Raw genomic sequence first — 61,537 nt, forward strand, 5'->3', positions numbered from 1 at the left:
TTTTCACCTGGAAGAGGGGGGAGAGGGGAAGGGAAACGTTAGTGAGCTGTCAAATGGTGATCTGTCAATTTGTCAAACTGTCAATCTATCAATCTGTCAATCTGTCAAAATAGAGTTAGGTTAAAGGCTGATGATCAATTTTATTCGAGTCGATCAAGCTAACTACTCTGAGGTGGTCCACGGTCAGCAGGTCAAGCCTAACTCGATTTTAATGGCCCGATGGACCGTGTCGAAGCGTTCCGCAGGACATCAATCAAAGGACTTGTCACAGCGGGAGCAGCGCGAGCCGCGTAATGGTCGCACATTTACGCGGAGTTAATGGACCGTTTACTGGACAATTTACCCGCTGCGGACAATCACGGCCCCCAAAGGGTCCCGTGGCAAGACAAATGACCACAACATGGATTAAACGCGGTGGCAATAAATTCTGCGCACGATCCTGGCATTCAGGCAGGCAAATTAAAATCATATTAAAATCCTCGAGATACATCCGGGCTTACGTGACCGGAGGCGTGAACATGCAATCTCGCGGAACATTTGGAGTTCACATTCCGTAGTAATCGGCCGAGAGGAGTCGCATTTGCGTCATTCACGGCGGAGGCTTGGGCTGTACTGTTGTCACAAGTGTACGCGGTGCTTCACAAGAATCGATCGCTTTGTGTCGGATCCGAGACAGGTCGATCAAATCCAGGCAAATATTTTGTCCCAATAGAAGAAACTTGTTCAAATCTCCCCGAAAAACAGATCGGAAAACATCGGGTGCTTTGAACAATGCCGGCGATTGTCTTTCCCCTCGTAGCAGCAACCTTGTCGACTTCGGAAACCTCCGAGTCGACAAACAACTTACAAAATCGATTCCCTCGCGACATGCCATCATCATAAATATTTTACCTCTTAATTGATTCTGATTGCTTATCAAAGGACGCTCAGTCTAATGAAATCCCACCCCGCTCAACTACGACGTCCTGATGGCACAAATTACGTGATTGTTATTGCCACTTGTCGTGTCTCCTCAAATCTTGAACCCCTTTTTGTTGTTGCCACTTCAAAAAGCTAATTTCGAGCAGTGCTGCCGAACACGCGAATCTAAAATAAACATCAAATCAAGCGAGAACCCTTTCTTCCCCCTCGTGCAACATAACCTCACTCAATTAGGAAATGAGGTAATAAATTTGTTCAAATTTGTACTTTGGTAACCGCTTCCCGAACTAGAAACTACTAAAACTTCTTTGTCCCCAAACTGTTGCCAGAGCGCTTTTCACTTTCTACCAAAGCATAACCTCAAACACAAACACGCTTATCGCGGATTAATAAATATCTCAGGTGTCCGCGTGCGGTGATCAACCCCGCCAGGGCCCATATCTCCTGTTGTGGAACCGACTGCCGAAGTTTATGTGTCAGCAGGGCCACAAAGAGCCCGCGATTGCGCCGTATAAGGATATCGGTTGTAAAACGGGACCGCAAGACCGGTTGAGGTTGGGTTCGGAGCTGGGAGGGGTAGGACATTGTTTTCCGCGGATAACCGAGGATTGTGGCGCTTTGGCCAGAATGAGCTTTGGGCTGAGGTTTACCACACACGATCATAGCTTAGGGGAGACTTGTGAGGACTTTGAAGCGACATTTTGTAAACAAATACGATTTTTTTTTCAAAGATTCTGGTCGTTGAAATATCATTAAGCTAAACTGAATCAAATAATAAATTTTGTTGGTACTCATAACCTCAAAAAATCCAACGCTCCCCTAATCGCGATTCGCTCATAACCTCACTCCAAAACAATTGAACTTATTTAGCGTGCAAATGGCAGTTAGCGACTCCTGGCAAAGCGCATACATACACGTAGATAATGCATAAACGTGTATGCAAACACATCAATTAAATTAATTAAATCAAGATACGAACCACAAAGTGGTTGTGTCCACCCCCTAGTCGTTTTGGGCCGTATTATGTTGGCCAACTAATATCAACAGTGTAAAAGCGGTACACGTTAAAGTGGAAAGAGTCAGATTGTAAACGTAATTTGACAGCAGCTGTCAAAAACGGTACACGTTTATTTGGAAAGAGCCACATTTTGAACATGTTTTGACAGAAGCTGTCAAAAAAGCTGAATATTTTCAAAATATTATTCGAATTTTAGATTGCTTCAAGCAAAACAAAGTTCAAGTGACTCAGCACAAATGTCCACATAATCATAGAATGCACTCTAAACCGAAATCCACCCAGCTGATGGGTAATTTATAACCCAAACAACCCGCTGAGCCTGCCGAGACCACCACCGCCGTAATTCGACTTTAATTGTTTGAGGTGAAATTACAAATTTATGACACGAACCCAGCTGCCCAGAGTTGGGCGGGAGGGAAAACAGTGGCGGTCATGTAATGGAATTGGATTTTGCAGACTACCGGGAAGGTAGTTGTAGTCACGGTTGTTGAACTGAGTTTAAGGTGGGGAGAGGTGGTGACTTCCATAAAAGGAAGCGACAGTTTTGTTCGATTTAAGCGAAAACAATTGCGATTTTCTTTGCGTTGTTGAGGTTATGTTGGAGTGGTCATGTCCATAATTATGAGAGTTGGGGGTTTCCTGAAACTTAAGATTTTGAAGCAAAACGAGTAGTGTCGCGCCCCTCGGCTGTCAAAGTGACTAAAACTGAGCAGTGCTGCCAAAATCAAGATGTCATCAAAACTGTCAAATTCAAAAACTTAAATCTTCTCTTTCTGACTCATTGACCACCGCAAAATTTGCGCAAAAAACGGGGTGCTCCCTTAACGCAGCAGGGGTGCCATCTGCTCGCCGATCCCACTCCGGCGGTTCAGTGTTCCGTGAACAAATTACGGCCGGTCGGCTCTTACAGATTTCGCTGAGGCTCAATTTTTCAAAGGCAGCAGCTGAAAAATCCCGGAATCTCGCTCGGGTAAAGGGGGAGCGCGCAAAAAATGATGTTGGCTCGTGCTTTTCATTATTCATTTATAACCGCAAAAAAAGGGCGCTCTCAGAACTCTATCTCTCGGCAGAAGCTTGTTTTGGTTCTTCTTTTGGGACGTGTCTGCCGCTGGAAGCGCGGCAGATGCTGGCCGATGACCACAGGGAGGTGCGAAACTGTTGGGATAGGGTTAATCTTGTTTGAAATACGTCATTTGAATGGATTTCAGTTTGATTTCTTCAAAACACTGATTTGTACTGGATATAACGACGATTTACCACTGTCGCCATCTATTGGCGAGCACTCGAATCTGTCAAAATTGAGTCATTCGTCTTTTGGTCTGTGGTCTCCGATTTCAGGGGTTTTCAAACTCACCGGTATGGATGTACGTGTGCTTCTTCATGTCGGACTTTTGGTGGAACCGCTTGCCGCAGTACTGGCACGGGTACGGCCGGGTGTCACTGTGGATCAGCAGATGGGTCGATAGCGTGCTGGAGCGTTTGAACGTTTTGCCGCACTGTTTGCACTGAAAAGATGAGAGAGAGAAATGTTCGAAAGAATGGATTAATAAGGCGCAAAATTAAAATGATTAAATTTACATTTTCGGCTGCCGCCGCCGCAAGCCACAACAACAGATTCCTTCCCCCTGTGTTCCGAATGGGCTAATTTGAAATTCGCACCAAAGAATTTGCTGATAAACGCTGCCCGATACGGGGCCCTGGGTCGTGACGAAGAAGCTGCCCCTTTGCGGTCCGTAACAAGCTGAAAACGAGCCCTAAATTGCACGTTTGCGCCCGGGAGACTTGGCCGTTCCGCAGGCGACGAACCTCAAAATTTCAGCCCAAATCGCCCGTTTCCACTCGTACCGAGGTTTGGTGGCGTGTTTGGTTTTAATTTCATCAGAAATAAATTTTATCGCACGTTTAGTTAGGGAGTGGCGAATATATCACTATTTATCTAGCGGGCGTGGACCGCGGACGAGCTAAAATAAATTAAGTCCGGGCGCGACACGAAATGGTGATTGTAATTTCCAGATAAAATGACACTCTCTGGAGCGAGCATGGGGGGAAAATGCCGAGGAAAAACTTCCCGCTGATCGCCTTTTTTTTCGTGTAAATAATTAATAATTGTTATTTAGTGGCCGCTGTGGTGCGGGGGTGATTGGGGTGTCACCCGGGCACGATTTATTGACCATTCTTGAAATAGTGAAGGACCGTTCGCTTAGGCGAAAGGGGACGAGGACTTTGAAAGGATTGATTGCACTGACCTCGTTTCCAGGTGTCATGCGATGGGTGCTATTGAAATCAATTTTCAATCAATTTTGTTTGTACATAATTTACTAGATAGAAATCAGGAAGGAAAAGCGACGTTTACTGTCCACGATTGATGGCCAATTATGGAAATGGGTTTATTGCACAAGCGGGTTGAACTTGTTGTTTTGTCACATTAATATTCATTAAAAGATATTTAATTTTAATTTGAAATAAAAAAAAACAGATAAACTGGCAGAACTGCCAACTTTGACAATTCTAAAAACACAGATTAACAGATGAACTTTCTGGACTAATGTTTCCAAACCAATTTTGAAGTTTGGGGTTAAAAACAAAATGATGGCCACACAGATCTTAGTTGAGTCCATTTTAAGTGGAATCTGTTAAAATTTAGTATAACATAATATTTGCTCCATTAAGGTACGGCAGCAGCTTTGTACCACACACTCAAGTCTGTGTTTGAACTGGAAGTTTCTTGAGGGTGGGTTTTAAACAGAGTCTCGGCCCGAAACTTCAAACACGAACAAAAGCAGCGAACCGAAGATTGGCAATGACGTTTTGGAATTTTGACAGTTTGGAACGCATGAATTACCCCATTATCGGGTTTCCGCATGGGTGTTGTGGAAATTGTTGCACATGGCTGAAGTTGGAAATTTCGCAACTTATTTTAATTTATGTTAAATTTCAAAATTTAAACACGAATCTACAGCAAATCGATGTGAAAACTAAAGATACACTAAAGGCACGATGATTTGATGTGCAATCTTGTTCAGAATCGCGATAAAAGCGGTTTAAATTGAAAAATAATAATAAAACAAATTCTGGTCTAGAATTTCACGAAATTTTGTCTGTTTTGTAAGACTTAGTGTTATTGCACAATGGTTATAGAATTTTTACAAAAATGTAAATTTTTCGGTTCGTTCCCAAACCATCTCATGTTTGTAAACAAACGACGCCATATTGCCAATGATGTTCGGTAGCTCATATCAGGCCATCGCCGGGGCCCTGGTTTTAAAGCAGTAAAACAAGATCTCCGTATCTTCCTCAATCCGATCCAGTGAGTAACTTCAGCCCAAAAATCATGTCTACGAGCACGTCCCAAAACAAGCAATCAATTAATAAATCAATCCCCCCAAAAGCGCTTTTCCTTTCGGTGATTCCGTATCAAAACACCGTCAATTCATCATCCACGCAGCGGATTCAATTAGTCTGCGTGTCCTAACCTCCAAAAAACATGATCCTAAAGGCCATAAAACAAATTATAACAATCACTTAACTGCCCATTAGGCTACTTCTTTGTCCGGAGCCGGAGCCTAGATTCGCGCATAATTAATTCATGTGCGAGCTTCGCTGCCACGTGAAGTAGAGCGAGAACGAAATTATAAATCAATACCGCGCGCCCTGGAGGTGACTCCACGGACCGATCCTCATCCAATATTCATGAGAGAGGTGGGTTTCCCCCCCGAAAAATACTCCACACCAAGTACTGTTTGTTGGCTGATTGTCCGCAGCGTAAACTTCCTGTTCCAGTTAGGTGGGTTTTCGCTCGGACCGAAAAAAAAATAACCCTAACAAGAACGTGATTCTTTCCCATGCGGTCTTCACGGTAGCATTAGCATAATTTCTCACTTTACCGGAGGTTCAACAGAAACGCTGCGGGTTCGTCGCCGGGTGACGCGCACACTTGCGCAAACAGAGGTCTCTTCCCTTTAGTACCGTACCTTTGTCACTCTGTGGTAGCAACAGCAGTAGGCCGCGCCGCCTCGCGGCAAACACCTCATTAACTGATTCGTGTCGGATTGTTTTCAGTTCATTTGTCAAAGTTGGCGTTGCGTGGCGTGGTGGGGCGAGACGCGCAAACAGCGAAGCGAAACGTCAAAAGAATCGATTGCATTCAGGGAACGCGTCTTCCAGGTCGGATTTGTTGGAAGCAGCCACTTGCACAAATATTGGATCATATCCGAATGGGACCAACTTCGGGGGCAGGAAAATGAATCTGTTTGTGGCGAGTTGGTGCGACGTGACGTGCGCGTTTGTGGGAAGCAGTTCGATCTAGTTTAGAGGCGGATTCTGACAACTTTCTGTCAGAATATGTCAAACCTCTTAACGTCAGAATGGCTTGTTAAACGTGTGTGTGAAAGAAATAAATTAATTGGCCGATGCACGAAGTGATTTGTTTACATATTTTTTTTGTACATTTCGCAAACGTCAAACCATACAAAATTGCTGCCGGATTTTTTTCCGGGAGTGATCCGGAAAAAACATCCAGCAGCAATTTGTATTGATTTGATGTTTGCTGAGGGTGCCAAAAAGTTTGGTTATGTTCTGCTTGCTAAAGACAATTCAACTCACCTGGTACAGTCGTGCAGGTTTCTTCTCCTCTGAACCGACGATGCCCGCCTCCCGTTTGAACACATAACCCCCCTCACTGTGCCCGGTCGAGTCCGGCCGCGTAATCTCGCTCTTGATCCGGAACTCACCCCCACTGCCACTGTTATCACTGTACGCACTCACATTGTTGTTCTTCACACCGTCCCGGTTGTTGTTGTTGTTGTTGTTACCGTTTCCCCCCTGGTTCTTCACCACAAACACATCCGTACGGTTCTGGCGCAAGATCTCCAGGTTCTTCTGCTGCTGCTGCAGGTGCGTAAAGTAGCCCTTGCTGATCTTGCTGTAGTTGAAGTAGTTCCGGTCACCCTTCCCGCTGGCGGCGCCGCCGCCGCCGCCACCGTTGAGCAGCAGGTTGTTGTACTCGGTCAGAATGCGCGCCTTTTGGTTCTCCATCATCTGCTGGTGTTGTTGTTGCTGGTAATCCCGCGACTCGTCGATCTGCAGCTCTCCGCTGGACGAGTCCCCGTCGTGCTCGTCCGAGTCGTCGTTCTCGATGTCGATGTTGCTTTGGCTGTCGTCGATGGTTTCCTTCTCGCACATGCTGGCCGGGGACCAGATGTGGATCGAGTGCGCCAGGGAGGCGGCGGCGGCAGCTGCGGCCGTTGCCGCTGCTCGGGAGTTGGGTGTTGATGAGGAGGACGGCTTCATGGACAGGTTCAGCGGCATGTCCTCATCTAGGAGAGAAATGCGATCAGTACAAGCTGTAGAACTTTTTCGAATCAAAACCTACCAACAATTTCCTCCTTTTCCGGCGTCAGCGTGTAGTCTCTGGAGTTGGCTAGATTTGGTGAGATCGGTGTGATGGGCTGCTGAGGCAGCAGGAACTGTGGCCACAGAAACGCCGCTCCCGAGTAGAACAGCGGATTGTACAGCAGGGGGAGATCTGCGGAAGAGAACAATCGCGTTAGCGAAAATTGCCACCAGAGGCGCTCGCGTCACCCAAGGGGGAAACTTACCTCTGGCGTTCCACTTCTGTCCGAGCACCGAGCTGAAAGCCGATGCGCGCTGGATCACGCTGGAGGCGTTCATGTCCAGCGGGCTGGCCTGGGTTTGGCCGGCCGCCAGAACCGGCGGCGAGGGTGGTGGCGAAAGGTGCGCCATCTCACTGAAACAAAACAAACGAAAACTAATCAGAATATTTCGCCACATTCGCGCAACGTGACGCGTGAGGAAATCAACATTCAAATCGTACTGCCTAATCAATTATTTATGGGTCGAATGTGGACGACCGTCGTCGAATGGCAACTTCGAAGGAATGAATACATCACCCGTCGCAGATCGCACCGTCAACGTCGAAACCGTCTGTGCAAATTATGCATAATTAATCAGCGAAAAAACTCACGGCTAGAAAATCCACACACACCATAAGTGCACAAGTGGACTACATTTGCACTTAATTTGCTCCCCCCTTTGGAACCGTTGGAAGCATTTGCAACTCTGTTTTTCTTTGCAAGAATCCTCTAATTACTGTTTTCAGCCGGAAAATCAAACAAACCCGAAGACATGCCAGGTTGGCAATTAGTGTCAAAGGACTCATTTTTGAGGCCGTTTGTGGCTTCACCAGAGATTTCAATCGAATCAAACCCTTGCAATTATAAAATATTCAAAGTCATTCCGTGCCGGGTTTGCTGCGAACACAGACAAACAGATGAAACATTTGGTCTCTTTGGTGAGAGCAGCACCATCTGGTGGTGGGAGATGGTAACTTGAGCTGTCAAATCAGATTGCGCACTGAGAAAAATCTACTTGGTGATTTGACAGGTTTGATCGAACAAATCTTACTTTTATGATTTCTGCTAGTCAAGTTTGTGTACAATTGGGTACTAAAGCCCTATGTCAATTTTTATGTACAACGGTAAAAAACACGATTAAAAACCATTTCTGATCACTTTTTTCATTTTAATGCAACTTTTTTTTTTGACAAGACAACATTTTTTCGATGGATCAACTATGGTCCCCTTGGAACGAGCTGTCAAGTAGGAGCTTTTCTGTCAACAAGGACCGCGGGGTTAATTTTTCAAAATTGATTTAAAAATCCATTTCAAACTCTTTGTGGTCGTACAAAGGGTCATTGTACTTAGAAAAATATGCTTTATCGCTGTAAACAATAATATCAGCAATCAAAATTTCATTTTAGGACCCAATTGTCCAGCAAAACCCCTTTTTAATTGCTGCAACCCTCAACAAAGTCTGTGATTATTTAATTGCTGCAACTCATCCCCCATCGAATCCATCGGAAAGAGGGGAGAAAGTGACACTTTTCAGTGCAAACAAACCGACCCCTTTCCCGGAGACACTTTTTGTTTCACAAATCAATGGAAAAGTATCGATTTTACCCGTTTGGTTTTGTCCGCAGTTAGTGTCACTGCTAATTATAGCCCACGTGTGACTCAATCCTTTTTTCCTGCTGCTGCTGCCCTCGGATTTTACAAATAGGATTTTCTTTTTTTTTCCAACGCGCGAAACGAGGACTTTGGTTTTGTAAGAGATTACGTGGGGTGTTGGCAGTGTTGCCAGTTTCAAGCTTTATTTTTCCCTCTAGACTGAGAATCTCAAATATGCAAACAAGATTGAGTAAATAAGATTACTGCTGGAGGTGATCACCGCAGCCATAATTGAGTCAACAATGTGAATCAATTTGCTCTGCACGGGTTCTTGTTATATTTGTGTTGTGCTTGATTTCCCAACCCAACCTGTTACGCTTCAGTGAAATCACGAGCTGAGTACAGGGAAAACTAGGTTTTTTGAACATTAAAAATTATTAATTCGAGCTTTTTCAAAATTTTCAAACATTTAAGCAAAATCAATTCATTAATTTTTTTTTATTATAAAATTTCAAAAATAACACATATTCTGTACTTATTTCCAACCCCAAATGATCCAAAACCATGCCGTGCCGGACAAGTTCTCACACGTTGTTCAACGAGCAAACAATACGTTGTACACACATGAACCACCAACTCACTCACATTCCCACCCTAATTGATAACCATTAACAGATTAGAGACGATAGTATCGGGCTCGAGCTTGAGCCGCGTTTTTCCTTTTGCTATGTGGAAAAGCGATCCGGAGGGTGGTTCTTCAAGCGTGGAAATTTGAGGGTTTTCTTTTCACTCTTTCGTCTTTGTGTGCTGGGCACGTGAGCGGAAGAGGTGGAAAAGTTTGTGGAACTTCCCCCCTTCGTTTGTTCCTCTTTTGTGAAGAGACTTTATTTAATCGCTTTGTTCGGAAGTGGCGATGGAGATGTTTTCCGATTTGGTGAGTTTTTCGCTTTTCTGGTTTGTTGGGGTAGGAAGGAACCGGAAATTGAAATTGATTGAATTTTGGGGGGTTGATTTTCCCACGGTATCTTTAATATTGAAAAACTTTACTTGATTTTAAATCAAAAACATATTTTTAGTTTAATCAATGTTTGAGAAATTATTTTTTTTATTTTTCTAAATTGATTGTATTTATTTATATTTTTAAATATCTGGTTCTTGCTCTATGTTAGGCCGGGCCAAACAATGACCGATGATTACCTGAGACTAAGGTAAGCTGTATCAGCATAAGCCAAGTCTGTTACAAAATTTTGTAATAATTTCGTTGCCGGCCAACAGGTATTGAATTGAAACAACTCAGAAACACACATAAATACAAATCATTTTCCTAAATCCATTGCAAATTTTATTTCAAGTTTTTCTCCAAAAATCCTACAAAAAACGGATGTCAAGCAAAACTATTGCAAAAAAATATAATTTTCATTTAAAAACTTGTACAATGGTTTGTAAAAATTAGTTCAAGTTCATTGAATAACTTTTATTTAATATAATAAATAATACAATAGGGTATTTTAGACCACTTGCAAATTTTGGAACAAGATCCACGAAAAGTAATAAAACTTTAGGAAAAATATATAATAAAACTTTTAAATTAGGTTTGTAGCAGCATTTTTGAGCTTAAAAAAATTAGTGCTTTTCGGTCGAACATATTCAAAATTTTAACCTCAATTCAAATAATTTTAAGGGCAAAAGTATCAAAAAAGATTACGACAAGACCACGGTTATGTAACAGTCGAAAGTTGGAAAATTATAGTTGAATCAAAGCCAAAATATTTTTCCAATAGTATCATTTTTGAGGGATTAAAAATGTCCCATTCGATGAAAAAAAGAAAAAAAGCTATTAACACTTTTAAAACATTTTACAATTAATTGTTTAGGAATTTTCAAATCTTTTAATATGATCCTCAATTTATGATGAAAATGTTAAGGAAAGGGGAAAAACTTAAAGTAGAATTTGTATTCGACTAATAAAAAGTTTATAAGTATGGTTGATTTGAATTTAATTTGTTCATTTTCTTAATTTCCAGAAATTATTTTGAAGATTTTTTTCAAAATTTAATTTGATGTTTAGCTTTAGATTGTTCAGTTAAATTAAAAAAAAATAGTTATTTTCATTCCACTTTTTGTATTGTTAGGAAACCATTAAATTATCATGATTAATCATTTTGGAAAAGTTTCAACATCTTTTCCAGTTATTTAAAAAATTAAGACAATAAGTTACACAAAATTTAATACAAAAATTACAGAAATTCTTCAGTTAAATATTTAAATATGTGCTAAATCAACAAAAAAAAAACCCCTTTTACTATCGATTTCTCCAAATTTTGCAAAAAAAAGTATTTTTTTACAAAAAATAATAGTATTAATTTAATATTTGGAATAGCCTATTGGAGATATATTAAAATTGTAGGTTTTCCGACCAATTCTTTTCACTTTTGCAGTTTTCAGCTATCAAAACACAATTTTCAGAGATTCATTAAAAGAGAGTAAAAGCATACTTATATTTGAACTATTTATTACTTTGAAATATTCAAAAACAATTTGTGTAGCTGTAATTTTTGTTCAAAGTGCTGGCAAGCCGATAATAGAAATGTAATGAGAAAAGATATGGTTTCCCAATTCTAAATCTCAAAAAATATTGAAAAAATTCAACCTAATTGAACTGAAATAAGGTAAGTCAGTCAAAGTTATAAAGAAAAAAAACCTAATATTTTGCTATAAATGATTTTAAACATTGTTATAAAAAACATGGTAGCAAAATATCAGGAAATGTTCAAAATTTTGTGTAAAAAATTAAATAAGCCAATTTTTCGTTGTAATTGCACTTTTTCCACTTTAACAAAAGAAGTTACACTTTTTTTCTGTGTCGGAGAAAAAAAAATATGAAAAAAATTAATTCTTCATCAAAAAAGAATAGATATAAGAGAAAAAATGCTAAAATTATTTGATTATTTTCAAAAAACAATATAATTCACCAAAAAAATAGGATTAAAAATTGCAGCAAAATCTGGAATGCTGGTTTTGTTAAACCATTAGATCTATAATCAAAGTTGAATTTTGATAAATCAATTGATCGAAAACTATGCCCAATTCACACATGGTTAAGGGATTAATTGTGTTTAGAATGTAAATTTTTGAAAATCATAATTACAAAAATATAATTCTCGGTTTCGAATGAATGCGTTTTTTTTAAATTACTGAAACATGGTCAAACGTTTCGGAATCGATAACAGTAATACATCTTTCTCAAATTAAAAGAATCAAGTTCAATTGCGAGTGACCTAAATTGAGAAAATTATGGACAATATTTTCTCATTTTAAATACATACTTAGTTGTGTGAAGAATTTGTCATTTTGAAAATCTAATTCAAGGAAAGAAATCCAAAACTAGCCTAAATCCACAAAAAAAAATCTGATCATGATGATATCTTTGAAAAATCATCGGCGCTTGATCGATCGAAAAAAATCCGTCCAGATTTCAACCTCCAAATAACTCAATCTCCATTAAATCACCACTCAACATCCCACGTTATTGATCCTCGGTCCTAACCTGGTCACAGCACCTAAAGGGACCTAATAAAAATAAGTTATGAACAAAAAAAAAATCCCACGTTATCTCCCAGGAAAAAATCTGTCCGTTCAGCTCTTCAAAAACATCCTCATTCAACTTTCTTCACCGCATGTTTCCCACGTTATCGCCACAAATCGATCATCGAACATCGTCCCCAATTGCAAAAGGTCCCCGCAGACAACCGGTCGCGCGTTCCAGCAATCCATGTCCTCCCTTCAGCAAAACTGATTAAAAACAAGGAAGAAAAATCTTTTCACTCAATTAATCGCTACTTCCACGCGACACATGCAATCCCTCTGCGAAATTCGAGCGAGAGAAAAAAAAACAAGTCTCTGCTCAAGCTGTTCAACAGATGAAAAAATCTTCCCGAAAAAAGAAAAAAAAACCTCAAGAAAAAATGTTGAAAGAAAGCAATCAAAAAAGGCACCAGACGCCGGGTCCACACGCCGCTCTCATTCCGAGAGCAGTTTTTTTTCGAGTCTCTTTTTTTAAGGCGATCGACGACCGTCCGCCAGGTATTTTTTATGCTAAACAGGACAGGGGCAGGTGTTTTTCGGTGACGATCGGTGAGGACCAGGTGACTCTGGCACCAGCAGCTTCGATTAAGGAAGCAATTTTATGTTATGAACCATCATCATCAGCCGAACTCACGATGATCTCTTTCGCCGGGTTTAATTGATCCTCACCTTGACTTTTCTGAGGGACTCCGGGTGGGGGTCACTGCTGGAACCCCGTACGATCTGCTGGTAGTTGACGAAAAAGCTGCGGGTCAACTTCCTTATCCGGACAGCGTTTTTTTCCTTGATCAGAACACGTAATCCTTGATTTTCACTGGCTTGATCACTCGCGATCGCGAGTTTCACTCACGAACGATTGAACGATCGTTTCTCGCGAGAGCGTTATCACTTGAATCCTTGCAATCTCTTTTTAACGATTGATTCTCACTGGTTGAACTTCACGATTGATTTTCGCAACTGATCTTCACTTGATCTTCACGAGATCTTCGAGATTTCTCACCAAAGATTCTCAATCACTTTGATCCCTCAAAAATCAACTTTTTCTCACAAAAATCCCAAATTACCGCAAAAACTCAATCACTCCTCAAAAAAATTCAACGTCACCTCGAGTAGTAGACCCAAGAAGGAAATACGTCCGCTCGATTGGGTGCCCGGCACCTGACTGATCCCAACGGTGGCCGCGATCGTCGCCAGCAAGGGTCTCGCTCGGCCCGGAGAGCGGCGAATCGGCGGCAGCATGTGGTCATGATATAAAGGTGATTCCCTGAGAGAGGGAGAGAGCGAACGGACGAGAGCATGTGCGCGCTAAAGTCAACCAGGTAACTAAATGAAGAGGGTAATCAAGAGCGTTGGAGGATACGTGAAGGGCGGGAAAAAGGTGGAAAGGAGGTACATAAGCGGGGGGGGGGAAATGAAGAGGTGAAGAGAAATAAGAAAGAGAGTGTGTGCTTTTTTCTTCGTTTTTCGGATTGATGGATAGGGTGAGGAAAGGAGTTGAGCAGAGTTCATCGAATAGAGCTGAGTCGGGCACATAATGTGCAGTATGAGGTGCAGTTGGGAAAATGGAGATTGGTTTGTGGACTAATGGTCGCATTAATGTTTAATTGCATTTGAAATATTGCTGTCATCATCGGGATGGATTTTCCAAGGTCAACAGAAGTGCGCATCAAGATTGTGATGGCAGATTTGTCAGCTGAAAGGTTTTATTTGAATTGTTGTATTTTTTTCAGTGTAACTGTTTCTATTTTCGTTTATCGTTAATTTCTTGAATGAATGAAAATTTATTATTTGAGTAACGCGATGCTATCATATTCGGTAAATACTAGGTAATTTGAATTAAACCAAACCAAGACTTGAATGTAATTTTATCTTTAAAACAATGCTATTTTTACAGTCGGCTCTCTGGTCGTTGTTCTACAATATCTTATTTTTCCTCCATGTGTCGATGATTTCTTCAGTCATAATTAGGGTTTGTGAAATTTCACGATTTCGCGGACAGCGTGAAATCCGCGAAATTTGGCTTTTTCCGCGAAATCCCGTGAAATTTTATGTTTGGGTGAAACTGTAACGATTTTTCTCATAATATTTTATCAAATTTAAAAAGGAATAAAAATAATCTTAACAACTACTGTAGAATTAAGCGAGTGAATACCATAGTTAAATATAGGGTTAGTGAATATTGACGATTTCGTCAAATTCTTAAAATTTATCAATTTTCTCTTATTTTTTTCAAGTAAGGTCTTAATGAATATTTCAACCATAAAGACTTTTTAAGTAAATTTTATTAGTTTTCAATTGAAAAGCTTGTTATCTGGAGTTTTTTTCTGAAAAGGTCCAATAAACCTAATTTTCAGTCTTGCTTCTTGGGTGTTTTTTAATACCCCTGACTCAAGGCGGTTTAAAAAACATCCGAAAAGCAAAAACTGGAAATTTGGTTTATTGGACCTTTTCAAAAAAAAAACTCAGACATGAACAATTTGAAGAAATGTTCAGATTTTTCAGTTTTTTAATGAAAATTACTAAATTTAGTCATATTTTCATATGCTGTGGTAAAACATTTATTACTTTTTTATTTGAAAGGTATAATTTAAAAAAAATAAAAAGAATCAAGCTTGGATTTATTCAAAATAAAATGAATCATATTTTTATCTTTCAAATCACCTTTTAAAAACATTTCAGATTTTTTTTTCTGAGTCCTGTTTAATTTAAACGACATTTGATTATTTGGGGTTGATGATTCCCGTGAATGTTAAAAAATACCAACTTTTTTGTTTTCTGTTCTTATTTTGAATAAAAATTTAGATTTCGTTACAAATTATATTATTTTTGTCTATAGATTTTAAATTTAGTTTTTAAAAAGAGAGATGAAAACTTTTAAATTTATTTTGAATGGGCTAAATGTCGCAGAAAATTTAAACTATTTTACTCTTTTTGGCTGGACAAGATTGTTAAATTTAGCTTTGATATGAAATTTAATAAAAAGTAAACTGATAAAACAGAAGCAAATAGGGAAAACTTTTTTGCTTTATTAGTCAAATAATATAATAAGCAGTTCAATATATGAGAATACCCATGCCCTACATTTTGTTTCATAATATGAATAGAGCCCATCCATATACAAGGTGGAAACCTTTTTGGAAATTGAGAGATTTCTTTTGTGTCACGTTCAAATTTAGTGAAGATTTTTTTTAGTTTATTGAAGAATAATATATAACGAAGCATAAAAAGTAGTTTCTGTCATTTTAGCATAAGGATTTCATAATTATTTTAACATTTCTCACGTTCCGCGAAATTTGCGTGAAATTTTGTGTTTTGAAATTGAGGTCCCTGTGAAATGTGCTATTTTCGAGCGTGAAAAATCACTAAGCCTAGTCATAATGTTATCTCTAGCTCGTAGAATCTCTTCCCTGATGGTCCCTTGGATTTCGTCTGCATGAGAAATATTTTCCATTAAGGGCGATGCAATTCTTTTTAATGCGGTTCCGTCATGAAACTACCGTTAACTGGGGCGAATCGGGACTGCAGTTTTAATAGGGAAATCCGTTTTTAGAACACTTAAATGCTTGAAATGCACTAATGCACTAATTTATGTTGTTCAGTGCCTGTTCTACCCGATACCAATCAAAAATATCCGAAAAATGTGCAATAAAAGGCTAAAATAGCTGTCCCAATGCGCCCAATGTGTACCAATTCACCAAAGATGACGGTACTCACGTTTCCTGTCATTCTAGAACGACGAAACGACCTACTATTCTATACCCAAAATAACAAAATCGAAAATTGGTGCTAAAAAGTTGAACTTTTTAGCACTTGTATTGAAAAGAAATACTATTTTTTTTTGACTAAATTGATCAAATACAAGGACTTTTGACCTAAAATTCCATTGAAAGGGTGTTTTCGGTATTACAAAAAAGTTGTTGTAACTTGTTGCAAAACTTGATTTTTTCAGCACTCATAGTATTTATCTAACTCAGTGAACCTCGTTGACTTGTGCTGAAAACATATGTTTTGCCACTTTGTTGCATACACGGAGGAAAATTGGTTTAGGGAACTCATTTTTCTCCGTGTAAACCAATATTAAAGCTTACGTTAAAAAAAAATTAATAACAGACCTTGAATTCATGTAACAGCATTTGAAAATAAAACAGTTATTCGGCTTCAAAAATTCAAAGTTTTGACAAAAAAATTACGCAAAATATTGTTGTGTTCGTTATCATTTTCATTTTTAAAATATTTTTATTTGGTTCAACTCTATGTTTGGGAAGATTTTCATTTCAGTACATTGCATAATTTGATTTAATTAATTATAATTGATAATTTGAAAGTATTTTGGAAAGTACCGATGCTTGTATTACTCGGTGGTCCAAGATTGACAACCAAAGGATCGACTTATAAACAACAAAAAGGGTTTAACAATACTGAATATGTATTTCTAAAATTGTAGAACTCATTAAAACTTTTTTTTGTATTGCATTTGTCATTGGGAATCAGAATAAAAATGTCCACAATTTATTTCGTTAAACTCATGCATGGTTTTTGAGTTTTATTTTTTATGTTACAACACAGTTAAACGATAGAAGATAAAATGCATGAAATAAAGCTCAAAACATCAATTTAAAGCAACATTGATTATCCTCAAAAGCATTTTTATGTAAATATTCCAGCGTTTTGTAATTTTTTTAAAATGCTGTTGTTGTTGATGTTTTGAATAAAGAACGTTTTTTCCTAATTAATGAAATTTTCGTTTCAAAGAGTTCAGAAAAAAATAAGGTAAAAATGTTTTGTCATTTATTTTGTTCACTCTGTTTTAGAGAAACGGAAAAATACATTAATTTATGGCACTGTTTTTTTCGTATTGAATAATTTATCAATATAAATACATGTTTCCCTACGAATTCGTATTGATCTGTTAAACAAAACAAATTTCTTCAAATTCAAAAACACTTTTGAAGTGCAGAAATTGAAAAAAGCTGGATTATTAACATTGTTAATAATTTTAGTAATTCAATTTGATTTGTTAAAATAAAAATTAAATTAAACTCTGTAAAGCACACCACAGCCATTTCATTCTTCAATTTTTTAACGATCTTTTAGAATTCCATCTTGCATCTGTTATATTATTATTTTTTCATGTTTTAAGATACTCGAAATAAACAGTGTATCTTCTAGATAAACAATTAAATTTTAAAAAGATAACTCAAACCAGTTCAAAAACGTAACTCCAATCTGCCCGGGAAACCATTAAACTTTTCCAACCGTCACAAAATATGCTGGCACCCTCAGAAGCCTATATCTCTTTCCCAGTAACGACTTTATACATAACCTCACTCGTCCCCTCTGCCATCAAACCCATCAGACCATCATGAAATTCAAAAAAAAAATCTAAATCAAAATGGCTTCCCGGTGGGAACAACAATCAAAACTTATTTCCACCTCACAAACCGGTGAACCATCAGGTCCTTCTTTTTTCCGGATTCAAAAAACGAGTTGAAAAAATGCACCCCTCCAAAACAAGGAACCAAACCAACCAAATCAACCCCCTTTCGGGGTGCGAGCGGATTTCAAAAGCTGCAGCGCTGTAATTTGTAACGGAAAGTCACGTGCCCCGAGTTTCATGCGCCGATGGCTCAGGCCCGCAGGACCCTTTGCGCGTTCAGCGAACCGCGACCAGCGGGCTGACGGTCGGCTTAAGTGATGGCACGGAAGAGGATTGTTGTGGAGGATCCTTCCGCTTGGTGATGGATAGTGGGAAATTTTAAACTAAAATTTAACTTAATTTGAAAAGAGTCATTTTTTGACATTGTTTACTCCCAAAAATTTTAGTTAAATTGTTAAAAATAATCGGTTTCAAATCATTAAAATTACAATTCAATATACTTTTTCCTTCTAAGCTCACTGTTCCGAAATAAGTTGTTGTTATGAAAACTTTCTCATCGTCATTGCCCTCCCTTCGTCAGAGGAGGGTGCTGCGAGGGAAAAGCACACGAGTATCGTCCGGTCGGTGGTTGGAAATTGAGGGCGCGTGCCTAGAATTTCAGACCTCATTCGGGAGGGCACACCTCAAGAGGTGTACTTTTGGCCAGTCATGCATCCTTGTGGTGGAACCTTCGCTTTGGTGCCGTTTCGATTTGGCGCGAACGACGCGTGCCGGGGTTGATTGCGAGGGAAGTTGAGGTTTTTCGTTTTGATACATAATTTTCCATTCTGATGATTATAAATTTGTGGATCGTTTCCGATCAATATTGATTTTTTCAGAAACTAATTTAAAATATTTTTTTTGTATCTAATGATTCTTTGGTATTTCTATAGAAATCTAAAGTTATAGCAACATTTGTTATTGTACTTTTATATATTTTTATTAAATTCTTAAATTTCAGAAACAAATGAAATCAATTTTCAAATCAGAATTCAATAAATGCATGTTGATATCATTAAATCATAAAGATAATGTTTTGTCCATATCGAACAAATTTTACCTACTACAGTCCAGACTCGATTATCCGAATTTTCGATTATCCGAAGTTCGATTATCCGAAGTTCGATTATCCGAAGTTCGATTATCCAAAGTTCGATTATCCGGTTGGTATGGGGCTTCAGATAATCGAATCACGAGCAAAAAAAATGTTTTTTTTTTGTTTTTTTTTTTCATTTTCTTGTTTTAAACATTAAAATCGAGTTCTGCGACCCCATTTTAGTCAAATTTGAATAGTTGATTGCCTATTTAATAATAAAATGCATTTTTCAATGTTTCGTTACCGTCCGCCAACTTGGATTTAGAAATATTAGATCACTTTAGCGTAGTTAAGGGGTCATATTTAGGCTAGACAATCAAAAATTTGATAACGAAAAAAAATTGATTCGATTATCCGAAATGAAATTCTTCCGAGGCCTTGGAAAAATCGAGTCTGGACTGTATTTCTTCTTTTTAGTTCCTTACAATCGAATGTATGACAAAAAACGGCATAAGGTCGTTTGAAAATAAGGTCAAATGCAGAAGACATTTGTTTGAATTGAACACAAAAGCTACAACCGTAATTATACTAAATTTAATGTTACTTATTTTTTTGCTAATAATCAAAAATCAAATATGCCGTTTATGTCATGTATTAAATAGATTAAAACCTCTTGAAACTATTATAAGAAAATATTAAAAATCTATTTGAAGACTGTTATCATTAACTGTTAAAAGAAAACTTAGAAAACGTATCTCGTTTGCATGATGAAACAGGACATTGAATTTCAATTCTAACTCAAGAATCAAGTTCTCAAAATAATCTTAAGCTTTTTTTTAACCATTTGAAAATAGTATTTTGGCAAGGAAAGGGAGCTTATTTCACAATTTTAATACTAGATATAAGTGTATTTGACCGCAACAATGACGAGATATTATTGGCTCTGTTTTTTGGAAGTTTACATGTGGTCAAAATTTCGCCAAAAATCTTGTAATTATGAATGGGGAAGGGCATGAATTGTGTCAAAAGTTTTTTCAAAGTTCAGAAGGTTTGATTTTTTGGCTTCACAAAGATTGAATTCACATTTTCTTAAAAATTAACTTTTTTTTAAATTTATTAAAATCATAAATTTTTATTAAAAAGTTATTCAAAATTGTTTGAAAATGAAAAATCTGGCAAAATCTGTCAAAATCTGGCATTCCCAGATTTATCTTGCCACCTGACATCCTAGCACACTACTCACATCTCTCGCAAGTATTTTTGTTTAATTTTTGAGAAACCTACTAAAAATTATATAAAACTTCAACAACCCCATTCAAAGCTTGGGAAGAGGAAAGGGGAAATCCCGAAAATCCTTGTGCGTTATATTTGAGCAACCCCTAAGTTATCAGACTCTGTTCAGGTTATGAATAAAGTTGTTTTAGAACCATTTTTATGCCATGAATTCGTGTTCAAAAAAACTTATTCCTTATGTGTGAGCTATCGAACTGTATTTAATACTTATTTTTTATCAATTACATCAAAAAATCCTGGAAATTTAAAAAAAAATTTAAACGAATTTGGGATGGTTACTGCTTAAAACAAATGTTTCTTTTGTAATTGATTCAAATGTACGGTTAAAATTTATGTCCAAATCAGTTCTTCTTTTCAAAATTTCTTCAGCTTCAGTAAAATAACTTAAAAATCCTCCAAAATGTATCATCTGATGTCACCACGTACCTAAAACAAACCACTCACCTTCCTCATAATTACCACGTAAAAGCAAAGCAACTCTATCATTTCATTCTCATTATATAAAGCTGAAGCTCAACTCTGTCGCAGCAAAACATGAGGGAAAAAGCCGTTGACTTTCCGAAGGGGGTTCCATCGTTGAACTTCTACACGCTTCCTCCACCAACTCGCACCCTCTCCACAGCCCGGGTACAAATTACGCCGGCTGGTGATGGCACTTCGAGACACTCAGACATACCGGGTGAAAATGCATAAAATGAGGTGGTACCCTCATCGAACCACTTCACACACAAATCAGCTCATCCATCCTCGGCCAAAGCCGTTGAACTAACGTCAAGGGGGAGAACTGAAAAAGCCAACGTTCGTTTTTTTACTTTAAACTATTTATCTGACATCGGCACTTGGTAGCGTTTGGCTTCTTCTTCTGAAAGAAAAAAGGGGTGAATCTAAATTGTACCTTTTGGCTTAGGGAGCAAGCTATTGGTTACATTTGGCTTGCTGCTGATGATTTTGTAATATTGTGTTATTAGACAGAAAAACTAACTTAATCCACCTATGTGGTTGATGCCTTCCTAACTTTTTACCAACAATGGGGAATATGAGTGGTTTGGACACATATTTCAGCTATTTTTTTTTTTGAATCCAGAAAAAAACGTACACACATATAACTTAAGAAATCATAACTCGAGACAAGGTTGCCAGATCTTCAATGTTTTGGACTCGTTGGAAAGGTTTTTCGATTACCTAACCAACGATGGGTCGGATGGTGGATCCGGACATAGTTTACATACATTTAAGTGGGATCCGGCTTCAAAAAAGTGCATCAATATCACTTAAGTGGACATATCTCGAGACAGGGTTGCCAGATTTTCAATGTTTTGGACTCGTTGGAAAGGTTTTTCGATTACCTAACCAACGATGGGTCGGATGGTGGATCCGGACATAGTTTACATACATTTAAGTGAGATCCGGCTTCCAAAAAGTACATAAATATTACTTAAGTGGCCACATCTCGAGACAGGGTTGCCAGATCTTCAGTGTTTTGGATTCGTTGGAAAGATTTTTCGATTACCTAACCAACGATGGGTCGGATGGTGGATCCGGACATAGTTTACATACATTTAAGTGGGATCCGGCTTCAAAAAAGTGCATCAATATCACTTAAGTGGCCATATCTCGAGACAGGGTTGCCAGATCTTCAATGTTTTGGACTCGTTGGAAAGGTTTTTCGATTACCTAACCAACGATGGGTCGGATGGTGGATCCGGACATAGTTTACATACATTTAAGTGAGATCCGGCTTCCAAAAAGTACATAAATATTACTTAAGTGGCCACATCTCGAGACAGGGTTGCCAGATCTTCAGTGTTTTGGATTCGTTGGAAAGATTTTTCGATTACCTAACCAACGATGGGTCGGATGGTGGATCCGGACATAGTTTACATACATTTAAGTGGGATCCGGCTTCAAAAAAGTGCATCAATATCACTTAAGTGGACATATCTCGAGACAGGGTTGCCAGATCTTCAATGTTTTGAATTCGTTGGAAAGGTCTTTTGATTACCTAACCAACGATGGGTTGGATGATGGATCCGGACATAGTTTTCATGCATATAAGTGAGATCCGGATAAATGTGAAAACACATTTTTATATATAACTTTTGAACTACTTATCGAAACTTCAAACAATTCAATAGCGATGTATGGGACCCTAAACCAAGTCGAATGCAACCGGTTTGATCAGAATCGGTCCAGCCAGTGCTGAGAAAACTTGGCAAGAATTTTGAACACATACATACATACTCACACACACACATACACACACACACACAGACATTTGTTCAGTTTTCGATTCTGAGTCGATAGGTATACATGAATATAGGTCTACGAGCTGTATTTCAAAAGTTCATTTTTCGAGCAGGATTATAGCCTTACCTCAGTGAGGAAGGCAAAATCCAGCAGCTCTAACCAGATATAACTAAACAAATTTAAACTTGAAAACCTTGATTTCTTACAGCAGTTTCGCAGACAAATAGATAACAAATTTGCATTCGCACAAAATTAGCCTCCATTTCTAAAAACTCATGGCCCAACCTTCCGCTCTATGGCAAAATGAGCAAATCAAATTACCCCCAGCACACAAACCAACAAATATAAGGCACTAATGTTAAATAACAGACGAGCCAGCAAAACGAAAATCAGATACCGTGCAGCACAGAGAAACGACCAACCAGCATAAAGCTCACGAACGAAACGGTTTGAAAAGGCGACAATTTCAAATCAAATGAGGGTTACAGCAAACTTTCAATGGCTGAGACCCACACGAAATGCTTGAAAATGTGACAATCTGAAACGAGCGATTTGGGCAGAGGTTGAAAATGAAGCAAGAAAATGCTAGGTAATGAGTGGCGATCCGAGAGTGGAAAAGCTTTTATGCTCCGCCCACTTTTTTGCGAAAGCTTATGTACTGCGAGCTTTGGTTTATGTGACGTAAAAAGAGAGAGAGAACAGGGTTCATGCGGGAGAGCGAAGATGAAATGGGAGAGGGAGAGGATAATTTGAGGTGAGAGAGTTTGAAAGAGGAGATGAACATAAACATTAGAGTTCATTTCAGATTGTAAAGATTGTAAAAAAATAAGATAAAATAAAAGAGAAATAGGAGATCAGTATGTTTACCATCAAACACCTAATGTTAGCATATCAGCACTTTGACCTTCAATTACAGCTTCTAAAATGCATTTTTGACTGAAATCGAGTAGTAAATAATTCATTGGGAAGTTAGCCAACAAAGTATAAAAAGTATTGCAAAATAAGTTGTTTAAGGGTGCACAGCAACAAAAGAAGTTTTTGTCTTCTTATTCCAAAATAGTCAAACTTATGGACTCAATCCTGTAACAATCTGATTGTAAAAATTGTAAAATTTTGTTGTAAATTATATTGTAGGCAATACTTCAGAGGATGAATCAAAAATTATATCGATAGTTAAATATTGAAAAAAAAACATATTGCATGAAAATAGGAACGAATCCTAAATCTGCCAAACATATGAGAATAACATTTTAAAATAATTTATTTTTCCTATATTCCAGGGCTGTGGATTCGGAGTTGGTGCAGTCGGGTCTTTTTGGAATCGGAATCGTAGTCGCTAAATCTTCAGAAGCCGGATTCGAAGTCGGAGTTGAAGTCGTCAAATAAGCAAACCGCCAACTATTTTTTCTGTAATTATTAATCTTTCTTCAAGATATTTTAGTAATTTATGCTGATTTCAAAATGGTTTAACATTGCAAAAATAAGCTATGATTCTTGTTTTCTTTAGAAAACGTCATGAGATAACATTAAATAAAACCGTGATGGCTTTTTCTCACTTTTTAGACAATTTTTTTGAAATTAACGGTTAAGTTAAAATAGATTTATTTAGATTCAGTTGTTTTGACTTTTCAGTCTTGCAACTTGAAAATTTTCAACAACAAAAAGTCTACAATTTCGATTAAAAAAAAATGTTTTTCAAATTATTTTGTGAGCATTTAACGTACAAATTACAGTAAAGGCTTCCATAACTCAGTTTATTTAAAAGCAATTTTTGCAAAGACATGACAAATCATTTTCTGAAAAAATAAAATCCAGTTGTAAAATGCTCTTCAATCAAATTTTGCGAAAAATGCTCATCAATCCAATTCTACCAAATGAAGCTTTTTTTCAAATTTTAATTTTTAATCGATAATAACTTTTTTGTCACTAAAAATGTATTTAAAAAAAAATGTATTTATTTAATTTTTAAATATGTTTAAGGAGCAAAAATGCCACCTTTTCAGAAAATTCTCCAATCCAAAATGTAAAAAAAATGAATAGAAATTTTCTGCCCTTGACAAAAATATTTTACTCTAAATTTTAAAAATTACCTCAACATTTTAAAATGTCAGGAATAAATGTATTAAGACGTTTCAAATAGTTATTCATGACTATCAAAATTAGAAATAATTTCAATGCAAAGGGCAATGAAAATTGGACCATTTGTGCTCACGATATCGGTGACCTATAAATGAATACGTGCTCATGTGCTATCTTGTGGCAACTCCTATCTTTTAACAACAGACGTGTCACAAGATGGTACACAAGCGACGATTGCTTGAAAAAGGTGCACTTTTTTAAAATTTAACTGAAGTACTTTCTGATTGCTAATTTGATTTTACTTAAAAAATTGAAGTAAATTTTTTTAACCTTTTTTAATTTTTTTTGACAAATTCAAAAATGTCATGAAAATAGAATTCTAATTAACTGAAAACAGCTTGGAAAACAGTCTATAATATATTTTGTTTGCATTGATAATCATATTAAAAAAAAAATGCTTGGGCTCGTTTAAAAATATTTTGGATATTTATGAAATACCGATGTACATGTAGATAAAGAATTTTATAACACTTTCTTTATTATAAAGTTGAAACCATGGCTCATGCTCGTTAAATTTTAATATATATTTTATATTTATTTTTTTAAATCAGCAATTAATTTCCGTGTATACATTTTTTCGATATAGTCATCATCCATACCTACGACTTTGCTGAAGACACCAAATCGATCAAAAAATCATTCAACCCACAAAAATGTATTTTATAGGTTTCAACTATTTGAAATCATAGTTCTGTTTAATTTATGCATAGTTGGATAAACCCTAGTTTTTTTTTTAATTTGTACATTACATTTGGTATTTTTTTGCCTTTCTTACTAAAGAAAGGTATAGGTTTTACTTTAAGGCTGGACGTCATTTCCAGCTTCGTTAATATGTCGATTCAGCATGAATTTTAATCCGAAAAATCGCAAAAAAATCATACTGCATCGATTTTTGACGCTCTATCGATTCACCTTGACAGAACTCGTCTATCTCGAACCCTCGAATTTTGAGAAAATAAATTCCATGGAGGTCGAGTGATGTTCGTATGTGGTAAAATTTTGCAAAATTTTGTGTCGCGCCGTTCTCAGCTCCCATATATCCGATTTCGATTCTTCTAAATGCAGATGAAAGCTAGTGTGCTGAACCTGGGCGAGTTGCCGCGCAAATTTCGAAATATCCATCTGTTTTCGGATGCGGCCAGACTTTTCAACAAAATACACAGTTTCAAATCAAAATATGGTCAAATTTTTTCATTTTCATATCTTTTATTTATCTCAAAAATTGCATTTTTCGAGCTCTACAACCTCCCAAATTTTCATCCAGATTCCGTTAGAGCCGTTTGATTAACCTACCATAAGAAAAAAAATCCCTAAAAAAAGGTAAAAGCCCACCTGGTGACCTTCGCAAACATTTTTCATTTCTGATTTTATCAGAAATTTCTTTCTACATTCATAGTACAGCCCATGAGTGAGCATCTGAAACAAATTCGACATCGATCGGCAATCCCGATCAATTTTTAGAACGATTTACTTTTTGCCTTTCTTACTAAAGAAAGGTATAGGTTTTACTTTAAGGCTGGACGTCATTTCCAGCTTCGTTAATATGTCGATTCAGCATAAATTTTAATCGGAAAAATCGTCAAAAAATCACACTGCATCGATTTTTGACGCCAAGTCGACAAGTTGTCAAGTTGAGCTTCGAATACTGGCGCGAGAATGCTGGCGCATATATTTGCTGGTTCAACTTATACTCGTTTGTAGTAGCTTGTCTACCGATGTTTCCTACAATATTTGAGATATCGTAGCTTTTCTTTTTCTTTTGCCCTGTCCGTTTTTGCATAACTGTCCAATGTTTATGCAAAAATTTTGTGACATAGGACATTCATCCGGCTACAATCAATTTGTTTCCTGTGTGCTCCTAAAATCGCCTAGAAGTAGACTTCATTTTTTCGTGATTTCAAAAATTTTCTTAACAGGGTTCAAATGAAACTCATGTGAACAGTTTTCAAATGACGGATCAGAATTTGTTGGAAGACCGCAATCTTCCTCACATAACATAAATTCATCTTATTATCCATTTTTGGTTATAATTTTCAAAAAAATATCTTTTAGTTAAATCCCTCCTAAAGATTTCAGAAGATTTTGAACAAACGATGTTCTCTGAACCGTCACACAAAAAGCTCATCATTTCGTCCTCTCTATCGTCCTGTTGTTGCACATACGCCATCAATCCAGCACTCTACTTGGTAGGGGTGGGGTAGATTACAGAATTTATGTGAGGGGTGAAAAACCGGTTCTTCCTTCACTCAGCTCGTGCGTCAGGCGTTAGGTGCTGCGTTTCTTCCTGGGCCGCGGCGACTGCTCAAAGGCAAAAACAACGGCACGCGTTCCAAAATAATGATGAAAAAAACAAGGAACCGAATTTTTACCTGCCGACTGCCGCGCGATGAATCGCGATGAACTCTGATTAATCGAGATGAGTTGCGGGCCATGAATTATGGGCCAAAGTGCAACGGCCAATTTTCCATGGCCTGGGGCAACTACGAGAACGTGCGGATCAGTGGCCCACCCCGTAATGACCGTTGGTTTTTGGCAGGAGATCTTAATCACAGGCGCAATTGAACTACATTTGGGGTTTTTGGAGCACGGCGGCTGGTTTTTTTTGTTTGAAAAATTGTTCAGCAGAGTAAATAAAACGCTTTTTGGGAAATTATCCCCGGATAACTGCCGGCTGCTGGATGAGTCGGTAATTTCCGTTCGAAAGATTACTGATCTTTTGGGATATGCATAAATCACGTAGCTACTTTAGATTTGATATTTTAGAATAATAAAGTAAGATCTTTGAAAATTAAATATGTTTGAAAAATCAGTTCTATACAACCAACATAACAACTAACAGTTAAAGGAAAAGCTACAAATCCAACTTATCCACGTGATTCCAGGACGTCCCCTTTGGCGGATTACAGGACTCTTTCCCGGGAAGGTCGTAACGGACACAGAACATCCACCCAAAAGCCGGAGCAAAAGGACGCGCGCCGCACAAAGATCATCAGAGCAAAGTCACGCAAGAAGAAGCAGAGAGAGGTAAAATAAAACGGTCATCAGGTATAGTTGGGGAGACACAGGAGAGGAAAATCCACCTGTCTTCCAACTGCCTTTTGCGTTGGGCGCGTGCTGGTCCACGTGCCTTGCTGCTTCTTCGTCTTCCTCTTCCGTTCCCTCTTGTTGTATACCTTTCCACCTGACTGACTCCGGACTGCAGAGGGACATTCGATCTCGCGTGATCTTGTTACAATGTCTGGACGTGTAAAGCAAGGATTCACCCTAAAAATACCCCCCGAACATCAAGGGACTGATGTGTGGATCGTTTTACAACACTCTGTTAAGTGCTGCTTGGCGCCCTCGTTTCACGATTTTATTACCCCCCTCAAAAAACTTTGTTTAGAGAGGGGTCGGTTTTATAATCTTGGCAGTAACGAGGAAGATCCACGTAAAATGTGGATCCTTGTTACAAAAGATATCTCGTACAAGTAAATTCAATAATAGGTTCGACTTTAATTTTCTTGAAAAATCAATTTGAAATGAAATTATTGACACTTTCAAATGATTATTTTACGAAGTTTATGAAGTATGTTTACGTCCATTTGAAATCTTACTCAAATTTTACGTGCATCAACGCTTCAAGGCATCTGGCAAGTCACCTGACATACATAGCGCGCGTGAACTCACACACAGAAACCGTACTCGTGTTCGCAGTCAGTAAGGGTGCAATTTAAGGAGAAATTTTCAATAAACTTTATTGTTTTAATCGTGCACACATCAAACTACACACTAAAAAAATATGAAAGTTACATTTCACATAATTCGGAAACTGACAGAAAAATAGATCATGTAATTACAAATTTAACATAATATTACATCTCGTGAAACCTAATTATCATCAGAACCATAAAAAAATAGATTTGCAATAAAATGTGAGAAGCGTTTGAAAATCACCATAAATTTGAAGTAATTTTATATCTCAGACGATGCACATAACTGGAGCATCACATTGAACAGAATATTCATTCATCTTACTCAATTTTACATTCAACGGATGGCAAATTTACCCACTTTTAACTGAGAAAATGGTTCCTCGCAGCGCAGCGTGCATAAACGTCAACGTCAGCCATTTTGCGTTGCAAAACAAAGCGAACACTTCTCAAGCAGAACATTTATTTTTATTTACTGGTTTTAAAACTATTTTCTAGTGTATTTCTCGTTAAATTTTGATTGAGGTCACCGTGAAAATCTACCGGCAACCCTGAGCGCATTAGAATCGATAAATTTAGGTCGCTGTGACCAGTTTAGACTTGGCGGATTGAACTTTTTTTCGAAATCGAACTTCTCGCCGAATCGAATCAAAATCGTCTCCGGAGGGCCGTTCAAATTGTCTTTCCAGTGAGCAGTTTTTGGTGTTTATCTCAAGGTAGGATTCTTCTAATTTAAGTAGCTTTTTTACTAACTATTTCATTCAACAGGATCCAAATGATAATCCCTTTCAAATGCCCATCTGCATTGAGTGCCAGCAGGATCCGGAAGGGCAGTTTTCAAAATATTGGGACGCACCAAACCACTTCAAGAAATCGCCTAAATTCTGGTGGAACAACATGAGACAAAAGTTTAGAGAATCTGCGGTTGTAACTGCAGTCACCCCGCCCGCACGGGAGAAGTTCATGTGAAAAATTTGAAGAGGATTATTACGATCTGCGGCTTGGACCAACCAAGAGGAAGAAACCAGCGCCAGAGTCCTGCAATTAGTTGTTATTTGATAAAGCTGCTTCCGGTGCCCTGTTCGGATAGTGAGGCAAGATGAACACATCAACTTTTGGTGTTTCCCGGTGGAATCGTCCGAAAGCGATTGTAAAATGTCAGATGATGTCAGTCTGAGATTCGTTCATGGTGCCGTGGTGAAATCTGACGAAGTGAAATAAGTGACAAAAGAAGATTAATGTTTTGTATTCATGCAAACGTGGGAATAAATTATGATTTTTATTGTATTAAGCTTGTGTGGAATTAATTAACTCATAACCTAGAAATCGTGCACTGCTATCTAAATCATCCCAGTGAAATTACGTCAATTTGAAATTTACATCAACGTAATTTCAATTCATGTAAAATTCAATGCGGCAGCAAGCCTCGAAATGGTCGTGTAATTTTCAAATCGGATGGAATTTTGTGTCAAAAGGAACGCTCCAGTTATGTGCATCAAAGAAACAGAAAATTACACGATTTTTTTTAGGTGTGTACACGATGAACTCTTACTCATCTTAAAAAAACAAAATTCAATTTTGACTTTATAAAATTTGGTCTCATATACACAAAAAAAGACAAAAAATCAAATAGTGTTTTTTGGAATTGCAAAAAAAGGAACTTGAAACATCACTCGATTATTTCAGCCTAAATTGTGCATTTATTCAACGAAACTCAACTTCATTTGCAACTTGTTGCATATACTCCTATTTGAATAGGATGGGAATATTTCTCTATCTTTCTATAACTTTTTTATGTGTTTTTTCTTTGCTTTTTTTAATTGGGTGCCAATTTGTCCACCAATCCCTCATGCCCAAAAAAACAATTTTACATCATTGGTTTTTATTACAAGTCTTTTAGTCATTATAATACAAATTTGAGGGCTGTCCATAAAAAAGTTTTATGAAAATAAGTGATTCATAATCGAAAACTGAATAAATGTCTGACTGTACCTGAGGGTGTATACGAAAATTTGATCATGATTTTCTCAACACTGCCTGAACTGGTTTTAACCATATTGGTGTCATTTCGATCCGACTTGAGGATACGATCTGTCATAATATTTTTTTTTTAAGCAGCTGTAGCTATTTGTTTTCAAAGCTTTGTAGAACTTAGTTAAATAACGATTAACAAGTTGCATAAAAAATTACGAAACCTTGAGTTAGTAGTTTATGCAACAAGTTGCAAAAAGAGGATTTTTTCAGCACGAGTCGTACATTTATCCAACGAGGTTCACCGAGTTGGATAAATACGAAGAGTGCTAAAAAAATCAAGTTTTGCAACGAGTTCCATACAACATTTTTTGCAATTCCAAAAAACACCCATCGAGTGAAATTTTAAGTCAAATTTTCATGTATATTGTCAATAAATCATTTAAATCAAAAAAATGTTGAAAAGTGTTACTTTTCAAAACAAGTGCTGAAAAGTTCAACTTTTCAGCACCCATTTCAGTGCTGAAAAGTAGAACTTTTCAGCATTTATTTTGAAAAGTGTTGCATTTCCATTCCGTTATTTTTGGTACAGAAAAGTAGGCTATTTCGACGTTCAAGAATGACAGGAAAAGTAAGTAGTTTCACGACGGAATTGCAAAAAAATAGTTTCGGTTCAATTCATGGTTTCAAACAAAATTCGCTAAGCTTATGTAATTCGTTTCTTTCGTTTTTTATAATCTTCTTTGAGCTTATCAAACCCAACAAAACAGTCTAAATACATTAGACTTATTTCACTGATTTCGATTTTTATTGTGCTGATTCTACTCTTGGTGGATAAGCCTGTAGGATGTACTGCGGTATGGAGATCTATTTGCATATAATTCTAAAATTTAAATATTGAATTCTCAGTAATATTGAAAGAGCTGAATCGCGAATTCAGCTGATGCAGCCCAGTAAAATTGTGCAATATTGAACTTATTACAATTTTGTACAGTGAATATCAGGATCATTCTTTATCAGAAAGTCATTGTTTATCCCAGGAGTGCTCAAAGTTTTTGAATGTCGGGCCAAATTTGAAGCTCAGATAAGCTTGGGGGCCAAATGTGACAATGACAAAAATAAGAAATTACTTTATTCAATCTATAAAACGGAGAAGTACCAATCAGCTGAAGTTTTTTGAAATTTCATTTACCTTTTTGAATTTTCGTCATTTAAGTATTAGGAACAAAAAAGGAAATGTTTTCAACAGATTTGTTGAAAAAGCTTCTAATCCAATTGGATCAAATTGATTTAAATCAAAAATCATAAAAAATATTATTCAAAGGCACATTACTGCAATTTTCAAACATTCAACAAACATTGAAATCAGGTTAAACCGTTGCTAATATTTTTTTTTAGAAGTTTATAGTCCATTTTGTGGCTGAATACTGAAGACAAAGTTTATATCACAAATATGTTATGTCCTTAAAATGTTAATTTTCATTTTTATTTCAAAGGGGTTAGAAAAATTTCATGATTTTATTTTTAAATAAAGTGCAACATTAATAATAAAACGTGCAAAAGTATTTTTCAACAATGACTTCTCCGTTTTCAATAAAATTTTAATAAATTTTGGTCTACCAGAATCAGATGTTAGTAACTTAGATAAGTAACCCAAATGTTATAACATCGAATCCCGAAACTGAAGATTTTAAAGATTTTTAAGATTTTTAAGCATAAAAAGTCCATAAAATATGGTGCGTAATGACTTTTGAATTAATATTTGAACGTTTTATATCTCATTTCTTAAAATGTTTGATCAAAATTTTGGGGAAAATAATATTTTCAATCACACACATTAATTTTCAATAAGACAGATTATTTCATCAAAATGTTTGGATCAAAGTATGTATATATTATTCGTTTTATATTAAAAACAAATAAAAAAGTTCACAAAAAGCTTTAACTAAACCTATTTTTTGTAAAAAAAAATACAAAACCACTTATGCAGTTGGTGCAAAGGGAAATCATAATATAACTAAATTTTGAACCTTTGGTTCAATCCTGAGGCAGATTTAGCTTCAGCGGGCAATATTACACATTTATTTGGATAATTTTCGAATTTCGTTAGTGTTTTATTTGGTAATCGATTGACAACAACTTGTTCAACTTAACAAACTGAGCTTTATTAATCGGTCTTTCTTGCTCGACACTCGGATAAAGAATGAATGGAAAAGAGAGAGAATGAGAGAGCCTATGGATGAATGAATGACGTTTAGAATGGAGTGTGCACAAACTACGTAACTATGGCGTGGTAGCAAACTACGTAATATAACATCCTCCCTGTTGTATAAAAGAAAAGTAATCAAAACTGAAACTAAATGCAAAAGGAATAAAAAAAATACATCGCTGAAACTAAAAACTACTCTTCTCGACGTCTCTGATGTCTGTCGTTCCAAAACCAGTTATGCCTCCTCGGAATTTTTTTCGTGCAAAAGTCGCTCTGGGATTGCTCCACTTCAAACGGATCGATGATTGGAGTCGAGATTTGGTGTGGTATCTTGGGCGTGTTTGGTTCTTTACGTGGTTCATGATTCACCAAGTCTCGACAAATCTGTTCGGTGCAAGGTTCGGTGTCCTGGACTACAGCATGAATTACTCGAGCCTTACCGCACGTGAACTGGAACATTTGCCTTTGGCTGCCGTGAAACACCTACATCTCACCGGTTGCGTGCTTGTTAACTCGTAAACCTTCAGAACGCCAGGTGATGTCGTGTGTTGAGCTTCAATGCGGTAGATGTTTCGTTGAGTATCAGCAGGTTTCGGCAGTTTGAACTGAGTCTTGTTGCTGAACTTCAAGTAGCCCAGAGTACGACAAACATTTGCCGACAGTAGCGGACCATGGTCAACATCGACAACTTGCAGAACCAGGTAGTACTTACGGCCGTATTGTCGACATTGGATTTCCGTCTGACCGATCACAGGAATTTCCGCACCTCCAAAACCACGAAGCCGATACTTAGATGGTTGCAGCTCGTTCATGTCTTGTCCGGTCATCCGCTGTAACCAACTGCGTCCCACGAGGCTAGTGCTCGCTCCAGTATCCAACTCACACTGCACTGACTGCCACTTTCCCGCGATACACATGTCCAGATTCGCTGCAATGCTGCCACTTCCGGCGGACACCTTTCCTACTGTACCGCTTTCGCTGCTTGTTGACTCCGTCTCCGTTTCTTCGTCGGTACTGCTTCCGTTGTACGCCATCTGCCTTCGAGATCGTCGTTTTGCTTCTTTCGCCGTTCTGCTCTGCACACAACCTCGAAGTGATTCTTGCCACCACATCGATAGCATTTCTTGCCGAGAGCTGGGCAGACTCCCTTGGTGAAGTCATGCTGTTCACCACAAAATTTGCACCTCCTCGCCTTCCGCTTCAACCTGTTGACCGTGACGTATTGCTGTTCTTCGGTGAGGGGGTGACGTTCGGCTATCTCCTCCGCGTGACAGAAATCAACAGCTTGTGCTTCCGTTAGATCGGGCATAGTGACCAATCTCGAACGCAGGTTCACCCACTTGATAGAGGTTACCAGCTTGTATCTGATCATATCAGCTTCCAAGGCGTTGAACTTACAGATCTTCGCGAGAGACTTCACCCGGCACACATAGTCGTCGACACTCTCTTCGGGATTTTGCGAAACTGAGAAAAAGTCGAACCAGTCCAGATACTTGTTCCGCACTCGCACAACTTTCCTTTTAATCGCCGCTAACGCCAGCCCTGGATTTTTCTTCTCTGCGTCCGTCAATTCGAAGTTAGCGTACTTCTTCAGCGCGTCCCTTCCGATCACTGAAAGCAAGATGCTGGTCTTCTGCTCATTTCGATCCTCCGGCCACGTGTCCATGCCAACTGCACTGACATAGAACTTCCAGCTTTCTTCGAAGAACTCAAAATTCCTCTCCATATCTCCCTCCAGTTCAAGCGACGGTGGAAGGGGCACAGCCGTTGGACCCGCACTTGCAGCCACTTGTACCGCTGGCTTCGTTTCCTGTGCCTTCTGAATCGAACCAATCAATTCCTGCACCTTCCCCATAAATTGGGTAAACTGCTTCGCGTTCATTTCTTCTGGGAAAACACACAGCTCCGGCACGACGACAGGAAAAATATGGCGCTGGACAGGATCAAACAAGTTCGTTCGATCACCTCCGCAAATGATTTTCTTCGCCGCTCGGACCGGGTTTCTCCTCACTAGACACTTCCGCGATATCAAATGACGCCGGAAATCACTTTTAATCCACGAGTGCTTCTGACACCATGTTTTATTTGGTAATCGATTGACAACAACTTGTTCAACTTAACAAACTGAGCTTTATTAATCGGTCTTTCTTGCTCGACACTCGGATAAAGAATGAATGGAAAAGAGAGAGAATGAGAGAGCCTATGGATGAATGAATGACGTTTAGAATGGAGTGTGCACAAACTACGTAACTATGGCGTGGTAGCAAACTACGTAATATAACAGTTAGGGTGGTCCCAAACAATCCGCACTTGAAAATTAGACATGGCATGACAAATGAAGAAATAGCCTTAAAATGGCTGTAACTTCTGACCCTCAAGTCCAAATTGACTTTTAAGCAATTAAAAATGTTTATTTCTTATTTAAAACTCTATAAATACTCATATATGCAACCGTCAATCGCGTCACAAATAAAAAAAAAGAATTGAGTGGATTTTTGGATCTCTTTGATTTTATTTAAGGACAGAGAAGGAATCATTTTTTTCCTTTGTGAAGGTAATTGAATTTACATCACAATCAAAAACATTTTTTTAATTGATTCCTAAAAATGTTTAAAATGCTTTCAAAATTCTTAAGTCGCGTTTGGCAATAAAAAAATAAAAACCAGCATGTTCGAAATTCTAACACTCCACAAGATCCGTCAAAATTCCTCCCTTTCCTAATCCCTCCAAACACAAAACAATCAAGATCCTTGCAACCTTTAATTTACTAATTTACTAATTACCACATGGCATCTCCCTTTCCGATGCCCAGCATGGCGTACACACACGTGCCACCGTTTTTGGCACACAGCTTAGGGGTCCCTTCCAAGGGGTCTGCCCTGAATCGAAACCGACATTCGGCACCAGCAATAAAGATTGTCAAGCGCTGATAACCACATTTTTCGAAAAATGAATATTCGTTGATTTTTTTTTCGTCTTTGCTCGAATCATACGTCGGTTGACCTCTAGACGGGCAAGGACCCTTTTGGATTCATTTTGCTTTTGGTTTTCGCCAAAAGGAACCCTCAAAGTTTTTTTTTTTTTTTTGTTCAAACTTATTCCCTTCCTTTGGTTTGCCATAATGGGCGAGGTGTGTTCGGCGTTTGGCACATGTGTTTGAGCTGAGGCTAGGACCTTTTGGATTTTCCTGCCTTTTTCTTTCGGTTTTTTGTTTTCAAACAGGGGTCGAGAATCGAGATTCCCAATTGACTTCTTGGCTGAGGTGTATATAAAAGTATTTTGTTTCCTTTTTTTGTTCTTTGCTCTTTGGACGTGCGCCCTCAGTCTTGAAAAATGTTAACGATTTCGGGTTCAATGATTTCCAAAACGCCTTCGGAACGTCAGAAGGGGAGGAATTTCAGGTTGGAGAAGGAACATACGGTTGATGGGAAAATCGCTTTGACTTTTGAATCGGGGGTGAATCCTTTGAGGTTGGGTTGAAACCTTTGAATTTGAATCTTTTTCGTTAGATTTTATACTTTTTTTTTTGAGATTGTAAATCTTTCGCTTATGTCTTAAAACGTAGATCATTAACATTGAATTTTATTACATTAATTTAAGATTTTTTTCCTACCAATTTCGACCTCTTGTTCTGCCAAAAAGCTTCAAACCCTACAAGAGCTCGTGCCCTGACGTGACTTTACCTCCCACCTCTTCAATTTGCTTTTTTTGTGAGGGAACATCAGATGCGGCAGGAAGTGCATTATTTTGCGGAAGTGCAACCCTCATCCTCCTTCACCTCTGTGGCACCGAAACAATGGAAAAATAGGTAACGCGTGCCGGCTGTCATGTCTTCTGCTGAGGTCCAAAACCTGACGCACTTTCCGAGGTGGTGTGCGGTTTTGGGAACGTTTGTTGGTTTAATGCTTTTCTTCAACTGTTTAATTTTGGCTTGAATCGAGAGAGAGTGGCAGAAAATCAAACTGCTGTTGTTTGGATGTACAAAGTGCTTAAAATTTGAACTTTTTTTTGCTGGGGTATGCAATCGGTTTGAAATAAATAAAAATTAATCTGAAGTCGTTGTGGTAACAATTATCTAGAGAATTTTATTATAAATTTAATATTATAACAAACTTAGTGAAATTTTTTTTTTCAGTATGCAGTAATTTGTGTAGTGTCCTAAACTATGTCTCTACGCATTTTTTACAATTTAAATGATAATGTTGCCATTTTATAGTAGAAAATGTGAAAAACAAGCACAAAATTGGAAAAGTTACTGTAAAAACATGGAAAAAATAAATAGGCAACATGTAATGACAGGAAGTGGTAGAATAGGCCAAATACTACCAAAAACAAACATAAACCAAACAAGATAAATGCAAAATTACTAAAAATGAAATAAGAAAAACATAAAGCAAGAGAAGTACAGTTTTTCGTAGATCAAAAGTTGCTTTAAGGAAAAATAAAAAAAATCGAAAAAAAAATTTGGGCTGTACAGGGTTAATAGGGTCACAATTTTAAACGCTTATGATTTGCTGTCCTAATTGATGATATACAAACATAAAATTATAGCAGAAAAAAATGGTCTCGTACGCAGAATCTGATCGATAGGTTCTTTTTTTTAAATTAATTTTTCTGGTTACATACATCGAACAATGGTTTTATTTAAACATATTTGTCGATCTCATGCTTTCTTTTTTTAAATAAAGCTGGTACAAATACTACTTCAATTTATCGTTCCTCAGATCTAGTAGAGATCGAGAAGCCTAATTCTCAAAAAAAATAGAAAAAAAGTATCACAAAATGCTTTATGCATTATTAAAATTATGCTACTATAACGAGCTCACAAGACATTAATGGATTAATAGATATATTTTGAATCCTAAAGTTTTACGTCTTTTAGGATCTGTGGTCCCAAAATTCGAAATTTACCAAAAAAAATTAAATGCTTAAAATTCATGAATTAACGCGACACAGCGTATAATCAAAAATTTACAAATACTTTTCTTTTCAAGACTTTTCAAGTTTTCTTTCAATGAAAAAAATAAATTTTCAGCAGCAATGCCTTTTTTTGTTTTTGCCCCTTAATTTTGGTGGAAACTTAAAAAGAGCAGGGACAAAAAGTTTAAATAAAATTTGCAATGGTCTAACATAAAATAATATTTTTTTGAATTTTTGAATGTCATACACTGCCCCTGATCGCATAAATGTCCCATATGCATTTTTATCGATTTCGAGTTAATGATGCAGTTTGGTTCAAAATCGTGTGCTCTTTCAAAAGAGCCTATAACATCCAGTACTTTGTTCTAGAAATCAGGAGAAAATCCAGTTTTTTCGCGAAAACTTAACACGTAGCCTTATGTATGGGACAAACTTCAAATGCGTTTTTCTCAGCTTGCTGTTTTTGCATATGGGACATTTATGCGAACATGGGCAGTACAAGTATTCGTATAAATTTTATTGCGGTCCATAAATTTTGTTTTTTTTTGTTTGATTGTTCTTACACTGAAATAAAAGACCGGCCTGTGGCTTAATGGCTACGGCTCCCGCCTCATAAGCGGAAGGTTCCGGGTTCGATTCCCGACCGGTCTCCTTGAAATTATTTGACTATAATTGAACTTTGAATATGAACAAAAAAGGCATGCAATCAGGTGGGATTCGAACTCATACCTTTGGATTGGTAGTCAGATGCTCTAGCCACTCGGCCACCGAGGGGTTGACACCCCTTGAGTGAATTAATCCGTAGTGGTGAAATAATGTCACAAGGTCATTTACTATATAATACAAACAATCCCTTTCCCAACGATTCCCCTACACACACTACACACCATATTCTATAAATAACTCGAAGTGGTTGGTACGGTATGTCCCCACTTCTTCTTCTTCCCCTGATGATTTCATGAAATGTGGGTTCCGTTCATAGAATCTGTCTCTTGCGGTTAATGCAACGCAGTAGGCCGGGCCGCTTTAGTAAGTGTAATACATTTCGGGGGTTCTCGAAAGTACTGCAATCATTAATAATCCCAAGTAACAATTTCAGTTTTGTAATAGTCTCAAAGAGTTTCTGTAGAATTCTTAAGAAAATTCAAATGAAATGCTTTATGGTCCTACATGCTGAGTTAAATACCAGTTAAATAAACATTAAAGCCAAAATGGACCATTTTAGGAGGTTATCAAGAGTATTTTTGAGGAGCATGTAAAACTTACCAGTTTTAATGTGTGCTTTATAAATACATCATAGAGCTCTTCAAAACAAGATTAAAACTGCTTGGCTTCGAAAAAGGTTTTCGTGAATTCTGTAATTATTCTTGAATGCTATATCAGAGCATGAAGTATTTATTTATTTGTTTTGCGTTAAAACCAAAAGGTTGTATATCAGAGGGAATGACATACAAATTTACTTGATTAAAATAAAATATTCTTACACGCAAATGCAATGACTGATGGCAGATGATAATAATTTGGCAATATTATTTATTGTAACTAAGAAATATTTGTTGAAGTTTATACTTATGATAAGCCACAACAGTTATGCCAAAAAAAAAACATCGACCAATTTTCAAAGATAGCTCGAAAAATTAATGTGAGCACTTTCAATTCTCTGAAAAAAGTTGAGATTTTTCCCAAAACTAATAATTTTTCTTTGTTGTTGCTTCCAAATTCAATATGGCTGCGTTTTATTGCCCCTTGCTTCTTTCAGCAATATGGCGAAATTCGATAAGTATAAATGCTCTTGATTAAATATATTTTAAATCTATTCATTCTTGAGCAGTTCTGCCTCAAAACTAGCCAGAACATACCAGATTTATAAAAGACTTATAAGGGCTTTAATCAGAACCAAAATGTTTTATCATGGTTTTCTACAAGATTATATCGCACATGGCGGGACCGTAGCACATGCAACTTTTTCAGCTGCAAGTAGATCGCCTTCGATGGTGGAGAAATTTAATTTCAAAATAACTGAATAAAAAACAGAAAGGTTTTTTGCTTTTTAACGATATTTATTCATTTAAAAAACACGCAGCATAAACACACATAAGATCACTTGATGAAGAACCAACTGACGCAACTTTATTCGTGTAGCTTTATAAACACTGTCCTTATTATCACTATTGATAAGTGATCGTCGCAACATTTACCGCAGTTTTTGTACTTTTCACTTCACTTACACAAGTAGACAGCACAAAAAGACCATATTATTGATTGAAATAGTTATTCACAAAAAAAATACAGAAAACGGCAACAATAGCACAAATGACACCTTGAGCGAACTGTCAATTATTGGGCGTAACAATACACAAAACTAGATCTGATGGGTTTTATTGAAGACTAATTTACAAATATAAAGTTTTATGGATAACCTTTTGTATACCTTAAGTATTTATGGCAGTCCTTGTTAAATCTCAATAGTCTGTAGCAACACGGGAAAATGGCGGATAAGCATTTTGACTGCTGGAACTATTTTACAAGTTTCGATACAAAAGGTAACATTTTCAAAAAACAAAAGCTGACTTCCCGGTTACCTTTTAACACTACGGGTTTTGTTAAATAGTTACCTGTTGTTTCAGAATTTGCAAAACAGTTCCAGCTATCAAAATGCTTTTGCGACCTTTCCAAATGATGCTCCAGAAGTGTTCCCCAAAAACCAAGCACACTTTATCGGAAATATATTCATATTATTATTTTTTAAAATAAAATTATTTCCCACAATGTTAGAACCGCAGGCAGAGTCGGATGTGTTTAGACAGGTGAAATCAAATTCACTGAATCTTTAAAAGCACTTTTTTGGAGCCAATTCCAAGGCACAACAGTAATAACTTTTTCAGGAAAATATTATATATTATTCTTTTCATCAAAACTAAAACACAATAAGAAACAACAAAAAGCCATTTTTATTACACCTTGAACGCAACAATGAATAACACACAATGAGATATATCTAGTACCTGAATATTCATTGAATAATTGTTTAAATGTTAGTTTAGGCCAACAGTCTATTTTACAAAGAACTATTGAATAAACATCTGTATCTTACAAACATGAAAATTTGATTGTTTCTACGCATAGTTGTTGGTTCATTCAAGAACACTAAGTCAGGCATTAAATATGCGTACTGACAGAATTGTCTAACTGAATATTCATGAATAATTGTTTAGGAAACAGCTTCACGTTCTGCACAGAACGAAGTTGCGGAGACACTGACAGTTTAAGTCTTACAGGATTGTAAAATGCTCTTTGAAGACGGACTGATTTAAGGCAGACTTCGTTAAAGTTATTTAGCAACAAAACAACCTCTTCAAGATAGTTTAAAGTGTAAGGAATAAAACCAAATTAAAACCTAATATATAATTCTTAACATTATCTTGAAGAAATCTTGAAACTATTATTGAGTTTTGTGACCAAAAAACAAGCAGGTTTTAATCAAAGCTTTAGTAATACTTTATTGCATTTTTTAAAACTTTAATAAAAACTTCTAAGAATACTAAGCATATCATTTGTTACTTGGGAATGACAAGAAGGAACTTGAGGCGTAATCTAACCATAAGTTCTTCCCGGATGCTTTCTCCGGACTGGCTGCGCTTGTGTTCGATTAGATTAGATTAGATTAGATTAGATTGTTCTTACACTGAAATAAAGAAAAAAGTACCAAATTCCTTAATTCTAGGAATTTTGCCCCCTTTCCTTATTAAGTAATCCAAAAACCCCTATTCCTAAATAAGGAAAGAGCCAAAATTCCTAGAATTAAGGAATTTGGTACTTTTTTTTATTTCAGTGTAGGGTTACCCAAGTTTAAAAATATTTTTTCGAAAAGTTCAAAGTTAATTTTTAATGAAACTTTGTAAATTGGACTAACATTTGAAAAATGCATATTTGTGATTGTAATTTATTGGAAACGATAGCCTGTTAATATAACAATTTGTATCAGGTTAAGGAAGGAAAAGTTAGGCCCTTTTCAAAATGCCGTCTTGAAATTTTCATAATAATTTTATCGGAAAGATCGAAAAATTGCACGCGTTCTAAATCGGATCAAACCGTCATCTGGGGCGGATCGGGACTACAGTCTGAATAAAGGCAGCATATTTTAGAGCACTTAAGAGCTGGAAACTTGGAAATCGATGCACTATTTTTGGTGATCTGTGTCCGTTCTCACAGAAACCATTCAAAAATATTCAAATATTGGGCTGTAACAACGCTAAAATAACTGCTTTTCACCCCCAGATGACGGTAGCTGAGATTGCGGTGGAATTTGAAAATTGAGTGCTATTTGTCTGATAATCAATAAACCTTATTTTAGAGATCTTTTTTCTTTTTGTGGTTGTATCTGTACGTTTTGAAAGAGAGTTTAAAAAAATGGCAAAACTGCCAAATATTTTTTTATCTTGCTTGAAAATTACTCAAACACACACTTTTATCCTAAAATATTCCGAAAAATATACATTTTTTGTATGATACTGTTACGTCCGCGGAAAAGCCCTTTCGGAGGGGTCATTAATAAACACACAAACGAGTAACACGGAACATAATAAACTATTTATTTACAACAACAATACAACAGATTAAAATGTGTGTTCTCGCGGGAGAAGTCGTGAACCATCTCACAGCTGCATTGGCGTCGACGAGATGATACACCAATATCACTCGTGAGCCCAGCTGTAGTGGTGTTGTCTGTGGATAGGGATCCTCACAATCCCATATCCAACATCTCCCCCTCTGAATTGGTGTTAGCGGGCCGTACGACGATCTTCACTGAATGAAGGACGAAGAGGCGATGACAACGTTTGTCATCAGGAAACCAATTCCGGAGGATGAGCGAGAAGGTAACGGTGCCCTCTCGTGGGGCGACGATCACCGTCCGTGATCGTGCGGCACTTCCCAGTCCGACTCGGCCAGGTTAACGGATGCGGTACCCGTCCGGCTGCGCCTTCGATGTCGCGTACCTGGAGGTGCTTGGGACGCTGCTCCGTCCGGTTGTAGATGCGCCGTCGTATGTGGCCATCCACTGCGCTGCTGGCATAAACCGGACAGCATGTCGGCAGACATCGAGTCTGCTACGGTGTTGAGGGTGCTGCCGTTTTGAACACCCCTCGGCTGCGGGAGATCACTCGCTGCGGGTGGAGTTGATTCCCGGTGAGTGCTGCTGCTGAAGTGTCGTCGAGGGAAATACGGTCGACCTCGAGACGACTTGCTGACGACCCAGCCGGAATGGCCCACCCCAAACAGTTGTTGATGCTGCTGTTGATGGCGGCGGCGCCATTGCTGGTCGATGATGCAGCACGGTTGAGATGGTTGCTGCTGCTGCCCTGCCGGGTGGAATCGGCTCCACTGCGTCGGCACTTGTTGGCAGCGATGCTGAGGCGGTTGCTCCCCGGTGTGCGCACGGCCGGCAGCAGGTGCGCTCGGTGGACCTGGCGGCCGCTGGACCGGATCCTGGCTCGAATCCGCCATCTTCTCCTCCTCCAACTTCTTGGCTTATCCTTCGCGCGGGTTACTGGAATTGGCCAACTACGGCGGCCAATTCTCCACTTCTCGTCGCCACTGTTACGTCCGCGGAAAAGCCCTTTCGGAGGGGTCATTAATAAACACACAAACGAGTAACACGGAACATAATAAACTATTTATTTACAACAACAATACAACAGATTAAAATGTGTGTTCTCGCGGGAGAAGTCGTGAACCATCTCACAGCTGCATTGGCGTCGACGAGATGATACACCAATATCACTCGTGAGCCCAGCTGTAGTGGTGTTGTCTGTGGATAGGGATCCTCACAATCCCATATCCAACAGATACAAAGTTGAAGGCGAACAAAAACAGTTAAAAAAAAATGCTGAAATATAACATTACACAAAACATATACCGTAATCTGGGGTGAATCAGAACTACAGGCTGAATAGAGACAGCAATTTTTAGAGCACTTAACGCTTTTAAATTTGGAAATGGATGTACACATTTTGTTGGTCTTAGTCTGTTCTAACCGAAACCAATCAGAAAAATCAAAATATTGTGCTCTAACATGGTTAAAACTGCTGTCCCAATTCGCCCCATGTGTCCCGATTGACCCCAGTTTACGGTAAGGACATAACAATCTTAAATACATCAAAGTTCAATCTATTTTTTCGGGAAAATAACGTAAAAATTACTGTTCTGAATATATTTTTCTTTTTCTTTCTCTCTCTTTTTCTTTCTCTCTCTCTTTCTCTCTCTCTCTCTCTCTCTCTCTCTCTCTTCCTCTGTTATCTCACGGATTTTATCAGACAATTGTACCAATTACCTCATTAGAATCCAGACGTCTTTTTTCCCTTCTTCTGCGCCAAATGGACCGAAGAAAAATGACACAACATCATTTCGGAAGCGGCTCTCCGTGCATAATACGCACATATCGCAAACATGTTCCCGGAGCATAAGCATGAAAGCTGAAGTGTGCATAAGGAAAGTAAGCCCCACCAGAAAAAAATAAAAATAATAACAACAATAATAATAATGAAAATGGCACGAGTCCTTTTGGTCTGCACAGCCACACACCGCAGAGAGAGACTTGAACGCCGAAAGGGGTTCGTCGCTTGGCCAAATCACCTTTTCCACCGACGACGGCGACGACGACGCGTGTGGTGTGTGGGGCCAAGGTGAGGCTGTAAAGTGTGTAAATCTTTCTTCCTCGAGCAGAGTAGAGCAGCTTCCCGGCAGCGGTTGCAGCATCAGCAACATGAAATTAAGGCAGGTGCTGGCCATTTATGCTGCAACTGCTGCTGCTGCTCTCTCCGAGGACTGCAGCTTTTTTTGGGGTTTCTCCTTGGATTTTGGTGCACTTTTTTTCTTCTCTTTTTTAATTGAAGACAGAAAGATATTTGCATTGCAAAAAGGAAAGAGCCGTGATAGTTGTAAAGATGAAACAATATCGCCAATAAATTCGAACCCAGAAGTGTTGAAAGCAAACATTTGATGCAATAAATAATGGCACTTTGATAAAGGGGCCAGATGTGTTCGCAGAAGAGGGCTGAAGAATTGGAAATAACACAAATTTGTAACGCGTCCAAATTAAAAGTGTTATCTGCGTTCGAATGTGGTGGCAACACCTTTTGGAAAATAACTCCGCGATGAAGCCAAAACTGGGAAAAGGGCAAATGAGGGCAGATCAATCGAGTGATAGGATTCGGACAATTTACGAGCGAAATTAAGGGTAAAAGTTGTGCAACGGTAAGATTGGGTAGAGCATCTGGAAAATAATAATTTAACGGGAAAAAGTTCAAACATTTATGAGTTTGAAGGAAATGTAAAAATCCTTCAGCAACATCAATATATCTTTAGTTCAATTCATGTTTAAATCTGTGCTTAACATAATACAATTTGTTTACATAATAACTGGGGTACACTAGGGTGCCCAGAAAAAATGACCCCCTGCTCCACAAGTAAAATCGTTTTTATTTTTGTTATTATAAGGTTATGTGCCAATTTTGAGCAAAATTGGTTAAAATTAATCCATTCATACCCAAGCCAGAAACTGGTGAAAAATGCTTTTCATTCAAAAATGATTTTTTAAAATCGCTAACATCTTTTCAGGATCGAGTTTTAACTTTGGTGTGTTCAACAAAGTTGTAGCATTAAATTTTTAATGAGAATTTCACTTTTGGGAATATTTGAATAGAAGTAGCGCTCCATGTAGACCAAACCGTAAGTTTTTCATACATTTTTTAGATTTTTCCCATACAAACTAAACCTTTGAGTATCAATGGGTAAATGTTGACCGATTTTTCTCACATTTGGCCCGGAAAATTCGACATCATTAAGTTTCATCTCATTTGAAAAAATAATACAAAAAAAGGTCGGTTTGGAGAAACGTAGAGAATCACTCAAATTTGATTCACTACACGACAAAACAAAACTTGTATCATGCGCAGTACGATATCTCATCGGTTCCTCAGAGAAAAGGCTTCCCCGAATCCGATGCAATCGACAGAATTTGATATTATGTACACGCGGACTTACCAGAATTTGGTTAATTTTTTAGCATTAAAAAATCGAACAATTTAAAAAAAAAAATACCATGCGTCTCCTACAAAATTATATGAGCCATCTACAAGAATATGGAAGCCCCTAATTCATTTCCTTTAAGCACAACGGAAACAACCAATACAAATGCATAAAATTGTTGTCAAGTTCGGGGGGTCCACAACTAGCATATATAATATTTGAAAATATTTTTTTTAAATCTATTTGTTTACTAAAATTGTATGTATCTCATAGGTCTATTTGTACGTCGGGATGTCCATGGTCATCCAAGGACTCCCTGGAGTAAAGATCTGCGAGTCTACGCCGTAACAAGCAAGAGGTCGTTGGATTTTGACCCCAGATCATGTGCGTAAGGTAGACTACTATATGAATGTGTTGGAATGTCCATGGTCATTTAAGAACTCCCTGGAGATTCTATACGCACATGATCTGGGATCAGAATTCGACGACCTCTTGCTTGTTACGGCGGTAGACTCGTAGATCTTAACTCCAGGGAGTCCTTGGATGACCATGGACATCCCGAAGTACATATAGACCTATGAGATACATATAATTTTAGTAAACAAATAAATTCAAAAAAACCTTTTTTTTTCAAATATTTTAATTTCAAACTTTTAATATTTATTTCAATAATCGTACAAAAAAATGCTAGTTGTGGACCCCCCGAACTTGACAACAATTTTATCCATTTATATTGGTTGTTTCCGATGTGCTTAAAGGAAATGACTATGAACCAGGGGCTTTCATATTCTTGTAGATAGCTCATATAATTTGGAGGAGACGCATGTTTTTTTTGAAATTGTTCGATTTTTTAATGTTAAAAAATTTACCAAATTCTGGTAAGTCCGCGTGGTCATAAAATCAAATTCTGTCGATTGCATCGGATTCGGGGAAGCCTTTTCTCTGAGGAACTTATGAGATATCGTACTGCGCATGATACAAGTTTTGTTTTGTCGTGTAGTGTTATGCACCTGAAACGAACATAAAATAGTAGTTTATGCAACAAGTTGCAAAAATGGGATTTTTTCAGCACGAGTTGTATATTTATCCAACGAAGTTAACCGAGTTGGATGAATACGACGAGTGCTGAAAAAAACATGTTTTGCAACGAGTTCCATACAACTTTTTTTTGCAATGCAAATTTACCTTTGAATGAAATTATAAGTCAAATGTTCATGTATTTTGTCCATAAATCATTTTTTTTTTTGAAAAGTATTACTTTTCGAAATAAGTGCTGAAAAGTTCAACTTTTCAGCACCCATTTAAGTACTGAAAAGTAGAACTTTTTAGCATTTATTTTGAAAAGTGTTGCTATTCGACTCTGTTATTTTTGGTACAGAAAAGTAGGCTATTTCGTCGTTCAAGAATGACAGGAAAAATAAGTAGTTTCCCGACTTAATTGCAAAAAATAGATTTTTGGTGTTTTCCGGATTTTTCAGTATTATGTGGAAGACGTAAAAAGTGTTTTGGCAACTTTTCTTAATTTTTTTTCTATTGAAGACACAGAGCATCTCAATTTAATTCAGGACGAAAACACTTGCCTTCTCATGATAATTACACCATGCAGCAGATGATTCTGATGTGTTTGCTCCTCTTCTTCTCTCTTTGTTCACAACTCTCTCACACACACTTTTTATCACAGCGCATTTGAAGATAATTAAAAAGCGGCACGCTCGTTCGCGTGGCACCTCAGCCGCGCCAAAATATGGACGACCCCTGGAGGCGTCAAAAGCGACTCGCTCAGGTTCGCAGGACGATGAAAAGGCGATTGAATCTTGATTGGAAAAGTAATTTTGATCGCAGCATGCTCTCTGTTTTTTTCTTGTCTTGGTAGAATGATAATGAAAGTGAGCGAGAAAAAAGGAGGTTGGATTTTGGATGTGATATTCAATAAAAACGACACTTGAGGGGCGGCCATAAATCATGTGACGCGAGCAAGGTGTGCGTGCACTTATTAGAAAGGTGATTGAATAAGTGACGGCAGGTTGACGGTGTTTGCATTAATTACATTAAGTGTGGAATGTTAATGAACGCGAATTTTCGAGAAAAAATTTTGCAATATCGGCAAAATTTAAATTTGATCTACAAGATTTATCTTTATGTCATAATGCAAATTTAAAATTAATTGAGCGATTTTATAGAAGGCATATGGTGTTGAAAATAAATAAAGATATTTTATGCAAAATGTTTGAAAATCGCTCTATATTTTTTCAGATGTAGTAGAGCAATTTTTTAAGTTTAGTCTAGACAAACTTTCATAAATCTTGCTTAAATCCTTGAAGAATTCAGAATTTTGCTCACTTCTCACTAGAGCTGTTTGACAGTGAGAGTAACTAAATGGTTTATTAAATAAATTAGCGAAAAAAATCATGTATTTTAAACTAGGTTAATGGAGCTATATCTTCTTTGCCGTAAAGAACAACCAAAATTCACATTTCAGATAAGAACCTTCGCTGTTGACACCGGGATGCATAATTGTCACACCTTTCGCCCAAAATATCCCAGCCCGGAGCTACGGGAGCAACTGCGGAAAATTAATGCAAATTTGAGCAAAAAGAACCAAAAAAAAACATGCTCACTCAAAAAAAAAATGATCCCATCATCATTACACGCCGGTCGTGGCCAGAGTGTCGCCATCGGGACGCGTGCGTGTGTCCTTATTGAATCTAATGGTGAAAGGTTGACTTTTGGTGCTCTCCTCTGATGCTCATCGGAATAAATTATCCTGGAGCGGCGATCGACACCGGGAAGATGGTCAACGCACTTAAAAAAATAATGTCGAAAGTGAACCGCAGAAGGAAAAAAAATCGTATCAAAATTAATAACCGGTTGTCGTCGGTTATGTTTTAGGCAAATTGCGGTCGTAAAAATTTAGAGCACCTTATTTCTGCAGAAAAACTTAACCAACCCAATCCAGCAGAGGTGCTCTAATGATGATTGCCGCGAGGACGATGACGACGACGTTGGGGACGGAATTGTGTTGACACCTATAAAATTGGATGAGGTAGGGTTATCATTTGAATGGGTTATAACATCTTGTTTTTTGATAAGACGAAAATCATCTGTTTCAGAACACCGGAATATCAGCTGGTTCTGCAAAAGAAACTTTCTTTAAGAAAGGAAAATAAATATCATAAATTCATATCTCAGCTATTCTCCACCGAAATGGCCGATGTTATGATATTTCAAATTTCAGTATTTTTTTATTTGGCTAAAACTTTGTGGGGGTGGGCTTCGCTATAACCAAAGAAGTTATTTTGCATCATTGGTTAGCCCATACAATTCTCCATGCAATTTTAGCAGCTATCCATTAGGATGGCTCGAGAAGGTCTATTTATCAGAACATGTTCTTTTTGGTGATTTTAGGCCCCTAAACCGTGTTTTTTGCTCGGAAATCACATTTTAGACCAGTTTTGAGCACGATGTATCTTTTGACAGGAGCAAGATAGCACAACTGCCCATAATGGAATACCCGATTCGAGTGGTAGTTTGACGGTTCGCTCCATAAGAAATACATTGCTCACTACCAATCGCGTCGGGTACTCCATTGAAAATTCGGCTATTATGCCACATCAAGTATTTAGAAAAACGCGTTTTAGTGTTTGTCACCAAATCTCTCTCAAGGCAATTTCCCATAAGAGTGGCATATTAGCCGTTTGGTTTTTCGCATCGGCAGCCAAGTCTAAACACTATTTCAGTAAAATTCAAGTTCCAGTAGATGCGTTGGAACATCCTCTACCACCTGGTGCTAATATCTCGTTTTTGCCAAAAGTGGATATTAGCCGTTTTTTCAATGGTGGGCAGACAATACCTACTTTCTTCAGGAAAGTTTTAGAGAATTTTCTCAATTTCAACGCTATTATGTTGGTTTGAAAACTTTAGTGGAAAATTAAAATGATAAAAATCAAAATGTAACAAAGAAGGTTTTCCCAAACCAATTCCTATACAAAATTGAAATGCAATGCGCAAAGTATGGACGCAACCATCGCTCCCAAATTTCGGGGAGTTGTTTTGAGGCCCAAAAGGCATACAAAAAACTGGTTTGATTTGATATTTTTCTTATCCATATAACGACGAGCCAGTCTACTATCAATACAGAAGAGGTATGTAAATAATCGAAAATCTGAATCTTGGGAAGAAATTATCTGATCGGTTCGGTGTCTTGCGCAAAGTGGTAGGTAGTAGTGGTAGAAACTTCATTTTAATTGTTTCTTTATATTGAGTAGCTTAAGTAGCTGTAACTTAGGAACGAAAAGACCGAAATTTGTAAATCGCCCGAAAACAAATATTTTCAAAAAAATAACCTATTGGAAAGTTTGTACTGAGTAAACAATTTTTTTATTTTATTTTTCGAGGAGATATGAAATTTCAAGGATGATTAATTTTTTGACATTAAAAATTGGACCATTAGTTCCAGAGATATCCGCATTTACAAATTTACTACAGTTACAATACAAGCCATAAATAATTTGGCTTAATTAAGTTTCATTAGTTTTTCCATACATCTAATTCTGCGGGCTGGTCTTACAAAATAGGCTGAAGAGGTGAATATTCAAAAATTGGCATTTTGAAAAGGGATATTCTGATCGATTTTGTGTCTCGGCAAATATAGGTTGTGATCAGGACTTAAAAAATAGGTTAAGGATGGTGCAAAAGCTGGTACCGGAGATATGCTTTTTGAAAAAAAAAATAGAATTTTGGAGATAGAAAACATTGTCAAACTAAATTTCAAAGGTATTTTTTGATGCAAAATCAAATTTGAAATCAAATATTACAATTAAATAGTTACAGGCATGTTTATATAAAATGTTCAATTATTGTCAATTATTATTGAAGAGCTCATCTGTTGAATTATTTTCAAAAAGTTTAAAATCTTAAACAAAATTTCATGAATGACTTAGTTGATTAAGTTTTTTTTTTATTTAAACCAATTGTTATAGAGATATCGCAAAAATAAGATATTTTTGTTACCTGCCATTGCCTTCTGAGCTACGACGCTATGAGAAGGAACTATCATTCGCGTATTTTTTACTTCTTACCGCCGGCGTGCCATCCAAGCAACGATGCTTTGGGATGGGCTTTCAAAACGAAATGAAAGTTGAATCAACGGATTATTCGGTAACGTACAATTTAAAATAGATCCGGATTCATTATTGCTAGATGATATGACCAGAAAGTGAAACATAATCATTGCCTTCCGAGCCTCGACGCTATGAGAAGGGCTTTCAAAACAAAATGAAATTTTTAGCATCGTATTATTCGTTATCATGTAAACCTCAAATAGTGCCGATATACCGAACTGTTTTAATCGATTTAATGAAATTCTTCGCGCATGACTTCTTTGCAACAAACTTCACCACGAATTTACCCAGTCCGGACCGCGAACAACCGGCTCAACAACAGAAAGATAATAAAAACACGACGACGCGACGCCTTCTATCAATAAATTCCAGAATCTTCTAGCACTTTCTCGCGGATTCTCGCGCGTCGATTCTCCAACCGATCTCCTCCACGAACACCACACGACTGAGGGCCAAACACCCAAGGCCACGACGCGACACAATTTTTCAATAGATTCCAGAATCTTCTAGCACTTTTTGGTTCGAAATCATGTGAAATATCAGAAAAACCTAGTGTTGGCATTCTCGCACCCTCGCGAGAAAAAAATCATCTCTCTCGAATTCTCGCGAGAAGTAAAAAATAGTACTTTATTCCAGAAAACCGTAGAAAATCCAGTTTTTCGCGAAATTCTAACAAGTAGCCTTATGGGCGAGACAAATTTAACTTGCGTTTTTCTCGGCTTGCTGTTTTTACATATGGGACGGACTCGATTAGAGCGGTAGTGTACTGAGGTTTATATTATTTTTAACATTTTTAAACTTTACAATAAAATGTGAAATTATTTGAAAGCGATATAGTAAAGGTTTTGTTAATAAAACAAAATGTGTTTAATAAATAATAAAGTGGGAATCTTTTATTTGGATTTTCTCAATTATCAAGTTCAATAGTATCAAGCAAACATTTGGTTTATTGCTTCCTTGCTCACGCGCACTAAATTACATTTCGCAATCAAATAATGGAAAATGACTTAATGAAACATGTAATCTTCTCCTGTCGTCGTCGACCTTCATGAAAAGAAAAAAACGCACATCACAAAACTTACAGAACTAATTGAGGCAGGAACACATAACTTGGATTACATTCGCTCCGAACCGCCCTCCTTCCCCTCATCGTCGTCCTTCTTTTCCTGATAGCTCCGCAGGAGCTCCCGTAGCCGTAAAATCTCCTCGTCTTTATTCCGCAACTCAATATCCTTAAACCGCAACTGCTGCTCCTTACTTTCAATCTCCATCGTCTTGATGATCAGCTCCTGCTCCTTCACGATCAACGACTCGCTCGTCCGCAGCTCCATCTGTCCGATCTCCTCCAGCGATTCCTGCCGCTGTCGACGGTGCTGCTCGACCTGGTTCTGCAGCTCCTGGAGCTGCTCACCCTGCAGGGTCAAACTTCGTCGCAGCTGGGAGATGACCTTGTCCCGGTTGAGCTTCAAGCAGTTGACGGCTTCGGTGAGGGCGAATGTGTCTAAACGCTTGAGGGGTCGCTTGTTTAGAAGGTTTTTGAGTAGGGCACTGTACTCGGGGTCGAGGTCCCGCGGGAAGTGGCCCTCGCGAACCTGCTTGATCATCTCCGCTCGCTCCATGTCGGTGTCGAGGGAGATGAGGAGTTCGAGGAGGATGATTCCAAGCGAGTAAATGTCCGATTTGGGGTCACATTTGCCTTCCAGTTGTTCTGGGGCGGCGTACAGTGGAGTTCCGAAGCCGGCACCGGTGTGAGAACTCTGCAAGGGGCAGGCCAGACCGAAGTCGCCCAGCTGGATCGAAATCGACTTGTCGTGGTCGTTGACGCTGACGAAGATGTTGCTCGGTTTGATGTCGTGGTGGACGATGCCTCGGGAGTGAATGTACGTCAACCCGTTCAACAGCTGATGCAAAACGTCCGTAACGACGTCCAAATGCTGTGACGAACTGTTGGCCGTCCGGTCGTCCTGAACCGGACTAGGTTCTTCATTACCAAAACACCCAATCCCGCTCAGCTGCGAGCTCTGCCGGCAGAACGAATTCTTCGGAATGGTACTCGCGACAAAGTCCGGCCGGCGACTCCGCACAAACCCACTGTAAAACTCTTCGAAGCACCCGAACCGGTTCCGGTCGTCCAACCACTCCCTCAGCGTCAAGTGACAAAGCGTCATCTGGATGTACAGCGTGGCCCACTTGAGCTTGACGTGGGGCTGCGTTTCCTCCACGCTCAGGACACTTCCGCGGGCGTCCTCCAGCTCGGCCAGCTGGCGGTCTCGAGACGAGGATTTGGACTTGGACTTGGACGAGCGATCCTGTCCGTCGTTGCTGTTGGGCTGGCTGTGCTCAAAGTGGATGAAATCGTCCGTCGTCTCGTCCTGGAGTTTCAGCGAGTCGGAGAGGGTTCGCCGGCGGGTGCGCGATTTGGACTGGAATTGAAAATTAAATAAAAATAAACTTTTGCTTTTTATCACGTTTTTGTTTTGACGTTTTTTTTTAGTTTTAAATTGTTTTGTTAATTGTTTTAAAAATAAAAAAAACTATTTTTTTTAAGATTTTTGATTTTTTAATGTTTTTTAAGTTTTAAAAGTTTTTTTTTGTTTTTTTTTTAGTTTTTAAAGTTTTTGTTAGTTTTTTTTATTTATTTTAGTTTTAATTTTTAAGAGCGAGTTTTTCACCGATGTGAAACAGGTCGTATCGAGGTGCTCCGATTTGGATGAAACTTTCAGCGTTTGTTTGTCTATACATGAGATGAACTCATGCCAAATATGAGCCCTCTTCGACAAAGGGAAGTGGGGTAAAACGGGCTTTGAAGTTTGAGGTCCAAAACACATGAAAAATCTTAAAATTGCTCGCATTTCCGTAAAACTTCATCAATTCCAACTCTCTTAGATGCATTCGAATGGTCTTTTGAAGCCCTTCAAAATGGGCTATAGACGTACAGGATTGGTTTGACTTTTTCTCATAGCTTTTGCAAATTACTGTTAAAATGGATTTTTTTAAATCCTCAATAACTTTTGGCAACAGCCTCCAACACCCATACTCCCATAGGTCAAAAGATAGGCAATTACATGGACTATAAGCCTACGGTATTAACTTTTTGGCCAATCGCAGTTTTTCTCATAGATTTTCGATTTTTCTTGAACAAACATTTTACAACGTTAGTTTTTGCCCTGTAGGCCTCCATAGCGGCATTTTTTGGTCTCAATTTTGACATATTCGGAATCCTCAGAAAATTTTACATTAGATTGAGGTATTGGGATTTTGAATTTGATTGGAAAAAATGCGATTTAGAATTAATTAAAATATTATTTAACATTTTGTCGGATTAGGGTTAAAACAAGTTTTCGCCTACTTGATACAGCATTTCGACGGTAACATTTCAAAAGGCATCATGTACATTTTGACACTTTCTGGGTTATTGCATATTCTGAAAGTACTCCTAATAAGCTACCTCTCCACCAAAAATGAGCAAAAGTTACTTCAGTAAAGTCTGTTTAATCATGATTTTAAATTAAGTAACATAAACAAAATCTCTGCTATCAGCAGTCCCTGTTTATATAGCCCTGTCAACCTGTCAAACAAAAGACTACATGAACCTCGTGACGGAAAAAAAGCATCAAGAAAAAAGCTCCATGTACATTCGGCGAAGAAAAACGAATCATAACAAAGCGTCCCCCTCAATGACAGCAGGGTGATATAGACGTTGGTGATTTCAAAAGAAGTTATGTTTGTTTTTCTCAAATAAAATTACGGAAATGATGTTTTATTGGATTTGGATGATCAAGTATCAATAAAAGCAAGGTTTTTCATCGTTTGTTATCATTAGAACGTCTTATTTTGCTTTTATATTAAAATGGGATCTGAAAATGGATGCTCAACATTCAAATGCGTTTTACTCAAAAAGGATGGTGTGTACATGATGCTTTTTGAAATGTTGGCATCGATTTGACGTATTGATCATAGGGTAAATAAGATCTATTTCTTTTTTCAAAAATGTTTTATTTAATTATTTTTTAAATCAAAATTACAACTCAAATACTTCTAACTTACGTGAAATTGTCCGAGGATTTCGAATATGACAAAATTGAGACCAAAAAGTGCCGTCTTCTTGGCCTACAGGGCAAAAACTAACGTTGTAAAATGTTTGTTCTAGAAAAATCGAAAAACTATGAGAAAAACTGCGATTGGCCAAAAAGTTAATACCGCAGACTTATAGTCCATGTAATTACCTATCTTTTGACCTATGGGAGTATGGGTGTTGGAGGCTGTTGCCAAAAGTTATTGAGGATTTAAAAAAATCCATTTTAACAGTAATTTGCAAAAGCTATGAGAAAAAGTCAAACCAATCCTGGATGTCTATAGCACATTTTGAAGGGCTTCAAAAAACCATTCGAATGCATCTAAGAGAGTTGGAATTGATGAAGTTTTACAGAAATGCGAGCAATTTTAAGATTTTTCATGTGTTTTGGACCTCAAACTTCAAAGCCCGTTTTACCCCACTTCCCTTTGTCGTAGAGGGCTCATATTTGGCATGAGTTCATCTCATGTATAGACAAACAAACGCTAAAAAGTTTCATCCAAATCGGAGCACCTCGATACGACCTCTAGAACAAACCGAGCAGAATCTACAAATACTGCCTCTTAATGTTTAGAAAGTTTTTTTTAATGTTGATTTTTTAGTTTTTATGTTTTTCTTTATTTTTTCTAAGTATTTCAAGTTTTTAAAGTTGATAAGGTTTTTTAGATTTTTAAGGTTTTAAAGTTTTTTTTTATCTTTTTTTGTTTTTTTTTACTTTTTTCATGTTTTAAAAGTTTAGATTTTCTAAGTTTTTAAAAGTTTTTTTTAGTTTTTCAAAAAGATTCAAAAACTTATAATTTCAGGTTTTCCAAGTTTTTAAAGTTTGAGTTTTTATTTTTTATGTTTTTTAAGTTTTCTAAACAAAAAATAAAGGTTTTGTAAAGTTATTTTAAAGATTTTCAAAAAGTATTATAAGTTTTAAAGTTTTTTTAACACTTTTTTTTAGTTTTAAGTTTTTTTATGTTTTTCAAGTTTTTTAAGTTTTCCAGATTTTGTAAGTTGCTGAAGATTTTAAAGTTTTTTTATCTTTATATGGTTTTTTTTTTCAATTTTTGAGTTTTTAAAGTTTAGATTTTTTAAGGTTATTAACATTTTCTCAAGATTTTCAGGTTTTTAAAATTTTCAAGGTATTAAAGTAAGTTTAATTTTGTAATGTTTTTTTTTAAAATTTTCTAAAAAAATAATTAATAAATTAAATTTTATATTATTTAAAAAAAAAATATGGTTTTAAACTTTTTGTTTTTTTAAGTTTTTTATGAATTAAAATTACGGTTTTTTTTAAATAAAAAGTTTTTAAAGTTTTAAAAAAAAAAAATTTAAGCTTTTCAAGTTTTTTTGGTTTTTTAAACTTAAAATTTCAAGTTTTTCAAGTTTTTAAAGTTTTAAAAGTTTTTTAAATCTTTTTTTTCGTTTTTTTCAATTTTATCAGGTATTTAAAGTTTAGATTTTTAAGTTTTTTTAAAAGTTTTACAAAAAGTTTTTAAGTTTTTCGAGTTTATCACATTTTTCAAGTTTTTAAAGTTTGTTATATGTTTTTGTTAGGATTTTATGTTTTTTTTTTAATTTAAGATTTTTTAAAGTTTTTTTTCTGAAAAAAAATTAAAGATTTTCAAAAAAATAGGTTTTTGAAGCTTTTTTTTTAGTTTTTTTTAGATGTTCTAATTTTTAAAAAAGTTTTTTTTTGTTTTTCAAAAAGATTTTTAAGTTTTTCAGGTTTTCTATCTAAGTTTTTAAATTATGAGATTTTATTTTTTTATGTTTATTAAGTTTTCTAAAAAAACTAAAAGGTTTTTTAAAAGTTATTTTAAAGATTTTCTAAAAATATTTTAAGTTTTAAAGTTTTTTAACACTTTTTTTTGGTTAAGTTTTTTTATGTTTTTCAAGTTTTTTAAGTTTTCCTGGTTTTGTAAGTTGCCCAAGTTTTTAAAGATTTTTTTATCTACATAAAGTTTTTTCAATTTTTATGTTTTTAAAGTTTATATTTTTAAAGGTTTTTAACAGTTTCTCAAGTTTTTCAGGTTTTTAAAATTTTCAAAGTATTAAAGTAAGATTAGTTTTTCAATGTTTTTAAGTTTTCTAAAAAATAATTAATTTATAAAATTTTATATTATTTGAAAAAATTTCAAAACATCTTTTATGTTTTTAAAGTTTTTGTATTTTTTTTAGCTTTTAAGATTTCTATGTTTTTTTATGTTTTTAAAGCTACGGTTTTTTCAAAAAAATAAAAGTTTTAAAAAAAAGTTTTTTAAGCTTTTCAAGTTTTTTTTGTTTTTCAGTTTTTTTAGTTTTTCATGTTTTTTTAATCTTTTTTTGGTTTTTTAATTTTTTGAAGTATTTAAAGTTTAGATTTTTAAGTTTTACAAAAAGTTCTTGAGGTTTTTAAGTTTTTCGAGTTTTTCAAAAAAAATTAAGGTTAAGGTTTTTTATATGTTTTTGTTAGGATTTTATGTTTTTTTTAAGTTTTTTTTTCCAAACAAAATTAAAGATTTTCAAAAAAAATAAGTTTTTGAAGCTTTTTTGTAGTTTTTAAGTTTTTTTAGTTTTACAAGTTAAGGTTTATTAAGTTTTTTAGTTCATAAAGTTTTTCATAAAGTGTTTTTTTAAGTTTGTTAGGTTTTCTAGGTTTTTAAGGTTTTCAAGTTTTTTAAGTTTTTTAAGTTATTAAAGTTTTTAAATTTTTAAAGATTTTTTTGTTTTTTTGAGTTTTTTTTAAATTTTCAAAAGGTTTTTCAAGAGTTTTAATGTTTTTAAATTTTTCGAGGTTTTCAAGTTGATCAAGTATCTTAAGTATTTTCAGAAGTATTTGAAGTATTTTAAGTATTTCAAGTATTTCAAGTACTTCAAGTATTTCAAGTATTTCAAGTATTTCAAGTATTTCAAGTATTCCAAGTATTTCAAGTATTTCAAGTATTTCAAGTATTTCAAGTGTTTTAAAGTATTTTAAGTATTATAAGTGATTTTTAAAGGTTTTTAACAGTTTCTCAAGTTTTTCAGGTTTTTAAAAATTTTCAAGGTATTAAAGTAAGATTAATTTTTCAATGTTTTTTAAGTTTTCTAAAAAAATTATTAATTTATAAAATTTTATATTATTTGAAAAATTTTCAAAACATCTTTTATGTTTTTAAAGTTTTTGTATTTATTTTAGCTTTTAAGATTTCTATGTTTATTTTTGTTTTTAAAGCTACGGTTTAAAAAAAAATAAAAGTTTTTAAAAAAAGTTTTTTAAGCTTTTCAAGTTTTTTTGTTTTTCAGTTTTTTAAGTTTTTCATGTTTTTTTAAATCTTTTTTTGGTTTTTTTAATTTTTTGAAGTATTTAAAGTTTAGATTTTTAAGTTTTACAAAAAATTCTTGAGGTTTTTAAGTTTTTCGAGTTTTTCAAAAAAATTTAAGGTTAAGGTTTTTTATATGTTTTTGTTAGGGTTTTATGTTTTTTTTTAAGTTTTTTTTTCCAAACAAATTCAAAGATTTTCAAAAAAAATAAGTTTTTGAAGCTTTTTTTTAGTTTTTAAGTTTTTTTAGTTTTACAAGTTAAGGTTTATTAAGTTTTTTAGTTCATAAAGTTTTTCATAAAGTGTTTTTTTAAGTTTGTTAGGTTTTCCAGGTTTTTAAGGTTTTCAAGTTTTTTAAGTTTTTTAAGTTATTAAAGTTTTTAAATTTTTAAAGATTTTTTTGTTTTTTTGAGTTTTTTTTAATTTTCAAAAAGTTTTTCAAGAGTTTTAATGTTTTTAAAATTTTTCGAGGTTTTCAAGTTGATCAAGTATCTTAAGTATTTTCAGAAGTATTTGAAGTATTTTAAGTATTTCAAGTATTTCAAGTACTTCAAGTATTTCAAGTATTTCAAGTATTTCAAGTATTTCAAGTATTTCTCGGATTAGTTTTCAAAAAGACGTAAGAGCCAATGGTAAACAAAGCCTTTTTTGCTTCGGTATTCGACCTACTTACGAAAAACCAATTTCAAAAATGCTTAAGATTGTTCATCTACACGTCTTTCAAGTGCCCTAGACTAAAAATTAATGAAATTTTGTTACAATTTGGAGAAAAACGAATATTCGTGTCGGAGGTCACGGTGGCTCTTACGGCTTTTTGAAAACTCACCCGAGATTTCAAGTATTTCAAGTATTTCAAGTATTTCAAGTATTTCAAGTATTTTAAAGTATTTTAAGTATTATAAGTGTTTTAAGTGTTTCAAATAATTTAGGTGTTTTAAGTATTTTAAGTTTTTATTTATTTCAAGTATCTAAAGTATGCTAAACATTTTGAGATTTTAAAGTATTTTAATTTTTTTTGAGTACTAAAGTTTTTATTTTTGTAATGTATTGTTTTTTGTTTACCTTCATGTTTGTAATTTTAGTTGTTTGTAGTTGTACAATCAATTTTACAAGCAGATTTTTTTAGATAACTTCTATTAGTGAAATAAAATTTGCAATGGCATTGCAATTTTTTGTCAAGAATTAATACAAAAATTAAAATGTTATTGATAGGTGTTAATGATTTGTCCAAGCAAATTGAGTAATACACTCAATAAAGTGCTTATGACAGAGTTACAGTTTAGATGGTAAAATTTCCAAAATATTAAAAAAATGTAAACAAATTTTTGTATTTTTTCAAACAGTAGAAACAACATTCTCAATAAGCTTGAAAATATCTTATTTGATTTAAAAAGGAATTTACAATCTAAGCATTTCATGAATATTATGAATATTATTGAAAAAATCATCTTAATTCAAAAAAAAAATACTGAGAGTTTCACCCACTTCAACGCCTCAACTCACCTGATGCGTGATCGACCTCAAGCTAAACGAAACTCCTCCACTGCTTTCCACATCATCGTCCTCATCTTCCTCCTCGTCCTCATCCTCATCATCCATCGTGGACCTTCCATTCTCTCCGTCCACCCCGTTCCCATCACCCCCACCTCCGCTATCATTCCTCCCACGACCGACATTCGCCAGCAACGGTTCCAGCCAGGCCGCCTTGTATGGCACGATGTTGATGTGATTCAGACTGGCCAGCGTCTTTACCTCCGCCAGGTGCACCAACACGTTGTTGATGGTCGTCGAGCGGATCGTAATCTTCTTGACCGCGTACACTCCGCCATCCAAGTTATTCCGAGCGCGGTACACTTTCCCGAAACCCCCTCCAGCGATGAACCCAAGTTCGGTGAACTCCCGATGGTACCGAGACCACTCCAGCCCGACGGTCGGCTGTGGCTGCAGTGGCCACATGTTCTCGAGGGCCACCGGAACGGGCAGGTTCTGTCCGCGGGCAATGCTGACCAGCTGGTAGAGTGCCTTCTGGTACTGACTTCGCATCATTTCGAATTCGCCCATGGCGTACGTTTCGTCAATCAGATTGACCGCGTGAAGACGCTCGCAGATTGTATTGTACAGCTCCTGGGACCTTTTTGGGTCCGGATCCAGCAGAGCGCACAGCTGCTGCACCAAAGACTCCACCAGCAGAGAAACCGGAGTGCTGGCCTTGGCGGCCAAGCGGCTGTGCAGACCATTGCCGACTAGTTCGGTGGAGGCGCGGGTCACCGAGGACAGGTTGACCCCACCGGAACCTACTGAAAAATGCGGAACGAAACATTAGTTTCAAATTTATCGATTGTTCCAGAAAACCGCAAACCTCCATCAAACTTCGTTATCGTCTCCAGCTCGTCCCAGTCCGGGCCAAAGTCGTCGTCACTGTCGCCGTCGGATTCCATTGTCTTCGCACGCAATTTGCGCACCACGTTCACTATAGCATATCAACTTTTTATTTGCAATTTTAAAAATAAAGCCAATTTTTGCGATTGTTGGGAAATTTTGCGATCTGAAAGCACGAAAACTCTTCATGCGGAAGAAGGAACCAAAACAAAACGCCGGAAAAGGAAGATTCTGACAGTTCTGAATGACGACAGGGTCGCATTCAGGATTCAAAGGCGCACGTTGTAAACAAAACTCTGTGAACGTGTTCCCATCTGATGATAAACACGCTTACCAGGGGAACTCAAATTTGAGTGGATCCAATCAAAACGGCGCAAACCGTAGCCATACAAATTTGACATCGAGTACCCGAACTTAATTTTAACATGGTGAAGCCGATCTCCAATTTGACATGCGTGCGGTACCGGAAAAATCCTCCAGAAATGCAGGAAAACGGTTCCGGGGGATAGAAATCGGTTCGGAATGATAGTGAGGAGGAAAATAATGTTCTGAGCTACTTTTTTTGTGAAACTTTATTAAAATTTTATTTTTGTTTAATTTTTTTTTTTTTAATTTGAATGCGCGGGTTGTCGATTTGGACTTTTAGCTTCCGGATCACTTGGAACCAGGTGGGTATTGGCCAAAGTCAAACCAGAGTGTGAGGAGGCGGTTGGTGTTCTGGTTGGCCGAGTGGGGGCCACGGTGGGGACGGCCTGTTTTTTTTGTCTTCGCCAAGGTTCTTCTGGAGGTCTTCCTACACCGAGCGCCGCCTCAATGGCCAACCCAAATCGTTGCGGAACTCGGGGTAGCGTGCACTTTCCAGCAGCTTCTCGTTGGCGTCGACAGCAGAGATCGAGCCGGATCTGCGACGGCGTTCCGCCGATGGGACAGCGGACATTTTTGAGCCCGTCACCTGAAGCAGTTTGGGAGCCGGCGGCGTGGCCAGCATTTCAAACGCGTTTGTGGAACTGGTCGGTGCCGAGGGAAGGTCAACGGGACGAGATGGACAGCATCTGGAAGCGGGAGTTTAAGTGAGATTTGAGCGATTGAAATTGCAAATGAGCCTTTGGCCACGATAGACCAGCGCCAGCCGAAGTACCGGGGGATGCGTTTGGTCCGTTCCTGGACAGGTTCCTAGGGTGGGTTCCATAGAAAGTCGTAGCTTCCGACGCTTCCATGCTGAAAGATTCAAAGTTTTAATCTTGACTCAATTTA

At 36.9% G+C, this 61,537-nt stretch overlaps 2 protein-coding genes across 2 annotated transcripts in view; both read right to left on the reverse strand.

Annotated features, from left to right (window-relative positions):
- Window positions 1–7,681, reverse strand: part of LOC6045963 (zinc finger protein sens) — a 9,620-nt gene extending 1,939 nt beyond the window's left edge. Inside the window, exons 1-5 of the mRNA XM_038257893.1 lie at window positions 7,537–7,681; window positions 7,311–7,463; window positions 6,542–7,254; window positions 3,294–3,444; window positions 1–7 (exon numbers count right to left, since the gene is read on the reverse strand). The exon at window positions 1–7 is cut by the window's left edge and continues 1,939 nt beyond it. Of these exons, the coding sequence (XP_038113821.1) occupies window positions 1–7; window positions 3,294–3,444; window positions 6,542–7,254; window positions 7,311–7,463; window positions 7,537–7,681 (1,169 nt within the window). The remainder of the gene's footprint in view (window positions 8–3,293; window positions 3,445–6,541; window positions 7,255–7,310; window positions 7,464–7,536) is intronic.
- Window positions 7,682–51,487: 43,806 nt separating this feature from the next.
- LOC6045977 (eukaryotic translation initiation factor 2-alpha kinase 1) lies at window positions 51,488–60,489 on the reverse strand. Its single transcript, XM_038256530.1, has 3 exons — window positions 60,264–60,489; window positions 59,408–60,201; window positions 51,488–52,983 (listed from the first exon to the last, which is right to left on the reverse strand). The coding sequence occupies exons 1-3, from the start codon at window positions 60,340–60,342 to the stop codon at window positions 51,676–51,678; spliced, it is 2,181 nt and encodes a 726-aa protein (XP_038112458.1). The 5' UTR covers window positions 60,343–60,489; the 3' UTR covers window positions 51,488–51,675.
- Between the last annotated feature and the right edge of the window lie 1,048 nt (window positions 60,490–61,537).

Source organism: Culex quinquefasciatus, chromosome 2 (assembly GCF_015732765.1).
Source record: "Culex quinquefasciatus strain JHB chromosome 2, VPISU_Cqui_1.0_pri_paternal, whole genome shotgun sequence".
Lineage (NCBI taxonomy): Eukaryota > Metazoa > Arthropoda > Insecta > Diptera > Culicidae > Culex > Culex quinquefasciatus.

Excerpts from the sequence above, each read along its gene's own strand:
- LOC6045977 (XM_038256530.1), bottom strand. The coding sequence starts at position 60,342 with ATGGAATCCGACGGCGACAGTGACGACGACTTTGGCCCGGACTGGGAC. Across the intron at positions 60,202-60,263 it reads GATAACGAAGTTTGATGGAG|TAGGTTCCGGTGGGGTCAAC; the intron begins GTTTGCGGTTTT and ends CGCATTTTTCAG. Across the intron at positions 52,984-59,407 it reads TGAGGTCGATCACGCATCAG|TCCAAATCGCGCACCCGCCG; the intron begins GTGAGTTGAGGC and ends TTTCAATTCCAG.